Source organism: Nicotiana tabacum, chromosome 16, assembly GCF_000715075.1.
Source record: "Nicotiana tabacum cultivar K326 chromosome 16, ASM71507v2, whole genome shotgun sequence".
Classification (NCBI taxonomy): Eukaryota; Viridiplantae; Streptophyta; class Magnoliopsida; order Solanales; family Solanaceae; genus Nicotiana; species Nicotiana tabacum.
In genome coordinates, this window is record NC_134095.1 from 102,181,246 (window position 1) to 102,253,334 (window position 72,089).

Below are 72,089 nucleotides of genomic sequence, written 5' to 3' on the forward strand. Positions count from 1 at the left end.
CTCGTACCATATATATATAGTTTCTTGATTGTCTGGTCATCCCATGTTATGTATGTTCATGCCATCATATTTTATGGTTGGTTGTCCATGATCCATGTCTACCATTTATATTGATTCGTCAGCCCTAAAAGATAATAAAGAAGGTTAGATGAAATGTATGTTGGTGCTCGACAAGTATGGTCGGGTGCTAGTCATGGCCCTCCAGTTTGGGTCATGACAAACTTGGTATCATAGCAAGTCTGTCCTAGGGATTGTCTATGAGCCGTGTCTAGTAGAGTCTTGATTATGGATGTGTAGCGCGCCACATTTATAATCAGGAGGCTACATGACATCTAGGGTTGTTACCTTCTTCCTGAATCTAGATCGTGCGTAGAGTTGAGTCGTAAGTGTTCGTCTCTAATATTCACCTTGTTTTCTTTCAGCGATGCCTTCGACTAGGAAGCAAACAATTAGTAGAAGGCTTGATACAGCTGCGGGAGAGGGTACCAGTCAGGTGCCCCAAGCCAGAGCAGGCCAAAGTGAGGCTCAGAGTGAGATGTCATCTCACACCTTATCTACCCCATCTCCTCTAGAGGATATTAGGAGGCACCCAGCACCTCCAGTTCCTCCGTCTGGCACTACAGACCAGGATATGCGGAGTGTTTTCCAATTATTGACTAGCTTCGTAGCTGCTCAGGCTCAGAGGCAGAATACAGGTGCTGCTGATAAACCAGTTAGTGCGAGAGTTCGTGATTTTATTAATTTAGACCCTCCAGTGTTTACCGGATCAGACCCCAAGAAGGACACGCAGATTTTTATTGACCAGGTTCATCATACACTGTGGGTTATGCATGTTAGTGATACAGAGGCAGTATAGTTGGCTTCTTATCGGCTACGGGATTTAGCGGTTCTTTGGTATGATAGTTGGGAGAGATCCAGGGGTCCGAACGCTCCTCCAACTGTGTGGAAGGAATTTTCTGAGGCCTTTCTTCGTCACTACTTGCCAGTTGAGATACGACGAGCTAGAGCTGATAAGTTATTGAACCCTAGACAAGGTAATATGAGTGTGCGAGAGTACAGTATGCAGTTCGATTCTTTAGCAAGGTATGCTCCCCATAAGGTGGCCGAGATGAGTTATAGGGTGCATTTGTTCGTGAACGGATTGGGACCACATCTGATAAATGAGTGCACGACAGCCTCCTTGGTGGAGGGCATGGATATTTACCGTATTCAGGCTTAAGCCCAGACCCTAGAGGATCATAAGCGCCAGCAGAGGGCAGATAGGGAGCAGGATAGGGGCCAGCATAAGAGGGCAAGATTTGCAAGGTATTCTAATGACTTCAGAGGCAGCGTCAGGCCCCAGTCTTCGAGGAGTTCGGCTCCACCTATAGATAGTGCTCCTCCACAGTTTTAGAGGCCTCCATATGATCGATTTACCTATTCTGGTCCAGGTCAGAGTTCGCAGGCATCAGGCTTGCAACATCACAGGGATACTAGTTAGACGAGACCCACAACACCACGTTGTGATCAGTGCGGCAAGGCCTACTTTGGACTGTGTTGTCGAGGTTCTGATACATGTTATTCTTGCGTACAGCTTGGCCATATGATGCGGGATTGTCCTTATAGGGGAGGTGATGGTATGGCTCAGCCGACTGGATCTGTGTCTGCTTCTTCCTCATCAGTTCAACCTCTAGCACAAGGTTTTCAGTAGTCGACAGGTCGTGGTAGAGGTATAGGTGCAGTGTTGAGTTTGAGTGGTGGTCAAAATCGAACTTATGCTCTAGTAGGTCGACAGGATCTCGAGTCGTCTCCAGATGTTGTTATATGTATATTATTTGTGTTTTCTTATGATGTATATGTGCTGATTGATCTGGGATCTACATTATCATATGTTACACCCTTTGTAGCTAATAAGTTTGGCATTGAACTTGAATTGATAAGTAAACCCCTTGCGGTATCTTCTCCGATAGGAGATTCTGTGATTGCTAGAAGGGTATATAGAGGTTGCACTGTGATGATTTGTAGTCGTCAAACCTCGGCAAATTTATTTGAGTTAGAAATGGTTGATTTTGATATGATAATGGGAATGGACTGGTTGGCCTCATGCTATGCAAATGTTGACTGTCGTACGAAGATGGTTAGGTTTCAATTTCCTGGTGAACCCATCATTGAATGGAAAGGGAACATTGCTACACCGAAAGGTAGGTTTATTTCCTATCTTAAGGCAAGGAAAATGATCTCAAAAGGTTACATTTATCATTTCATTCGCGTTAGGGATGCGGAGGCGAAACCGCCTACTTTACAATCAATCCTTGTGGTCAACGAATTCCCAGATATTTTCCCAGATGAACTCCCAGGCGATCCTCCTGAAAGGGAGATTGAGTTTAGCATTGATGTGTTGCCTGACACTCAACCGATCTCTATCCCTCCATACAGAATGGCCCCGGTAGAGTTGCAAGAGTTGAAGGTGCAGTTGAAGGACTTGCTGGATAAGGGCTTCATTAGACCTAGCACTTCACCTTGGGGTGCACCAGTCCTATTCGTGCGGAAGAAAGACGGGTCATTACGGATGTGTATCGACTATCGACAGTTGAATAAGTTTACTATAAAGAACAAGTATCCACTTCCAAGAATTGATGACCTGTTTGACCAACTCCAGGGTGCCAAGTATTTTTCCAAGATTGATTTACGTTCAAGGTATCATCAGGTGAGGGTTAAGGAGAAGGACATTCCAAAGACGGCCTTCCGGACAAGATACGGGCACTTTGAGTTCTTGGTGATGTCATTCGGGCTAACAAATGCCCCAACAGCTTTTATGGATCTCATGAATACTCTATTTAGGCCCTATCTTGATGTGTTTATGGTTGTATTCATTGATGACATTCTAGTATATTCTCGTTCGGAGGCGGAACCTACGGGCCACTTGCGGATAGTATTACAGATGCTTAAGGATCGTAAGTTATATGCTAAGCTCTTCAAATGTGAATTTTGGCTGAACTCAGTAGCGTTCCTTGGCCATGTGATATCTAACGAGGGTATTAGTGTCGACAATCAGAAGATCGATGCAGTAAAGAATTGGCCGAGACCTACAACACCATCAGAAGTCCGCAGCTTCCTAGGGCTAGCAGGATATTATAGGCGGTTTGTAGAAGGGTTTTCCTCTATATAATCACCATTGACTAAGTTAACACAGAAAGCTACCAAGCTCCAGTGGTCTGACACTTGTGAACGTAGTTTTCAGGAGCTGAAGAATCGATTGACATCTGCACTAGTGCTCACTCTCCCTGAAGGAACAGAAGGTTATGTGGTATATTGTGATGCCTCAGGTATAGGTTTGGGGTGCGTATTGATGCAGCGGGGGAAGGTGATTGCTTATGCATCAAGACAATTGAAGAAGCATGAAAAGAATTATCCAACCCATGATTTGGAATTGGCTGCAGTAATATATGCTTTGAAGATATGGCGGCACTACTTATACGGCGTCCATGTTGACATCTACACAGATCACAAGAGTTTACAATACATCTTCAAACAGAAAGAGTTGAATTTGAGGCAGCGTAGGTGGCTTGAATTACTGAAAGACTACGACGTCGAGATATTGTATCATCCCGGTAAAGCCAATGTTGTGGCAGACGCTCTCAGCCGTAAATCAATGGGAAGCTTAGTACATATTGAGGCAGGTAGATGAGGGTTGACTAAAGAGCTTCATCAGCTAGCCAATATGAGAATCAAATTGTTAGACTCTGATGACGGAGGTGTTACTGTACAGAATACATCAGAATCATCTTTGGTAGCCGAGGTAAAAGCACGGCAATATGAAGATCCTATCTTAGTACGATTAAGAGAGAGCATTCAGCAGTGTAAAAGTATGGCTTTTGAGATCGGAAGAGATGGGGCACTGAGATACCGGGGCCGATTATGTGTGCCTAATGTGGCAGGGTTGCAAGAGAATATTATGAATGAGATTCCCCGATATTCCATCCATCCCGGCTCGACAAAGATGTATCATGATGTCAAGGAGCAGTATTGGTGGGATAACATGAAGAAGTCTATTGCAGAATTTGTAGCCCAGTGTTCCAATTGTCAACAAGTAAAGATAGAACATCAGAAACCCGGTGGATTGCTTCAGAATATAGAGATTCTGACCTGGAAATGGAAGGTGATTAATATGGACTTCATTATTGTATTACCTCGCTCTTATCATAAGTTTGACTCCATCTAGGTGATAATTGATTGACTTACAAAATGTGCCCATTATCTGCCAGTTAAGACAACTTACACGGCTGAAGATTATGCGAAGTTGTATATCAAGGAGATTGTTAGGCTTCATGGTGTGCCGGTATCTATTATATCAGACCGAGGAGCTCAATTTACAGCTAACTTTTGGAGGTCTTTTCAGAAGGGTTTAGGCACACAAGTGAATCTCAACACTGCATTTCATCCATAGACTGACGGACAGGCTGAACGTACCATTTAGACACTGGAAGATATGCTACGAGCATGTGTTCTAGATTTTAAGGGAAATTGGGATGACCATCTTCCACTCATAGAATTCGCCTACAATAATAGCTACCATTCCAGTATTAAAATGGCCCCATACGAGGCACTATACGGGAGAAGATGTAGATCACCAGTTGGATGGTTCGAAGTCGGTGAAACAGAATTATATGGGCCAGATTTGATTCACCAAGCTATTCAGAAGGTGAAAGTGATATAGGAGCGATTTAGGACGGCACAAAGCAGGCAAAAATCTTATTCTGATGTCCGATGTCGTGATCTGGAGTTTGAGGTTGGTGATTGGGTTTTCCCGAGGATCTCACCAATGAAGGGTATTATGCATTTTGGGAAGAAAGGTAAGCTGAGTCCAAGGTATATCGGGTCGTATAAAATTCTTCGACGGATTGGACAGGTTGCTTATGAGTTAGAATTGCCATCCGAATGGAATTTGTCCACCTGGTATTCCATGTATCTATGTTGAGGAAATGTATTGGAGACCCTTCTCGAGTCGTCCCTATCAAAGATGTACAGGTTACAGAGGACCTATCATATGAAGAAGTGTCATTGGCTATATTAGATCGACAAGTCCGCAAGCTGAGAACAAAAGATGTAGCTTCTATCAAAGTATTGTGGAGGAACAAGAATATGGAAGAAATAACATGGGAAGTAGAAGAGGAGATTAAGTCTAAATACCCGTACTTATTCCAGAATGAAGATAACAAGGATGCTGGTGGAACACATGATACATTGGAAGGTGAAATGGCTCTATGAGGTAAGCAATAACTTGAGAATACTCTTCCTTAATACAAAATGGAGATATGCATATAATGTACATGTCCATAATGCCTTGCATACTCTTGTAAGGCCATATGTTGGGTTAACCGCTTGCAAGTTTGTCCTCTATTTATGGGAGAAACTTGGCCGGAATCCACGATGATTTAAACTTCCCATGAACCCTTATATTCGAGGACGAATATTCCTAAGGGGGGAAGGGTGTTACAACCCATATCCACACGTGTTAGTTCATGCCATATATTAGTTAACATAAATCCAAGAAGGAATTACCTTTGAGATGATAAGAAGTTAATCCTATTGGTCTTAAGTGATACAAGGGTGTATAAGGGTGATTAACAAGTATTAGAAGTTAAACGAATCAAGGATGTTGTAACTCGTATTTTTAGGTAAACCTAGAGGTTCTTAATACACTCAAGAGGTCATGTATTAAGGTATTTGAATCATATAATATCCGTATCATAAGTCTTGAAGTAAAACGAGTTATGAAACAAAAGTCGACAAACGTTGTCGCAACTTAGGTTCATACTTTTACTTACACATTAGGTCAAATGTTTCTAAGATTTTCTACCAATTTACAAGGAATTACGAGGTGATATACCCACAAAATTAAAGATCTATGAGTCTAGTTTAGAACTTATTAAACCGTTTATCAATACAATCTCGGGGTATAGAGATATTCATATTTTTGCAAGCCTACGCAGATTGGTAGATGACAAGTAGGTGCATCACCTACTTGCCAAAATGATAGGACAAAATTAAAAGACCTAAGTCGGCCAAGAGAGGACTTTTAAGGGGTTATGAACTCAGTTATTTCATCCATATTTCAGACCCTCAAAACCAAAGTTAACCCCTGCAACTCCTCCCCAAAAATCCCACACAAACCCTAATCGATTTTCCCTCTCTTTCAAGTTCTATTTGAAGGTAAAACCTAGAGTTTGAAGAACCAAGGGAAGGGATGAGTTATCCAACAAGTAAGGTAAGTTACTGCCATCTTTCATACATTTTTCTCTGTTGTGAATTCATGGTAATTCGTTCTATACATGTAAGAGCTCACGGGACGGTGATCGGAAGCCGTGAGTTCGAGTTATTTACTTGTAGCGGACTGTTTTGTGGACTGTTTTGTGTTGCTATTGGGCTGCGTGTTTTACTACTATTTTGTGAAATTTTGGAGGTGGAAGGGTGTGGAGAAATACCATATATATGTAGGGTTTTGGGCTGATATTTATTCGTAACATTTCCGGGTCGTTTGACACGACTAAGGTGGTCGTCGTATGTATGATGTAATTAAGTTGTGCGTGGACTATTTTGGGATGCTCAATATATTTATTATTGATGTTTTTGGGGCTTTTTAGTGATTATTTTGAATGGTGTGAAGTCATATATATAGGGTAGGTGTTGTCTGTTTCAACGTAAAATAGGTTGTGGTCGATACATAATAGTTATGACGCTTAAATGATAACGATAGTATCGTTTCTCTTATTGTAGACTAAGGAGTTATGACAATTGCATAGCTTGTGATTGGGGAAGTATATACAAGGTATATGAGGCTATCCCTTTCCTTCTTTTGCACGACTCCGATTGTACATAATGTAATGAACGAGCTTCCAAAGATACTCTACTCTTAGAAGCTAGCAGTACTTACATTGCTTTCCCTCTTAAGGAAAGATTGATGTTAATGTTGCTTCTCTTATTCTTATGTTATCAATGTTATTGGTACTTCCTAATTCTTATAAGGTTAATAGTGAAGAGTTAGTCCTAATAGCGTGTACAGAGGATACCGACCTTACGTCACTCCGAAAGGTTTAGAATGTGATTCCATGAGTCCAGCATGCATTATATATATGTATCTATTTTACTCTACCGAGCCGCGTTATAGTCGGCCGGGTACGGCACCTATTGTGCAACCACTGATCAGTTGGGTTTTACCGAGCTCCACGTGGCCGGGTACGATTCTACCGAGCCTTATGATGGCTGGGTACGTTTTTACCAAGCCTATTATGGTCGGGTACGATATGATGATGATGATGCCCACAGAGGCGTATGTTTTAAAAGTTTAAGTATACATACATATGTATCATGCATTGCATGTCAGTAGCCCTCAGAGGTACTCAGATTTTCCAGGTTGTATATTCTTTATCCCTGCTTACATTACTGTTCGTATTTATGGTTCCCTGCCTTACATACTCAGTACTTTATTCGTACTAACATTCTTTCGTTTGTGGACGCTGCATGTCGTGATGCAGGTCCTGATAGACAGGCAGGTGCAGCTCCCCCACCACAGTAGGTTGTCCAGTTCAGCGGTGATTGGCGAGATCCCATCTCCGGACTTGCCGCGATCTTGGTATGCATTTTTTGTTATAGACATTATGGGTATGTCGGGGCCATGTTCCGTCTAAGTTGCAGCACTTATATTCCTTTAGAGGCTCATAGATAGGTGCCGACTCATGTATAGTTTGGTATGCCTTGTCGGCTGGTTTTTGTTGTATAGTCTTTCATGGTAGCGTGGTAGCTCGTACCATATATATATAGTTTCTTGATTGTCTGGTCATCCCATGTTATGTATGTTCATGCCATCATATTTTATGGTTGGTTGTCCTTGATCCATGTCTACCATTTATATTGATCTCGTCAGCCCTAAAAGATAATAAAGAAGGTTAGATGAAATGTATGTTGGTGCTCGGCAAGTATGGTCGGGTGCTAGTCATGGCCCTCCAGTTTGGGTCGTGACAGAAAGAGTCCTTCGGGCATGCTTTGTTCAAATTCTTATAGTCTATACACATTCTTAGTTTGTTCCCCTTTTCTTAGGGACTACCACTACGTTTACTAACCAATCCGGGTATTTAACCTCCCGAATAGACCCTATTTTAGGGAGTTTAGATACCTTATCCTTGATGAAAGCATGTTTGACCTCAGACTGGGGCCTCCTTTTCTGTTTGACCGGATGAAATTTCATGTCCAGGCTTAGCTTATGGGTAGTTATCTCCGGTAGGATCCCTGTCATGCCAAGATGAGAACAAGCAAAACAATCCATGTTAGCTATAAGAAATTGAATGAGTTTTTTCATGAGCTCAGAAGTTAACCCCGTGCCCAGGTATACCTTCTGATTGGGTAGATGTTCGATCAATATGACATGTTCCAGTTATTCGACCATTGATTTAGTAGGGTCGGAATCATCGGGGACTATAAAAGATGTGGGAACCCCATAATCATCGTCTTCGCCAGTCCCCTGCTTGTCTGGTTGGGTCATGGCCGGTATCGGTGATTGTTATTTGTCCTCCTGCTTTGCTCCCGAACTTGGTTCCTTTGACGTTGTAAGTGTTGATATCGAAATCACTTCATCGACTGCAAACATCTCTTTTGTGGCTAGTTGTTCACTGTAGATCGTCTTAATCCCTCCTAGCGTTGGAAATTTTAACACTTGGTGAAGGTTCGAGGGCACTGCCCTCATGTTGTGGATCCATGGCCTCCCGAACAGGTGTTGTACCTCATCTCACCTTCGATCACATAAAACTTGGCCTCCTGGATAGTCCCGGCGGCGTTGACTGGTAATATTATCTCCCCTTTAGTGATTTCACATGCCATGTTGAACTCGTTCAGAACTCGGACTGCAGGTACAATTTGATCCTGAAGACCAAGTTGTTCCACGACTCTCGACCGGATGATGTTGGCCAAGCTACCTGGATCACTTAGCATCCACCTAACTCAAGATTTATTTATGAGTACTGATATTACTAGCGCGTTGTTGTGAGGCTGTACGATCCCTTCCGCGTCCTCGTCGTTGAAAGATAAGGTTCCTTCTGGTATGTAATCTCGAGTCCATTTTTCTCTTGCATTGGATACTTTGGTGCGCTTCAACATCGGCCCTTGAGGGACATCGACTCCACCAATGATCATATTGATGACGTGTTAATTAAAAAGGAATAATTAGAAGAATCGGTTGTAACAAAAAATAATTTTACATCTCACAAAGCTAAAAAAAATAAACTTCAAATAAATTAAAACTTTCTTCTTAAGTTTAAGGCCTCCATTAAACTTTGACTTTAGCCCCTAGTGTGTTGAGACGCCCGTGACGCCACTAGTTGGTATGCGCTTGACATAGCGTAAGGAGATCACGCATGAAATGTTTTGATATTTCTCATAGTAAGAGGAGAAAACAGTGATAAACAAATACTTCATTTTTTTATGGGAAGGTTTTGAATGGACACATTATTTAATATTGTAATTTGACTTATTTATTATTTTAGTGGTAAGCATTACATCAAAATTTAGATTTTTAATTGTTAAATAAATTTGACTTCAAATTGTAAAAGTTGTTAGAATGATAGTATTATTAGAGAAGTGGTACAAATATTTTACAAAGTCCGCAAATTGAGGGGGAAAAACAATGTTAAATAGATTGAAATAGAGGAAATAATTATGTAGTTATAATATGTGAAGGAAACTCATTGATTACAATTGGAAATTGCAACTTAAGCATGAATTAAACAAATGAGAAGGAAAACGTTTTACACATGTTTCTGCTGGCAACCAATTGCATTGCCAACTAATGAGTTTGGATTCGCCTTCTAATTCTACTCGAACCGCTCCTTCAGTTTCAATTCAGATGAGTAGTTTGACTTGGTACGGAGTTCAAAAAAAATACTTTTGAAATTTGTGATCTTAAAAAGCTTAAGGGGTAAAAGCTATGTGGGACCATGACATTTGTGTGGTTATAAAAGCTTCTCATTAAGGGTAAAATAGATCAAATGAAAAGTTTAAAGTTGAATTATTTTCAATTGTAAAAATATGTCATTCTTTTTTGAAACGAACTAATAAGGAAAGTGTGTCATCTAAATTAAAACAGATAAAGTAAGAAACAGCGATTGGATGTGTCAAAAAAGCACATTGTCAAGTGAGTGCCTTATTTTGTTAATTGTTCAAAGCATCTATATCTATATATAAAAATGGGTAATAAAAGTGAGGTGGCATTTTTCTTAGGCTAAAAAATATATTTATCTTTTTTCTTCTATTTTTGAGTTTTTATCCCTATTCTATCTTCGTATCTTTCACCTTATTATCTTGATAACCTTTATTTTTAATAATCTCAATAATTCTCTTGTCTTCTATATCCATAACCCCCCAAATATTTAATATGTAAATTTATTATAATTTGTATTTATCTTTTGTCCTTTATTTGTTTTAAAAATTTTATTTTGGTAACTTACACCTCTTTAAATTCCACTCTTAATAATAAGCATAACTCCTATGCTTTTCATAACCTCCAAATATTTAATTTATAAATTTAAGATACCTTATGGTATTCCTCTACTTTTGCCTATATAAATTCATAACTTTTGTTTCATGAGACTCCTACCCAAGGTTAACCCTTTTCATTCCATATCTAAAATATATAGTAATGGTGTCATATTTATCGCAATATTAGATTCATGTTTTAGTTTTGCTGGAGGAAGAAGGCTCTTGAATGTTGATCGATTTGCAAGAGGAGCTCGGAAAACTATTGCACTGCTTCTATATTTCTTTTTTTTCCTTTTATTTTCTTATGATTAAGGTTCCAAACAAGATGTGTGTTTTATTTCTTCTTTTTCTTTTACTTTCTCTCTAACTTTGGGAAATGTTGTATCAAAGTACTTTGCTTTAAGATTGGTGTAAAATTCATGAATGAATAGCATGTTCTTTATGATGTTAATGTATTTTGGATGTATACTAAAGGTGAAAACACATATAAATACGTATATCGTTGAATAATTCTAAAACAGTTTTAAGGAATATGCCAACTTGGAACATTCAACAAATAACATTGCTAAAAATAAAATTGATAGTTGATTTCCATTAAAGGAAGTGATAGAAGCAAGAACCGTAAAAAAGAAATCATGCAGGAATTCATGGCAATACATAAGATCAAGTCTTTTGTTTTCCTATTTTCTTTTTAAAAAAATTAAGCAAAACCATCTTCAAGCGACTATGAAGGACAAGAATTGAGTTTACAAGTTTCTTAAAAGAGATGATCACATCTAAAAAAATTATTTTTTTGTATTTTTCATCATGTACAAATTTCTTTGTTTGTATTTTAATTTATTTTTATCTGTATTATAATTCTACATTCTTTTTTATGTAAGGAGAAACATTCGAACAAAATTTTAAAAAAATAAACAAACTTAGATATGTATATAGTAAATAAAAACATTTATTATTCTATTAAAAAATACAAATTTCTTAAACTTCTTCAACTTTTTAGAAAATCAGAGAGATAATTATATAAGAAATACATATCAACTTTACGTATATAAATTAATCCCTTTATAAATGTGGGGACAATTGTATCCTTCCATGACAAACTTGTAACATGTATAGTGTTGAAGGTATGAAAATTGCAACTATAGTGTCATTGAAAATGCTTAATATTTCTGATTTTATTCAATTTTTACAAATATATTTTTATATGAGACAGCGCGAAGCGCGGAAAAAATACACTAGTTCTTCTACTCCCTCCGGTCCAAAATAAGTGATTTTTTTTGTTTTCACATATATTAAGAAATTCATCTTTTAATATTAATTAGTAATGAAATTGACCATATTAACATTTACTATCTCTTCACATAAACACTCATAATACATACTCCAACATTAATTACTCCAAGGGCAACGTAGGAAAAAAATAATTAATTCATTCTTGAGATCTGAAAAAATCACTTATTTTGAACCAACAGAAAAAAAAAATCAAAAAATCACTTACTTTGGTTTAGAGGAAGTATTAAATTGGACATGGATAAGTTTATTTTTAAGTAATGACCACGCGTATCTTCATTGAATAACAACTTTGACTAGTATACGTAGAGGGGATAAAGGCATTTTTCTTCCTTCAATTCCAATGGATTGCTAATACCAACTTATTAGACACAGCATCTAATATTTCTTGAATCTTGGCATTTTAATTATTGAATTGTCCTGAAAGGTTACGTGCGGCCAACTTTGAAATGTAATTAGCACGAGTGAAGAATATTTGTATACCAAACACGTGCAAAATGTAAGCATCCAAAACCAGCAAAAAGGTCAAAAGTAGACACAATTTCGCAGCCCAACGCGCTAACGTTTTTACTTTCTCCAAAGTAATCTTCACTTTCCTCTTACTTTCTCTCTCCTTTCCATTTCTTTTTTCCTTGCTCCCCAAATTTTACATTTTTCTAATCACTTTCCAAAGAATTATCTTCTCTCTCTCTCTTTTTTAATGCCACCAATATCGTCATCTCACTCCTCAACTACCCAATATATACCCCTCATTTAATTCAAAACCTTCCTAGCATTATTCAAACTCTCTCCTCCTCCTTCTATACGACTAAAGATTACTTATTTCAATTCTCTCCCCCTACTACTGTAGATCCCTGGAAAATCAAAGTGAAATTCAGTTTTTTTATTTTGGGTCTTCCGAGAAAAATGCTGCCCGATATATCAATTTTTCTAGAGGGCACAGAGAAACTAACCGAAGAGCTGAAAGTAAAAGAAGAATCATCTGAGGATGATTTGATTCAAGAAGATGAACCTAAATATGAAGAATTAGATGATGATGATGAAGAAGAAGAGGATATTGATGATCATCATGAGATTGAACTTGTTGATGCTAATGATGAAGATTTTTCTTTTATATGTGGAGTACTCACATCACCGATAGCAGCAGAAGAAGCATTTGATAATGGTCAAATCAGGCCATTTTTTCCATTGTTCAACAAAGATCTTCTCTTGTCTGATATTGACTTTAACAATTTAAAAAATCGGCTACCTTTACAGCCACCTGTCAACAAAGTTTTCGTCGAAACAGAAGATAATAATCCTCCGACAACTTCCTCATCACCCGACGAGAATGTAGAAATCTCAGGACCGTACTGTCAATGGTCAAAAAAAAAGGTCGAAGCAAATACAAATCCAGCTGAGGGTTGTAAAAAGAGCAATTCCACTGGGTTTTCAAAACTTTGGAGATTCCGAGATTTCATTCGTCGGAGTAACAGTGACGGAAGAGATGCGTTCGTGTTCTTGAATAATCCTACAACAACGTCGAAGGAAGAGGAAGAAAAGGTTTTGGAGAAGCTGAAAGAGACAAGTGTTAGTGATGAGGTTAAAGTCAAGAAAGTAATTACGCAGAAGAAGAAGAAAGTTGTAAAGAAGAGTGAAGCAGTGTTAGCACATGAAGCTTATATGAGGAGTAAAGCAAGAGATGAAGAACGGCGACGATCGTATCTTCCTTACCGGCCAGAGCTCGTCGGGTTTTTCACTAATGTGAATGGTGGATTGACCAGGAATGTACACCCATTCTAAAGGTGGTGAATGAGTCAAAGTTAGTTTATTTTTTATTCGTTTTGACTGGTGGAAATATTTTTATTTTTTTATTTTAATGATGTTGAGTTTGACTTACTTAGATCGTGACACAAAGCTTGCGTCTAAGTAATGGCTACGAGTTGAAAGTTGGTTTTTGTAAATACTCATTCGACTTTCTAGTTTTAATTCTATGAAAAGACCAGACTTCTTACGACTGTTTGGAAGTTGGAATTTCCCCTTCAACCTTGTATTTTGTAACTATAGGTTGAGACGACTATGACTTGCTAGTTATACATTTTCTTTTGATTTTTTCTTATTTTCGGGGATTTCACTTGTATACAGTTTCTATACTATTTGTATTTGAAGTTGTTTTACCATGCTACTTATCTTCTTCTTTTTTATGGTTACTGGTTTCATTTATTGTGGACTGTAATATAGCATGTGATTATCTCTTAGATTGTCAGATATTGTTAAAGAATTTTTACATTGTAATAAACTATTAAACCTTCTTTTTCTTTTAAACTAATTTTATGCTTCTACTTATACATTTTAACGAACATTTTTGCCTTCATGTGAAAAAAATAAGAAGTTTAATTACATAACTTATATGTACATGCACAACATAGCTACATGGTATTTAAATTTGGAACCAATAATGCCATGTAGTGGAGTAGTAATTACTTATTCATCCTAAACATCTCGATTTGAATATTCTATAAAGTCGTCTTTATTAGGGAGTGCTCAAGGACGTCCCGAGGGTAAGACAGCAAACGCAAGGGCTTTAGATCCTCAAATATTGGGGGGGGGGGGGGGAGACTTAATTAATTTTTAAATCTCTATATTTCTTATAGAATAATGTGCCGATAAATTACATACTTGCATTTGCAGTTAAATTAACATTGATAAAACCTTACATATGATCAATAATGTCTCGCAAAAATAAAAAAAAGTTAAATAGATTACTTATACTATCAATTGAAAATGAATTATAAGAAGAATTCAATTATAAAAAATTATTACGTAATAACTTTGCATGTCAAAAAAGTTAAAAAAAAGTAAACTTCAAATAAAACTATATAGGAAATTATTACTCCCCCGTTTCAATTTATGTAAATTTATTTCCTTTTTAGTTTGTGCAAAAAAAAATGACTCATTTCCTTATTTGGCAACAATTTTTTTTTATGCAATGATTTATAGTCACACAAAATATATGTGCCTCATTTTACACCACAAGTTCAAAAATCTTCTCTTTTTTCTTAAACATCGTATCCAGTCAAATGAGTTCACATCAATTGAAACGGAAGGAGTATTTTTTAAAAAAAGAAAAACTTTTCCTCCCATCAAGATTTGGCTTTAGGCCAACAAGATTAGGCCGTCCATAGGAATGTTTTACCCCACAATGTGAAATTTTTTGTGAATCTGAATTGAATCGAGCCTTAATGCAAATATCAAATACGCAGTGAAAACACAAAAGAAGAAAAGCTACATGGTATTTGGCATCTGATAATACTTTTATCATAGTTAAACAATTAATAAAATTGCTTTGAGTTGCAAATTAAATATCTCTTTAAACTGTACGATATCATTTAATTTGACCGCCAAAGCTAAATTAGGTCGACATACTCCACCCTTGGATGCGTTACGAACGTTACATAAAGATACAGAATAAAAGAAAATATATCATTTCCTACTTGGCGCAAGAACATCGCATTTGATGCATTGGCTTGTCATGGATAACAGACCAAACAGAACTTTAGTAAATTAAGTCGAACTTTACAAAGACTGATACATGTGATGCTTTTATTGGTTTGAACAAACAAGGCGTGCATGTGTGTCTAGATTATTTCATTCAATAAGTTATCGTATTCGAGTGCCAAAACAAGAAGATAACAAATCGATTTCAACAAGTACTAAAATGACCTAGTTGATCATAGTCTTGATGTTTGAATCGATCAATTTCGGGTAGCCGTTACGAGACGATTCTTTGCAAAACATGTCGTCAATCTAACTGTCATTCGCTGAAGCATCCTCCAGATCTTAATCAAAAAATGTTGAACATGTCGAAGCACATGGGCTGCACACACTTTTCTTCAAATCATATACTTCTTCTCTTAGCATAAGAAAACAAAGGAATATAACCAAGAATTCTTAAATAAATAAAAAACGTTCCTGGAAGCTAAAGTAGTTGCACTGATAGGACAATACATTTAATGAATTTAGGCGTGGCATATGTAAATATTAATTGGGCAAGTATGCTTGAGCCAACCATAGACAGAAAGCGAACCACAGCGCCCCCAACAAGACATTTACTCGGCAGGTAAAACTTTACACCAAAAAAGAGGTAAAAATAACAGTCTAGCCAGTTTTCGGACTGGTCGCCAGCGTTTACCAAGTCAATGAAAAATAGTCACTATTTTGCTGCAACAGAGACCGGTCCAACATAATATACTAGAGTTCGGTGCACCTGTATATGAACTTCCAGCATATTATGCTAGAACTCCAACACACGGAAAGTTCCAACATAATATACTGGAGATTCGAGCACTTGTGTATGAACTTCCAGCATATTATACTGGACCGGTATACTTTGCTGGAACTCCAGCATAATATATTGGCGTATTTTTCGAGTTTTGAACAGTGTTTTCGCTCAGATTTATCTTTACATGAAAAGTGACTAAATTTCGATTACTTTTGAAACTGGACTATTTTTGAACGACCACTTGTAAATCTAGTTATTTTTTAATTTCTCCCAAAAAAGAGAGGTTGCAATGCAGGAGACAGAAGATTACTTGTCTGCGGAAATCAGAAGCATCAAATGAATTCCTTATCTTCTCGTATAGCAATTCAGGTTCTATACACTGATAATGAAAAGGTTTTATACATTGATAGTAAAAGATTACATTTATATAATGTGCAGAGTTTCCAGCATTTGCATTGATGGAAGAAATATTTAGGTTCTGGTCAATTAATCAAAGTCGCAAGCTGACTTGGACATTGAAAAGATATTTATTTAATAAAATAAGGTCTAACAAAATTAAAGGGCAAAAGATTCCACCAGAAGAAACAAGTAGTGAAGCACAAAATGCAAAACTTGTGAAGCATTACTTGCTTTTGACATTTGATCTATATATCCCCAGAAGAAATGTGACAACAAAAATCATAGGATAAGGACAAGTTGCAATAGTAAAAAGAATACTGTAGAGAACACCAGTAAAATATACTAGATGATAAGATAAAATAAGGTGAGAAGAGAAGAGGAGCTTGCAGTATGTGCCCCTATAAATCATTTAAGAAAGAAATGAAAACTTTTGGAACTTGTGGTCTAAACAAAGCATTAATATTTGTGTGACTATAAATCAATTAAGGGTAAAGTAGGAATTCTAAAGATAAATTGTTTCTAAACAAGGAAAGGTGACATAATTTTTTAGGCCGACTGAAAAAGAAAAGAGTATGACATAAATTGGGGAGAAGGAGTATTATTTTATTTACAACTTCTGCAGAAGATTTGACGGTTTACCTATTTCAACAAGATAAAGCTTGTGCATAAATACATGTTACTGCTACTTCATCCAGTCATCGTAAATCAAATATCTCTAATCGTAGACATGAATTAATATAGACACTGGAGCAATCCTCGTACAGAGGACTCCCATCAACTGGTTCTTTATGAAGATGAAATCCCTTCTCAGGGCAGTCCTTGAGGATTTTCATTCCACCATCAGATAGCCGGAATATTCCATATGCCCTAACACATTGCACTTGAAGATAAGCTTAACTGTTTGATCCATAATAACTATGTCAGAGATCAGCAACTTTGTGGCTATCTATGTGTTTCAAATTATTGTTAACTGTTTCTAATAATTACATGGCATATCAGTACCTTTCACAAGGACTATTACATTTCAACTCCATACAAAAAGTGGCTTAATGGTGCAAACAGTCAAAAAAATGCAGCAAATGCCCCTTATTTTTCTTTTCCCTAAAGTAATGAATTCCCATAATTTATCTAAGAATTATGACCTGCATGTGTAGATTCTTATTTAGAAGTTCCCTGTTAAAGTATTTTGCAATTAATAAATGGTCTAATGAGAAATGAGGTTAATCTAGTAGGCAGTACTCATAGATCCTAAGTGCTTTCGTAGAATCTTCAAGGTGTTGTTTGGTAGGGTGCAGAAGAATAGTAATGACTAGAGTGTATTAGTAATGCTGGGATTACACTGAGATGAGTTATGCTTTTTTATCCACTGTTTGGTTTGGTATTAAAAATAACATGCATTGCATAATTTGTTTTAAAAATTGTTTGTTTACAAAATACCCTCCGACGCGAAAGATTTTGAAAGGGTAGTTTTGTCTTTATACATGCCTATCCATGTATTAAAAACTATGGTATTGCTAATGCCATGGTTTGCTATGTATAAGAATACTACTGAATAGGGTGTATAACTAATATAGGAATTAGTTATACATAAGTTGAAAAATACTACTCCCTCCATTCCAATTTATGTGAACCTGTTTGACTGGGCACGTAATTTAAGAAAAAATGAGGACTTTTAAAATTTGTGATCCTAAACAAGTCAAAAAGGGCCCTAGAGTATGTTTGTGGTTATAAAAACTTCTTATTAGGGGTAGAATTATAAGTTTAAGCTAAATCGTTTCCAAATTTAGAAAGGGGTCATTCTTTTTTGAACGGACCAAAAAGGAAATAGGTTCACATAAACTAGAACGGAGGGAGTACCAAACAAGGGATTAATAATACCAAAATTAATAGATATATTATTTTCCCTAATACATCCCACCAACCTAAAATCTGATAAGAGTGACTCATTTAGCCATACAGACGACAGAGGAATTCTCATGAATAACATAGTTTTCTACCAATATGGATATGACTTAAAGCACTTATACAGCTATGCACCAAAATTGAAGGAAAAGAAGCATCTCAAACATGACAAATACTCTTATACTAAATATGCAAATATAAACTGAGGAAAGAATATAGAAATGACCTTGATTTATCGATAGGAGCCATGACAATTCCAATAGCCTCTGGTACCATGACCTAAATCGATCAGAAAGTGAGAAAATACAGAGAGAAAAAAACATGCAGATAAATGAAGAATCAGAACGACAACGTGTATTGAAGCACAATAATTTCAGATAAGTTTAATGGAAAACATAGGGAAGTAATGAAGTGAATGCAATATGTTAAACATGGTTTGATAAGAAAATAATGCTTTAGCCGATACCATTTGCATAATCATTGGATGATCTAACACAAGAAATGGCCTTCTGATAAGTTCAATTCCAAATGGATATAGGTATAAATAAATTTGAAGTTAATTACTATACTTACAAATTGAAGTTCGTACAAGTTTAACTATTAAGCTGACAGATGGACAGCAAAAAATGGAAACAAGAATGAAGGATTAGACTACTTATATCATTTAAATTTTCTATTCTACATTATGCTCCCTCGATTTCAATTTATGTGGCTTGATTCGGAGTACGAGAGTCAAAGTTCTTAATTTTCACCATGAAATTAGACAGATTTTTCAAGTCTTTAATAAAATTTACATATTAGGAAACTACATACAAAGTACTATAAGTCATAATAATTTATATTTCGAAATACTTATAAAATACTCAAGAAACCCATGGTCAAGATGAACCTCGTAGACTCCCTAAATAGTAATGTAGACACATAAATTGAAACAGAGGGAGTAGTTCATAACAGGGATTAATGACACCCTACCTTGCATTTATTCGACAGTAGTGTTTCACAAGTAACTAAGTGCACAACCAAAAGCTCATTTGAAAAGCAAAGTTTCTTGATCTCTCAGTTTAAAAAAGCGCAGCACAAACATGTGAAATCCAAAAGATTCAGATTTCAATTTCTATGGTCCTGTACTAGCCAAAAACCAAAGTTACCATTCCTCCTAAATCCCGTTTTGCAAACAGTTTTGGTTTCCCTACCTTTTTCTTCGGTCTTTCCGAGAATGGTGGAAGAATGCTGATTTCAGTTTCAGAAAAATGCAGTTTTAATTAGAAATGAGAGCATGTAAGCTAGAAAAAGGAGTGTTTCCTTAGTCTATATATATATATATATATAATTCTGGGAATAGTAGAGCTGATGTGGCATCCTCTATAGTTGAGGATTGCTATTTATCTTTTTTCCTGTTTTTTTTGCTTTATTTGCAATTTATTTTCGTTTCAGTTTTCTATTATAATTTAAAACACGGTTTGTTCTCTTAATCCAACAGTTGCAATAATTAATAAAGAAATGGTGCAAAATTGAAAAGACGCCTTAGTAATGAAACGTTACGCCAGTATCTATAACTGATCGACTATTAATCAATGTATTAAAGTTTCTCAATTGGCTTTCTAGACCACTACATATGCATTGCAAATGATAATGTGTGTTTTAAAACATTTTTCGATTAGTAGCAAGATTTTGCTAATGCCTCATTAAAGAGTATACCACTCTTCCAGAAAAGAGATGTTTGGAAAGAGGAGAAACCACAACGTTCAAGATTACGAGAAAGGCAGTTTCTTTTACTTCAAATCCTTGGAGATTAAATTACAGCAGGGTTTAGAAAATTTGAATTTGAAGATTTTGTTCATCTACTACAGGTGCTAATTTTTTTCCTTTAAACTTTCTTATTGAACTATTGGTAGATTCTTGATCTTTTTTATGGCACATGCATGTTGTTGTGAGAAATTGTTTTTCTTTTTAAAAAAGGGTTCATTGAATTTATAGAAAAAGGGTATTGGACATTTTGAAATGGTTAAAAGATTTATATAATAAATAAAGAAGAATATTTTGAAATTTTACAGAAAAAAATAGGAAGAAGAGAATATAAGAAATTATCTGGTTGATTAAATGGTACTGATGGAAAGGAAGAGAGGAAAAAATAAAAAAAAATAAAAATAAAAATGGTAAGAAGATTTATATAATAAGAGAAAGAAGAGATATAGAGATGATTGGTTGATTTAATGTAGGAAATAAGACGGAACATGCTAATTGATTCTGTTATTTGATGGCTTTCGTTGATCGCAGAGTTAATTATTTTTCTTTTTTTGACTTCTTTCTATTTATTTTTTCCTATAAAGTATATGATTTTTTTATAGTAGATACTTTCCAATTTCTCTTTATCTTCGTATTCGTACTTAGTAAACACATTTCTGTTTTTCTCTTTAATTTGTTTTTTGTCAATTTTTTCATTCTTTTTTATTTGAAAAGCCCCAAGAGTCATTCTTTTGAACTTCTTATATATCTTGTATATTTAATTTTAGTATTATTGATGTGTTCTAGTGTAAAGTCTATGTATACTATCTTCCACATACCTCACTTATGCAATTACACTTAATTTATTTGTTATTGCCGATGATTATTGATGTGTTAAAATTTTAACTTTATTTCTTCTTCCTCAAGACATTAGCAATATCTTAATCTCCTTTTCTATTTTTTTTCCTTCGCCACTAGCGGTTCTTTTTGAAAATTCTCCAGTCGAACTTTATCCATTACATTCATTAATATTATATTCTTCTCAATAGTTTACACTTTTATCACCTCTTCCCGTTTCAATAGTGAACAAATGAACGAAGTTTTCTAGACGGAACACCATAAGGCAATTCGTCAAAGTTGGTGAGGTTTCAATTTTCATGAACCGGAATTCTATGTGCTTTACTTAAACCTTTCCTTCTTTTTCTCAATGTGAATTGAATAATTCTTAACCTTCTTCCTTTTTGTATTTTTCAACAATTTAGCGTATGTATTTTCGAGTACAAGAGAACAATACTAAGGTAAAGTATCAAATACTATGAGGGAGCCAATAATCTAAGCGTGTGTATGTTCAGACTCATCAATACCAGTAGCTTAATACCTAGGCCAAGGATCCTATTTATTTTGTCTCCTTTTTTTGAATATTTTTGCTTCATTCTGTTCATCCAACTTAATTTTTAAAAGCTTAAAAGTCACTTCATAAATCTCTTTATTACACCTCATCCCTAAAGTTCTAGAATTTATCTTTTTCCTCATTTTTCTTGCACTTTTACCCATTCTTTTCATTTAATTATTTTTGACAAATTCCGAATTTCATTACTAACGGGGGAACCGCTACTAGAGAGTCCAAAAGTTACTATTAAATGCCACAACCGTTACTCAAGAGTCCTAAAATATATTGCCAAGTTTTACGTTTTACTTCATCATCCTCCAATTTCTTTACTCATTTGTCATCTCTTCCTCTTTAAATATGAGCTCTTATGCTGACAAAGGTACTTCCACTTGACCGGCCTTCATTGGTTGTAATGTGTTGTTGGTATCATTGACAATTGACAAATATGGACTTTCACAGCAGTTCTATTCCCATCGATGATGAAGAATATTCGACAAGACTCGAGAAAGGATAAGGAAAAAAGAATAATGAAGAAGAAAGCTATCATGACTCTCAAAGGCTCCATGTCGTTTCCAATTCCTGTGGATCTCGCCAACTTCTGCACCCGACATAAAAGTTTGTCTTTTGGATTTGAAATTGTTAGGGGGGAAATGACAGTGTGTAACTGTAAGAAGTTTGAAAATGTTGCGGTATTCAATCTTATAGATAGTAGAAGAAAATATTTGGAATTATTTGTTTAGTGAAAGAAAATTAATAGGCAGAGTGTCTGCATACTAGACCGAATACTTTGATTTAATTGTTTGTTGTGCTCATCTTACTGAGATAATCATTGATATTGGGGCATCCATTCTATGAATAATAGAGGAAAACTTGCGGTTATTTGCTAGCTGAAGAACACTGATTGGTCATTGGTGATATTAAACAGAGATTTTTTATTGTGCAAATAATAAGACCTTCTATAACTTTTATTGCGCTTTACATGACGAAGATTTACATGCAAGACACATACTTCATCATCCCTTTTTATTTGAGCTTGTATTTGGATTACTAACAAAGTTAGATGCATAGATTTGAAGGAAATATATTGAACTTTTTTCCGAAAAGTAGAACCTTTTTATTGGTAAACAATTATATATGTGAAACTCAGATTTATATGATTGCCTAACCAGATTTTCGTTTGTCTAAGATAAAGATCATTTTGAATGCTAGTTATTAACTAGAAGTAGTTGAATCTTACATATCCAACTTTTCGTGTAATGATCCTATAAAAATTAGTCATTTAGCACTTCTAGCTTTTGAGCTTGTAGTTTCCCAAACAAATTTCCCGTACTAGATGTTGTTTCTTCTATTATATTCACAAATTCTTATAATTTATCCTCCTCCAGAATAAACGTTATTTTTTAATTATTGTATGGAATTGGTGAAATGGAGAATGTTAGAGCTAACGGAGGAAGAGAGACATCCAAGTTGGAAATACATTAGTAAGCCACTTTTCTCATTTGATGTGCTTTTAGCTTGTTGTCTTTTGGTAACCAACTTGACAAGGATACACTTTGTTGTATGATTACTTGAGTTATTATATTTCTATTAAAGCAGAAGATTTAATTACTATTTGATTAGAATACTGGTTTTTGGTACTTTCTAAACTATATTAGAGATGCCTCATAAACTTTCTTTCAGCGTACATGCATGTTCATATATACATCTATTCAATCACCATCAAATCAAGATGTACTTTAATACATGCTGAAATGTACTTATCTTCATGGAATACATAACTTCCAAAGAACAAAACTTAGCATATATTTTGGTTTTTGAGACCTTCATGTTGTTTAATTTTACTAATATAGTTAATTTTGCATGACAAAGCTATCATGGAGGATAAAGCAAACCACAAAATAGATGAATTCTCATGGAGTTCTCTTCAGGAAACTAGGCACATTTTGTGCTTTTTAGCATGTTAGTTCTACATCGTGTGTTTCTATCGTAAAATTTCATTTCTTTGCTAGAAACAATTATTTTTTACTAAATGTGGGGATTAAATCCTATACCTTTATTTTACTTATCTATGTCAATTTTTATTTTTATTTTTGTATTTTTCATTTTTCTTCCATTAAATTTATGATTTTAGTATTTAATTTGTAAGAGACACTTTCATGACCGGCACACTAGGTATTTATAATTACAGATATACTACTAGGTATTCCCTCATATCTTGTTGCACAAGTTATACCTGTAACTCCATTCTACCAATTGCAATATTGCATAAATAAACAGAAATATTTTGTCCCATTAAGTTTTCAACATTCTAGTTATCTCCAATAATGAAATGCACAAAGGCACAAAGCCATCAGGAGTAAATGTACCTGATACGAATATTGAGTATGCAAATCGATCGATGACATAAAACAGCTCTGAGATGGATGCGTTTGGAGAAAAAAATAAACGGTCACACGTTAAGTTATGCCGAGTTACATGCCCTTTAACAATTTAATTGCTGAAACATGTGAACTAAACAGAGGAAAGCACAAAGAAGGAAGCCAACGGCAAAAAAAGTTGATTTTCAATTATATATTTAAGTGATTATTTAAGGATAACGGAAATATGAATATTAAACTTGACAATCAATTAGATCTAGCCAGTTCATATTTAAGGTGTCCTGTAGACTATTAAAAGTGAAGCTGCTAACAGAGACAAATCATCCTTGTCAAAACATATCACGGTGGATACCTTAACTGGTGGTGCAGAATTGAAGGAAACAATAGCTTTAGCACATGCTCTGGAGATGCTACAATATCGGAGCTCAGGATTGTTTTACATATTTAATTATCTCGATGTTATTCAAGTCACAGAACGTAAAGTCCCATATGAGACAGATTAACAGATCTTTAAACTTTTGAATGCCATTTTGTGGAAGATAAAAGAAACACAAACCAGAATTTGCAGAATGTTTTCCAAGTACAAGTAATGTACAGGTCTGGCTCCAAATGCATTAAATCACTTAAAATTCAGCTCTCTTTCAATTATTTCTGCCTTGATTTAGAATAATAAGCATCGCAATAGGTCTTCTATTGAGAAATTCCATCCAAATAAACAGGAAACACATAAAAGGAAATTGAGAAAGAGAAGAGAATTTACATGAATCCATCCAATTGGAAAGAGGGATTGTTCATGTAGTATGGCAAACATCTCCTCCTCTTGTAGGGCCTGGCACTAGCAGTAACTACAAATAAGTTAGAATCCGTTCTTCTTACCAAATTGGACATGGATCTTCAGATTTTGAATTACTTACAGAATTGGAGGTTGATTCTTGTTTTGGTATTATTAGAGAGGTAATATAAAAGGTTCCATCTTTCTGCATGAATTAAGGGCGAAAATAGCCAAAAGTCAGTTCATTGAGAATTCAGTTTCAATCTGCTGTAACATTCTCTATAACAAAAGGGGAAGAAAAGTCTATCGGAAGGTGCCAGTAAATGGGTACATAATTTTACTATCAAAAAGAAAAAACAAAGGAAGAAAACTTTGAAGGAAGGTGCCATTAAACAGATGCACAGTTGATGCCCCAAAATAAAAAATAAAAAAATTGCAGGCAAATGAACATGGTCCTAGAAGGCATCTCAAAGAGATTCTTATAGAAAATTAGGATAAAAAATACAGCCACCATATGATCTTTGTAGTTTCTACTTCACGAGAAGTTATCACTACAAAATTTGAGGGTGTTTTAGAGATGGAACAATAACTAGTAACACCATTTCATGCCAAGTAGAGCAGATTATGTGGCAACACTCGGATAATCTATCGTAGATTGCCACAAGACAGTAGTTTGATGAAAGGCATGCTTGGCAAACAAGAATACGGAACTCAATCTCCATGGTCTAATGAGTAAATTGTAGCTTCCTCACCACTACTAATTTACTGATTAGACCATTAAAGTACTATGGTTGGCTTGGAGAATGGTCTTACATCAAAGTACTATGGTTGGCTTGGAGAACGGTCTTACATCAAAGTACTATGGTTGGCTTGGAGAATGGTCTAATGAGTAAATTGTAGCTTCATCACTGCACAACATATACTTTAGATGAAGTCCAGTCAATCAGAAATATCTTGTTTTCCCTTTAAGGTGAAGCAACTCACATGCTTTAGGCAATTTAGCTAGTCTACCAGAACTTCCTTTCCTCTTTTGAATTATATGATGATTACTCTCAGAAAACTTGCCTCAGGGTGCTTTATCTCCTACATAATCTCTATTGTCACTCCCTTTAACTTGTATGGATTAGCATTAGCAATTACAATTACACACTCAACAATCCAACATCATTAGTACTTGAGTACTTCGGAAAAGCAGATGATTTGGAGAAAGTGCATTGGTGATCTGAATATCTAGGAATTGATCAGGTAAATACTCTTGAAGACCTTAACTTCAAAGTTTGAATATTAGTGAAGGAACTAAAGAAGATAAAAGCATTATTTATAATGAAAAAATAATGTGGTGTATTTAAATATGTTAAGACTCAGAAACCAGTTTCTTGCTATAAAGGTAGTTCGCCAATAGCTGTACTTTCAGTTTCAAAAGAAGAGTTAAAAGATGTGTTGTCCCTATAATTTTACCAGAGTTAGAACACAATACGGTTTTATTGAGCACAGTAATGAGCTCATCTGGCTTGGATCCGTAATGGAAGGATGAGATAATCAAGCAAAGATGGAGAAATTCCAGTAATCTTCAGCTCAAGCATCACTACTACTTCGAATGGAGCAAATTTCCATGACACATGCATGAACAGATTTGACACCAAATGCTCTAGAACACGTCTATTAAAATCTACAGGTTTGACACTTTAAAATACATTGCTTAAAATTTTCATAACCAGTCATACAAATGAAAAAATTACGCACAAAAAATTTAGAAGATCTGACATCACCATAGGAGCTAGTCATTGTTCAACAATGTTCTAAAAGTATCATTCTAGAAAGCAAAGTGAATACTAGTGATCTTACAAGGATGGCACCAAGAACTCCACAGGTCTCTATATCCTTCTTAGTGTTGTTGCTGGCAATTTCCAGAAAATTCTCCATCAACCTTGTTGGCTGAGGAAAAAAAAGTGTTACCTTGTCAGGATTTATTATTGTACATGAGCTTGTATGCCCTGCACGGCACCCTGGATTTTTCGTAACACGGGAATGAAAATAGTGAAACGAAGTATTTAGGCTACTGCTGGACAAAGTTACTCAGTTGTATTTCAAAAGGCATAGTTATTGACTACTTACTACATGTACATCTTTGAGAGGTCCAGATGCTGCCAGCACATTGCGAGAATAATTAGAAGGACCGCTTGATGAATCAGTAGTTGAGACACTTGAGATTTCAGCTCCATCAGGCAAAGTGTGTATCAAGGAGATTCCCGGAGAAGGAGCAGTCTGTGAAACTGTATGCACATTAGTCTGGCAACATACTCCACCAGCCATGAACTTCGAGGAATTCAAGCCAGAAGTCACGCGTGCTCAGATTTGCTGACCATTGTAAAAGTTACCTATTAACATTAAATAACAGAAGTAAGCTATGTATAATCTATTAGCAGATCAATATAGAAAGCAAGCCATAGAAAAAGTGTAACCCAGATAAGGTTTCCACAACATTTAGGATTGGACTTTTCACTCTGTTTTTCAAGCAGGTCTCCATTAGTCACCAGAGTAAATATAACCACATATTTAAAAGGATTAACTATAATATAACAAAGACAGCATTCCTTAGTGGCCTCTTGCACAGTCATGTATCCACTCAGCGCATAGATAAAGGTACTTGAACATTGGGCTCATACTTATAGGTAGATAAGGTTTAAAAAATTTGCTCTTTCATCGCACCAATTGAATCATTTTCTCTTTGATTAGTCGAGTACAAGATATAGCGTCCGAGTCTAACAATGAATGTTGCATATTTCTTCCCCTTTTACAATCCAATTAGGGACGGCAATGCAGCGGGGCAGGTTAAGAGGGATGTGGGGGCAGGGCTGATTAGAATGCAAGCGGGGGCAGGGCGGGTTAAAATATTTTTTTAGATAAAATCCAAATGGGTGCAGGTTGGAGATCCAAGATTAATTAGGCCTATCTTACCTAAAGGCTAAAAACAAGGTTTTGCCACCTGCGAGTCTGCATGACTGTGTTTCCCGACGAAGAAGCTTTAAACAGTCTCATCTCTATCCCTTGGTAATACTCTAACTTTCTACTTTGTTCTTTTCTCAAATTTTTACTGAAATTTTCTTGGTTGTCTAATTCAAATCTAGATTTGCTACCCAAATTTATTTTTCATGGTAGATTTTAGGTTCTCTTAGTCTCGGCCTCTTCTTCTACAAAATTCTTTTCAAAAAATAATTTTCAACATTAAGTGAAAGTGAATATATTGAAGAAGGCATGAAAGGTGGGGAAATAATCATTTACTTGGTGAATCTTAAGCTGATTAAATGGATGAATAAAGACTGTTTTTTATGTGATTCATTTATAAGTGTTGCATGTAGTATTGGATGTCATTTTTGTTACAAAATTGATGATTTCGAGATTAAATTTTTGTTCGATCCGTTGGATAGAAGGGGTACCTTTTTCTTCTTTGCAAACTATCAACTTGTCTCTGCTAATAGATAAGTATGTAGTCTCAAGACAAACAAAATTCGATATGTTCATCTTAGTACTTTTCGCATTGAAAGTGGGAGTCAAAGGCCTAAAGCCAATGAAGTTACTCAAACTAGAAAGATGAAATTGACTTCTAGAGCATGGACACATTTTACAGTGGTGATGGTCAGTACTGCAATACTCGTATTAAAACAACTATAAAATGTAGGACAAAAATCCTTGTTAGATCGTATTGCTTAATGTCCCAAAAAGTCAACTTGGAGAGTTAGGATCGTTCGAATAGTGATAATGGTAGCTAACAAAGTTCTCGATCAAGATGTTTCGCATAGAGAACTTGCCAATGCCATCATTTTGCATGAGCATTGTTGCTTATGTGGGGTTTAGAAATTTAATTGCTAGTCCGCATACATTGTTCAAAATAGTTGCAAGAAACATAATCAAGAATGACATTTTGAAGATTTTAACAATCTGAAATAAGAATTTCTAATTTAATGGGAAAAATCACAAGTGGAGTTGCAACAAAAATTGATATGTAAACTTCAGTTAGCAACAAAAAAGAGTTTATTGCTACTACCAAATATTTTATTGATGATTCAAGGAGGCTGGTTTGTATAGTGCATTACATAATTGTTTGTTTAAGTGAAATCTGGTATGGAGAATATCAACTATCAAAATTGATAATTCTAGTACAGATAATGCCATGATGAAAACCTTATTGGATGAGAAGCTTAGTAAAAAAGATTTATTGTTGATAGGTCGATGTTTCATAAGTGTTGGGTTGCGCACATCTAGAATTTGATTATGCTAGAAGGACTAAAGGTTATAGGAGATAGTATTGGCAAAGTGCATAAAAATATCTTGTATTTGATTGGACAATCGGGCAGATTTGAGAAGTTTGAAAACGCCGCAAGTTTGCTAAAAAATTCTTGTGACAGGTTGTTGTATGATTGTCCAACTCATTGAAACTCAATATATCTAATGTTGAGGACATCCATAGAGTACAAAGAGGTATCTAAGAAGTTGAGTCTAACTGACACCAATTATCGATGTTATCCAACGAAAAGGCCATGGAGTGATGCAGAAGATGTTTGTGATAAATTAAAACTTTTACCATATCACTGAACAATTTTCAGGAATTTAGTATTCAACTTTATGTCAATATTTTTCAAAAGTTTGTACAATTAAGCTAGAATTGGAAGCTCGAAAGAAGAGCTTTAATGCTTTGATTAGTGCTATGGAGTCGGAAATGGTGAAACATAAAAATTATTGTGATGACGTACTATTTTGATGGGTACAACGTTATCTTTGATCCAAGGTAGAAGATGAAGTTGGTGGAGCTCTTTCTTCCACAAATGCATAGTGAAGAAGCTTCAATTAAGATCCAAGAAATTCGAACTCACTGCTATGATCTCTTTCAACAGTATAAGAGTAGATTATCTTCCTCAGATGGGTCATCGAAGCATATGGTTCTAGTGAAGTAACTAATCTTATTGAGAGTGATGGACGGTCAAACTTTGATAGATTTGTCGTTTTGAGTAGTACTTACGTAAAGAGAAGATCGGAGTTAGATTTGTATTTAGAAGAAAGCATGTTGTCTCGAACTATAACATTTGATAATTTAAGTTGGTGGACGACAAACATATTGAAACTTCTTACTTTACAGAAGTTTGCTCGTTACCTCTTAGCCATTCTTGTGTCTACAGTTGCATATTTAGTACTAGTGGAAGGTTGATTAGTTTGCATCACAGTAGGCTTCATCCTACTACTTCGGAAGCTTTGATGTGGGCTCGCATTTGGTTATGAAACGAAATAAACAGTATGTAATTTTTCCAATGACTTTTTACCTTAATAATTTTTAGTTTTTAATACTATTTTGATACATTGAATCATATATTTTTCTTTTCAGAAAAGACTTTGAGGATCGATAAAGCTTCATGTCCAACATTACTTGATGAGGAGGAAGAACTGATTCACGTGGTCTCACCAGTATACTACTTTGAAGAGGAAGAGAATACAATATGTTGATACAGTTTGTTGTCACTCAGTTTGTCTTCCACCAACTTAAGCTATAAAATGATAGAGCTCGAGATAGCAGGTTTTCTTCTAAATGCAAATCCAACTCCGTTCTTATCTCCACGTTAGCCTTACTTGAAGCGACAAATCTATCAAGACCGGACAGTCGATCACCCTCAATAAGGTCAGTGACTTCACTATAACTATGCTTCAAATGACCCCATTGAAGCAAATAATCTACTCTTATACTCTTAAAAGAGATCATAACAGTGGGTTGAACTTATTGAACTTTAGTTAAAGCTTCTTTATCATAAATTTATGGAAGAAAAAATTCCACCAACTTTATCTTATATCTTGGGTCAAAGATAACAGCTACACCATCAAAATACGCACATCATCCTAAGATTCCTTAAATTTCAACATCACTGAAGTCATAACGCTAATCAAAAGATTTAAACTCTTTTCCTGAACTTCCAATTATAGCATATTTACACAAATTTGTGAAACATATTGACTTGAAAGTTAGATACGGAATTCCTAAAAATTATTTAGTGATATGGTAAGAAAAGTCTCAACTTATCACAAACATCTATCACTCCATTGTCTTTGCGTTGAATAACATTGATAACTAGTGTCAATTAGACTCAATTTCTTAAATAACTCTTTATACTCTAGTGTTGTCCTCAATATTAGATTTATTGAGTTTCAACGAGTAGGTCAATCATACAATAACTTTTTGTTATAATATCTGTGTAGCAAATGTGTGGCTTCTTCAATCTCTCAATCTCATCTTGAAACTCCATACTTATCTATAAGCAGAAACAAGTTTAAAGTTTACAGAGAAGGAAAAAGTACTTCTACTGTCCTACAAATAGAACGAAAATACAATCTTAAAATCATCAATTTTATAACAGAAACTGGCACCCAGTACTACAAGCAACATTCTTAAAGGCATCAGATCATTACAAAATGGTCTTCATTCATCCACTATATTAGATTCTTAAAACTCAACAAGCAAATAATTTTTCCCCACCTTTCATGCCTTAAATTCTTCAATAACTTCACTTTCACTGATTCTTGAAAATTATATTTTGAAAAATATTTTGTAAAAGAAGAGACCCTAATCAAGAAAATCTAAAATCTACCATGAGAAGCAAATTTGAGTAACAAAGCTAAGTTTGAATCAAACAACCAAGAAAGTTTTAGTAAAAACGGATAAAAGAAGCAAAAGGTAGAGAGTTAAGAGTATTACCGGAGATGAGAGAATGAGACTTTAAAGCTTCTTCTTAAGAGCTTCTTCGTCGAGAGAGTTGGGAAATGCAGTCATGCAGACTTGCAATCGCAGGTGGGAAAACTTTGTTTTTAGCCTTTTAGGTTTTAGTTCAAAAGATAGGTCTAATAGACTTGGATCTCCAACATACGCTCGCGCGTGAACTTTTATGTTAATATTTTAATCACTCTGGCCCATTCCGTCCTGTCTCCCCCCCCCCCCTGCCATCCCTATTTACCATTGCTTGGAGGGAACTTCACTTGATCCAGAGGAACATGAAACCAATCTGCTTTTATAATTGACCAGTATTGATTTCAACAGAATGGGATAACTCTTTAAAATAGCTAAAGCAAAGGGTACTCTCCAAAGTTTTATGATAACCCATCAGTTCATAAATGAAAATTTAGATTGGCAATTATATTTATAAATATAATAGAAAAGCAAAAAAAAATGACAAAGTGAAATAAATAAAAGGAATATTTGGCGGGGCGGGTGGATTGAAAACATGAAAATATGCTATGCGGGGCAAGATGGGCGGATTGAAATTATTGCGAGAAGCCCAACACGCCCAGACTACTGCCATCCCTAATTCCAATCATAATAGTCCACCTTTTCTTTTCTAACTTTTTTTTTCTTCACATTCGGATCACCTACTATGATGATCCAACGGAAGGTGGAATACATTGATAGCAAACTCATCATCATTATTACTCTCAGTTCTGCAAATCAACTGGAAATACACGAAATTTCATTTTTAATTCCTGATTATCAGTACTATCTCTGAGTTACTATTACTCCAAATACAAAGGCTTTTCAAGAGTTATAGCTGATAACCTACTTAACACAGTCCAATAGAAGAACAGCTAAATAATCTTGGGCATGGAAAATTATTTCGTTATTCAGCAAACTGAAAACAGTAGTATAAAATAACTTGACCAAATAAAACACAACAAAATAAAGAATGGAAGAGAAGAACCTGATAAGCAAGTTGAAGGTGAATTCTCCTTTATTTTTGTGTATTTTATGCTTTCTCGCTTCTTTTCATCTTAGCATCGCCGAAAGACATGAAAAAGAAAAAGAAAAAGATCGTCAAGTCAGCCCGACCCAAATATATGTACCGTTTAGAGTTACTAGTGCCGAAGGTGTTTAGTCGGGAAATAAGTTATTCCAAAATTAATTATTTCGAAATTAGTTATTCGGAAATAAAAATAATACTATATTTTTGGGATAACTAATTTCGAGATTCATTATAATGCAATTTTGTCTCAACCAAATATGGAATAAACTCATCTCAAATTTAATTTAAAGATTAATTATCTCTTGTTTCGCGTATCAAACGAGCCCTTAGTGTACAAGCATTGGGAATGTTCCTTATAATAGTAAAGATGCTTTTAAAAATAAAATATATATTATTAAAAGATTGCAAGTTCTAAAATGATAACTGTGTTAATCATATTTAGGGGTTTGATCCACTCTAATAGTTCTTCCTTCAATATGTTTTAGTATTTTCTTCATTATATAAAAGCGTCATAGGAGTAGCGTTAGATTAAAATGTTAAAACATTATCGTTCAACTTTTAAAGTAATTTTGTATGATAGTGGAGCCATAATTTTCATTAAAATAAGTCAAAATATAAACAAATAAATCTAAAACCAAGAGGTGTCAATATATAGTGTATATAAATACATAATAAAAATTACCTAGCTATACAATATTATTTTTTGACGAAGATGCATCGGTTGACACCCTTTGAGTACATATAACTCTGCTACGGTTTCTATACGCATGTTGCATGTGTATTAATTTCATATTAATTATTATAATTTAAATTATTTTACCCACATCTTATTTATATTTTATAAAAATGCTAAACCTTATTTGAAACTTTCACACTTTTGCTACCAAAAAAAAAAAATTACATCATAGTTCACTTGGGCCATACAGCCCATTCGAAAATAGCTCATATTTGAAGCTCTTACCTGGCTTAGCCTAGATTGTATATGTTATGAAATTTAGTTTTCACCCGGTAGCCCACAATTTAAAACAACGGTTTTAATATTTTAAATTTCAATTTCTCTATTTCTCTTCCTCACGCTTTCTCAGAGCCGACGATAACCGACCTCCATTGTTGGGTTCAAGTACTTTTTCGAGCTTTCAATCTTATTTTCAGGTAATTTTCGTTTCATTTTATGCTTTTACCATAGTTTTGGTTTTGAATTTTGTTTTATTTTTAGTTTTTTTTTTTTTTGCTTTTCTGATTATGCCTATTTTCTTACAATGTTGTTGTGTTTTTCGTTTGATTTTGTGTTCCTTCTATCTCAGTTCTAGGCTTAAACTTAATGTTTTCAGTTTGCATGCTTTGTTATTTCGAATTTTATGGTAGATTTTTTTATTTTTTGAGTTTTGTTACAATTTGGGAAAAGAATTTTTTATTTTTTGAGTTTTGTTACAATTTGGGAAAATTGGCCTTTGTTTTGCGTTCATGGCCTTTATTTTTGGTTCACTTTTGAGTTTTGTTACATTTTGATTTTTGTGTTTTCCTTCAGTTGTCTTCACTTTTGTTAAAGCTTTGTTTGTTTGGTTTATTGTAGACAATGCGTTCAAAAATTCCTGCTTCTAAAAGCAAAATGAAGGTTGCTGGAAAAGGCGTTAAGTTCGATTATGCGAAACGATTGAGGGACTTGCCCTCAAGCCCTGATTCTGAAGCTAATGTAAATGTCCAGGCGCCAGATGATAATGATTTTGAGTCTCCTGCTCCTCCTAAAAACTCGCAACAAGAGAGCAGTCGAATGACTCGTTCGCAAACGAGGAATTCTCCCACTCCAGTTAAATCATCGAGGGACTTGCCCTCAACCCCTGCTTCTGAAGCGAATATGCATGTCCAGGCTCCCGATGATGATGATTTTGAGTCTCCTGCTCCTACAAAAAAGTTGCAACAAGAGAGCAATCGAATGACTCGTTCGCAAACAAGTAATACTCCTACTCTGGTTAACATCGTTAGAATAAGGAGTAAGAAAAGTAGGAGACCTGAAAAATTAAAGGAAAGCTGAAAGTTGATTTGGTTAATGAAGATGATGTAGGCCCCAATGTTAAACCGAAAAGGAGAAAGATCAAGGACGATGGTGAGAGTGGTCTTGATTGCATATCGAAAGAACAAAGGTTTGCTATTCGCTGCAAATTGAATGAGAGAAAAGCTAAGTTGAAGGTATCCCTGTGTTGCTATTAAATTATACATGCTTATACAATTTTATATAAAGTTATACAGGTGTTTATACATCTTTATACAAGTACTACTACACTTATTTATACATTTTTATAAAACTTTTTAGTATAGTTTTTGTTCCTGATCTATTTCTTGTTAATTTTTCCATATGCAAGGTTGAGGACTTCTATATACAACCAACTGATCATTTCCACAACAGGATTAGTTCCCATACTGAAACTGATATTGTGAGCATTTTGAAGCAATGTTTGACTGACACGCAGCTTCAAATGTTTCGTGCTAGTTCTTTTGGGTACTTCTTGGACCTCCCTCAATTTAAAATTCAAAATCAACTTATTCATTGTATATTATTGAGAGAAGTCATCCCAGGACGGGAAATGGAGTTGTGGGTGAAAATTAATGGTTGTTTGCTGCATTTTGGCATTGGAGAGTTTGTTGTTATCACTGGTTTGAAGTGTGTAGAAGACGACACCACTTTCTATGACAAACCAAATGTTAATAGATTGCTAAAAGAGTACTTTCCAGGAGATGGAAAAAGGCTATAACGAGGGGGCAGCTTCTTGATCGCTTCAAGAAAAAGGACTGGAAGTCGAACGAAGATGCGTTCAAGATGGCCTTGATGGTGTTTGTCCATCATTTCATATTCTCAGATGCCAATAATCATGGTATCAACAAAGATGATTTTGATATCATTGAAAGTGGTCAATATCAGACGTATGCTTGGGGAAAAAAGTTATTTGAAGATGTTTTAAGGACAATGAGGGACAGACAATGTGACTATTTGACAATGTATAGGCTTGGAGGTTTGCCACTTGCATTACAAATATGATTTTTTGAGTGTTGCTCTATGGTTGACAAGCATCTATCTGTTCACGTTGGAATAAATGTGCCACGCATTCTTAATTGGAAAGTGACTGAAACTCCAATATATACGGATTTGACTGGCGGGGTGATCATGTGTAGTATCGACAAGGTAACCATTTTGTACCATAATACTTCTTCATATATGATTTCAGTTTTTCTGTATGTATATTTATGAATATGTCACAATTTCATTTTTCTACTATTGTAATCCAGTTTTTCTTCTTGTAGTTGAACTATAGGAACATTTCCCCTACTCATAAAGAGATGTCAACTCTGAACATCGACACGCTTTTTGAAGTTAATACCGATGATGTTGCATCAGGGGAGGTGCATGTGGTGCCTGCCTTTCACACTAATGATTTTGTCACTGCATCTCCACCTTGTCCTCAGAATATGGAGCAACAGTCTAAATGACATTATCCTCAGAATACGGAACAACAGTCTAAACGACCTTTTCCTCAGAATATGGATCGACAGCCTAACCCGAGTTATGATCCTTTGGTGCGCATTGATCTGTTGAATGCTGAAGTTGAGAAGTTGAGGAGTGCTGTTGGAAAGGTACTGGACCTTTAGCTTTTCTATAGTTTATCAGTGCTTTTTGTATATACATGGTTTTTTTGTTATAAACATGGTTGTTGATTTGCTTTTCTTTTTTTGTAGTTGACTGATACAGTGATGACACTCAGCAATTATGTAGTTTCTTCCTTTGAAAAAGTGTTCAGTTTTTTGAATATGAAGGAAAACAAGCAAAAGAGGGAGGATGTTACTTATTCTAAGGTAATTGTTTACTGATAAACCAAATCACTCAACAGTTATACATTCTCTGAATCATCACTCAACATGCCTTCTCTTTCTATTATTTTTTATTAGATTCCTCAGCGCATGTCTGATGATAATACATCTGGTCTCGGCGAATTTGATGGCTATTAATATGATGTTGTTGTTGACTTTGTCAATCAAGTGAATCAAGATAACGTGCTAGTTGACGAGGGAGTTACTGATGGTGTTGATCATGGTATTTGTTCTACATTTTATCTTTTTTTGTCTGATTTTTCTTTTCTTCATTTTTAAAGTTTTTTATTATTTATTTTCTCTATCTAAGGGGCAACAGGTGATGTCAAGGGTGACACATTTTGGGATGACATTGGTGATGAAGATTTAGCTGCGCTACAGATGTCCCAAATTGTGCTTCACAAACAATCCATCATAGACGTAGAAGATGATTACATTTCTCCTGAACAGTCAGTTCGACAGAAAATACCAGGAAAATATGCCAAATCTCCATATTTGCCAGTTTTTTATTCGGGAGCATCAGGATCGGCACACAAGTTTATTTTTGATATCAAGCATCCTTTCACGATCAAAATTGATGATTTTGATCCATTGTCGCCATTGGCTAAAGAGTTTTGCGCGTTTGTTGATTATGGGATGTATACGAGGCGAATGTATCTTCACTTTCTTTAATCTTTCATGTTCTGATTTTATACTTGTCAATGAATGTAGTTCTGATTACTTTTTATTTTTTGTGATTTGAAGTGACAAAAATATATATCCCGATGAAGTAAATAAGCTTGCAGAAGCTTTTACTTTTGGCTCGTGTCATGTGACCACGAAGGATTGGTTTCACTCACTTGCATATTGTGGCCGACCTTTGATTGACACGGTATTTAATCAATTTATGTTCTAATGCCTTTTTTTATTTGTTGCATATCTTTATTGTTTGAGACCTCCATAGTGTATACGTAGCTTTGTATAATCACAGTATAATATTGTATAAGATTGTATAACCTTATATAAATATGTATATCTCTGTATAATAGTGTATAAATTTCTATATTTAAAAAATCCGGTAGTGATAGTTGTTCTATTTTATTTCTTATCTTAACACTTGGATGTCCTTTTATTATTTGAGAAAGAGGGGAAAATATGGGCCGAGTGTTGCCATGCGGTTTACTACAACAGACTTTGCCTTTGGTAACAAAATCAACTCCCTGTATAAAGATTTCAAAGTAAATGAAGATCCTTCAGTGATTCCTGAAGGGCATGAGATAGAAGAGTACATTAGAGGATATTATTGTGATGCAAATGTACTGTGGCACACTGTTGACCATGTCTTATTCCCTATCTATGTGAAGCGCAGAAGAGCAAAATCGAGTCATTGGGTTTTGGGGTTGTTTACGTTCATAGATAGGTGCATCCATATCTATGACTCTAATCGTGGAGCTATTAATGATAGACTTGCTTTGGATGGTGCATTACCTTATGCAATTTTGATACCTTACTTCTTGAAGAGTTTTGATTTTTATGTCGAGAAGAAGGGCATTGATTGGACCAATGGTGCATATATCGATAAATCCCATTTTGATGCTTTGCAGATTAATCTGGTTAATAATGTGCCCCACCAGATCAAATGGTAGGTTAATCTCAATTGTTTTACTATTTTACTATTAGTGTACCTATTTGAATCTGATTTGTTTCTTTTTAATTACAGTGATTGTGGTGCTTTTGTTGCTGGCTTTGCTGAGTATTTCATCCTTGGTAAGGAAATTTGAAAAGATAATTTTGACATTGAGAACCAGGTGGGGATCTCTGTTGTGGGATTATGGAAGGAAAAGACAGCAGTCCGGTGCAATTAGTGGTGATGAAATCACATGGAGACTTTTCAGGAAGAGGAAGAGGGGACGACCGAGAAAGTAGTTCTGTTTTTTCCATTTTACTGTAGTTTTTCTATGTATCAGGAGTTGTTGCGTAGTTTTGTCTAAGTAATATTCTGCTACTTGTGAGATAACCTTAAAGGATATTATAGATGTTTTTATTTTTGTGTAATTTGTGGTAGTCATTACACGTAGTGGCTGCGAATGAATTACATTTTAATGAATATTTTCATAAGAGAATGTGCCTTGGTCTAAAGCAACCTCAAAATCTAGCTATAATTATTCAAGATTATATAAGGAGACCAAATCTCCCATTTCCCAGTTACCAGCGATGGACAATTTAACATATGGCATGACAGGCTTACAAATACACATGCACTTGATGAGGAATAGCAAAAATTATCTGCACCTATGGAATAATTTCAGGAAATTTTGAAATTTTTTGGCTTTAAATAATGGACAAATCTGATGTTTCCAGTTCAAAAGCTTAACGAATAGTGAATCTGCCCCTTCACCCTTCAATACTTAATTGCTTGTGAAACTTAACTACTCAACATTTATAACTCTATTGTTTGTGAAACTTAACTACTCAACCTGACAACAACTGTAATAGGAAGTGTTATGTTTCCAACTATTTATTTTGGTCGATTTCTACATATTTTTCTATTGTGACCACCTTGTCCACACACAGAACATGAAAACGCCCTCTTAGACTCTTTTCTGAAGTAGGTCTGAGTCTTTCTTTTCTTGGCCTTCCTGCATTCCTCCTCCCTTTAGGTGGTAGGACCACATCTTCCATCACCTCTATTGGGATTACCCATAAACTCTCATCTGACATCGGATTTACTGGAAATTCATAAGTTCTAAGGAGTTTATCCTTCTTGTAGTTGTAAGCACGTGATTTTTGACCCTCCCCGGGAATTTTTACGTCCTTAAGCTTAAATATCTAATTGGGTCTAGTATAGCTATTTTTGCTTTATTTCGTTGCAAAAAGAAAAATTTCAAAAAGTATATATATAATTTTAGTTCATGTATTTCTCATAAACTTGAAAAATACAAAAATTTGCACTTTATTTTTGTACTTTGTATAATTTCGAAAATTACAAAAAAATAAATAAAACATAGTTCTATTAAGGTTTTATAGTCATTTTAACTTTGAAAAATACAAAAATATTACGTCATATTTTTGTCTTTATTAAAGAACAAAAATTACAAAAAATAGTTTTATTAATATTCTATAGTCATTTTTAACTTGGAAAAAATACAAAAATATTGCCTCATATTTTATATTAATATTTAAAACGAAAATTACAAAAAAAATAGTTTTATTAATATTTTGTAGCTATTTTAAAATCTTGAAAAATATTTAAAAATATATAGTTTTGTTTAAATACTAGTCTTATTTTTGGTAGTTATTTTGCTTACATAGGACTAGTTAAGCAATGTGTTCCTATTTCTCGGGTCCTGGCAAAAGAATAATATTCGGGTTCAAACTACCCGGTTTTAGGCCTAATTTTCGGACCAAGCCCATAATAAACCGTGTCCAGGACACGTGGGGAACCCCACCACGCGTGGGGGACATATGCCTCGAACCCCACCACGCGTGGGGCTCATTTTCATGGGCATGCCAATACAAAACACGGACGAAAGCCAACAGGAAAGGGGGGATTTTTTTGAAAATTGAAGGGAACACTACTGTTCATCGTCTTCTTCTTCAACAAGAAGAAGAAGAAGCCCTAGCGTGAAAAAACCCAAACGACCCTCCAGCAGCACCAAACAAGAACCCTACTTCCCCATCGTCCCCCAGCTCCCTCTCCGCCTCACGACCACCACCAAACGTCACCTTCCCGGCGCCGGAACCCCCACCAAACAAGCTCGTCGTCCACCATCAATCACCGCCCGTCGACCTTCCACATCTGCTCCTTCCTCAAGCCAAACGACCACTATCCACGTCGCCCAAACCACCAACTGCGTCATCACTGCCACCAACCACCATGGCAGCCTCACCACCTTGACCAAACGACCCTTCATCCCTCGTCGATCAGTAGCTATCGCTGCTGCATCGTCCAGCCAGTAATCCACGCTCTCACACCCAAACAAATGCCATAGGAACCCTAAACCACCACGTTCTTCTCCTCGTAACAAAACCCTAAACCAGTCGCCACCCCCATGTCCAAACGATTGCCTGTAACGTCCAACCATGAACCACCCTCCCTCCTTGCGATGACTGACCGGAAAACACACGTACGCACAAGCTTAAGCTTAACCGAAAACATTCAAAAATAGCCCAGAAGTTCTGTCCGGGGTGAGGTCCGTTCGAGTTCGTCGTTGGCCAGTCGTTGTTCGCGGTTCCGGTCGGGTTCAAGTTCTCGTTGTAGCCACAGTTCTGGTTTTGCTCGTGTAGCAGTAGAACATTTTGAGAAAATCACAACACCCACTTCAGGTGCATTCTCACCCCTGTTGTTTCCCTTTTGGAGCCTTCTCATGTGTTGTCTAAATTTGTTCACATAATATGTTTTAATCGTTGTTTGCAACTGATTTGGATTTTTCTTTTTAGATCCAGTAGACTAAAAGAAGAGTTAGAACAATAAGAAATCTTTAATGTTTTTCCTTATAAGTGTTGGCTTGACAATTGTAGTGTTCTATTATGATATTTAGATATGGATTTGTTTAGTTTTGTGAATGGTATCCATGTCCCTTTAATTGGTCTGATTCCATATCTTGTCGTCCATCGTTTGTGTTCATCATCGTGGCATGCCTTTTGGGAAAGATAAGTAATGCAGAAGAACGCCTTGAACCCTCGTAGTCGCTTCATGCGCGTAGTTAAGCCATCATCGTTATTATAGGTACAGTTCTCGTGACATGGTTACGATGCCTAAAATTCGGGGGTACATCTTATGTAACCCGATTATAATGACTTTAAGATAATCTTAGTGAATAAATTAGGATTGTTAGAGGCAAATAAAGTAGATAATCATAGTTGTTTTTAGGTTTGCCTTTAATAAACGATGAGACGAGCCTCGCCAAATACAATACGAAATTGCGGGGCCCTCAATAAATATTTATATTAAAATAATTAGAATTCGGGACATGCCGTTTAGCGAATTTTACGGCCTTCCCCAAAATAACAATACGCTAGTCTCTTTAGGCGCGCCTTTAATAATGTTATCTCCCTAAACTCGGGTGCACATTTATGTGACCCAAATCCAAATCTCAACGGAGTCGAAATGTGTCTCTAGTCACGGGCGCATTGATTGTGGCGTGGCCCGAGATGCATTTCCATGACGTTGCAAATTCCTTAAAAAAAATAAGAATGAGATGAGCCTCGCCGAATAAAAATACAAATTACGGGGCCCTCAGTAAATATTTGTTTTAAATTACTTAGAATTCAGGAGGGCCGCTTAGTGAATTTCGTGGCCTTCCCAAAATAATAACGCGATAGTCTCTTTAGGCGCGTGTTTAATAATTTACTTTCTTAAGCTCGGGTGTGCATTTCATGCGACCCAAATCCGATCCCAAAACATCAAATAAAATGTGTTCCGGATTATGGGTGCATTTCATGTGACGTAGTCCAAAGACGTGTTTTAAATGATGTTCACATTTCTTTTAAAACAATAATAGTAAAGCGGTTAAAAGATAAATTTGCACATAAGTTCATATTGTATTAAAAATCAGATAAATAAGCCAAATATAACAGTTGAGCGACCGTGCTAGAACCACGGAACTCGGGAATGCCTAACACCTTCTCCCGGGTTAACAGAATTCCTTATCCGGATTTCTGGTACGCAGACTATAATATAGAGTCATTATTTTCCTCGATTGGGGATTAAAATTGGTGACTTGGGACACCCTAAATCTCCCAAGTGGCGACTCTGAAATAAATAAATAAATCCTATTTCGATTGTCCTTTAATTGGAAAAAACTCCCTCTGCGCCCCCCCGGGCGCGGAAAAAGGAGGTGTGACAGCTCTGGCGACTCTGCTGGGGAGGTTATATAACCCAGAACCACTGGTTCAGGGTTAAGAATTCGAGCTTAGAATAATTGTTATTATTTGGCTTTATTTATTATCTGATTATTACATGTTTTGAGCCTAATGTGCTAAATGCTGCTTTTACCGCTTTGATATTATTTGAACTGTATATAAACTGTGCCGAAACCCTTCTCTTCTTACCTCCGGGGATGTGCTTACTGGTTGAGACTCCCTATTCTGTTAGTGTCATACCCTAAATAAAAGAGGCTCGGAAAGTTTCTAAGCCGGCTGGCCTTTTGGTTCCCGGAAAGGAGCTCCTTCCTCAGCTCGAGTTGTCCGCTCGGGTACACTGTCTAGAACACCGACCCAGGTTTTTGAACCTAGTACAACAAAGCCACATGCCGGATCCCTAGTAGGAACGTTTATTTGCATCATGTGCATTTGACTTAGGGGACTCAACATAGGGGTTGGGTCCGTCTAGGACAAGCAACCTGAAAATAATAGACAATCTTTCGGCATCCTATGTACTACATGTTGTATTTAGTCAAGGGCGTATGGGTCATTTGGTCATTTCCAGCATGATGTTATTTTAACCAAAGCATGGGGAACATTTGTAGAATCCAAGAAGCCTTGGAATTCCCTATGTCCCCCACGCTTGCTTTTTGGGAAAGCACATGGGGAACATTTGTGGAATCCAAGAAGTCTTGGAATTCCCATATGTCCCCACGCTTCATATGTTGGGAAAAGCGCATGAGGAGCATTTGCGGAATCCAAGAAGTCTTGGAAATCGTTATGTCTCCCATGCCACATTTTTGAAAGAAATAACAAATATAAAAAATAAAATACAAATAAAAACAAAGCATGAAAATTCAAAAAGATTTTGTATGTTGTCATCATTTTCCACATATAAGAAAATCGTGAAAAAGGAGAAAATAACAGCATAGAAGTCCGAGTAGAGTCGAAACTCTGCCGAAATTTTGAAAATGAAAAAATGTCTTGTTAGTTTTTTATATTAAAAGCAAAGGAAAAATAAAAAAAATCATCATTGTTCTGTCTGTTTTTTTTTAAAAAAATATTAAAGAAAATAGTTTGTTTTGCCATTAAATGAAAATGAAAAAGAGTTTGTTTTTTTTAAAAAAAATGTTTTATTTTATTTTATTTTGTTTGTCTATGAAAATGCCAGAAATAAAAATAAAAAGAGTCCGGCGTTGAATGTGATTTTATTATTTGTTCCAAAAATAAGTATATATATAATCCAAAAAAAAAATTCAAAAGAAAGTTCAAAATTCAAAAAGATAAAATAGAAAAACAAATCCGAAAATATTTTGATTCTTTTTTCGAAATTGAAAAGAAAATTCAAAATTCAAAAAAAAACATTTTGAGAAGCATTTCTTTTATTAAAAGCAAAATTCCGAAAAATATTTTCTTCTTCTTCTCTAGAATAAAGAAAAAAAGAGCAAATGAAAATTCAAAAAAATATATCTTAGAAGTGTTTCTTTTAAAAAGAAAATCAATAAAAAAAATGTTTCCTTTCTTCTTTTAAAGTAGTTCTTTTGCCCGAACTACGCGGGTTTGATTCTCACCGGATGTGAGATACGTAGGCAACCCTCATCGGGTCCAACCCCACCTTCTCAAAAAAAAAAAAAAGAAGGAATGTTTTATGTTTTTCGTTAATTTGTTTGTTGTTATGAATGAAAAATAATATTCTATTTGATTGTTGTGGGAAAAATAATAAAAACAAAAAAAAATATAGAAAATGGAAAAGGGTCCTCTCAAAAATAGTTTATTCGCCCGAACTACGCGGGTTTGATTCTCACCGGATGTGAGATACGTAGGCAACCCTCATCGGGTCCAACCCCCCTTTTTTTTGCTAAAAAGCCAAAAACAAATAATAATAACAAATAAAAAAAAAACATGTCAAGATTTTTTCGTAAATAAGTCGGATGATGTCCAACTTCCCCTTTTACAAAAAATAGCAAAAATATATATGTCAAATTTCATAAAGAAGTCGGGTGACGCTGTTTTATCAAGACATAGCCGAATGTTCCCGAAAGGGACGCCGGAGGGCTGACTTTGCATAAACAACCACTTTTGGTTCATTTTTAAGACTTGGTCCATTTGACCCCCACAGCCTAAAAATCTTCGTCCCCGAGACGTTGAAAGGCCGTGTTTGCAATATTGACTTTTCTAATTTGAAAAACGAGGAAAAAGAGTTATAAATAAGTCAGGTGATGCTGTTTTGTCATAAATAGCCGAATGTTCCCGAAAGGGACGCCGGAAGGCTGACTTGGCATAAACAGCCACCTTTGGGTCATTTTGAGATATGGACCCACACAGCCTTAAAAAGGCTTCGTCCCCGAGACGCTGAAGGGTCGTGTTTACAACGCCAAGTCTTTTATTGTAGTTTGAAAAGAAAAAAAATCAAAGGGTCAGCGGTCATGTGAATACCGTCTTTTGTCATAATAAGCCGAGCCAGCTTCGGCCGCGTCTTAAACCGTTCTTGCCGAAATAGCCTTAGAGTATCTTTCAGTTGTCGAAAGGTTATTTTCGTAAAAGAATGGACAAATTCGTAAAGTGTCATAAAATAATCCTCCCCGGCCTCAAAATTTATATGAAATTTGGAAGGGGCCACATTTGCAAAAAATAACCGTCCGGTTGCATTTGGCAAACGGGGAAAGGAACTAGCCGTTCGTTTTTGAGTTTGTAATTGTTGATTAGAGTATGCGAATTATTTTGATTTTCGGGTTCGTTTGTTGTCTCTTGTCAAAAGTCTGTTTTTGCAATCAAGTCTGTTTTAATTTGAAAGTTGGAAATTCCAAAAAATGGGTGTTTAATATTGTTTATCTTTTATTGGTCCGAACTACGCAAGGTCTGATTCATGCGGGGACATGATACGTAGGCAATCTCCATAAGATTCGACCACCATTAAAATGAAAAAATAATAAAATAAAAAAAAAGAAAATAAAATAAATATATAATAATAAATAAATAAAAGAGAGTGTGGAAGATTTTCAGGGGGCACAATTGCCTAACTGCTTGGGTACATTTTTGATATATGATTGTCTGTCCAATGCCCTAACACTAACGTGATGGCTTCCCTTTGCTGTGTTCATATATAGAAAAGTGGTTGGTTGTGGTAACCCCTCCTTGCAAAGCAAAATCAAAGGACAATGGCTCAGAACCGCAAGACCGAGTGGGTCGGTGCTGATGACCGACAACAATTGATCGAACGAAACAGCGGGTTGGTAGAAGAAGTGAGACTGCTGAGACAGCATGTGGCAGACATGTATCAGGCATGGATAACGGGAAAAGCACCACCCCCTCCACCGCCAAGTCTCTTGAGCTCGGTCATTTCCCAAGCACCCAACACCATAATGGAAGATCCCCCATACTCTCCATCCCAACCCGCTTATGGCAGCTTTCCCAGCTACCCGAGTAGCTCCATCACTCCTCAATGCTTCTCCGCTCCCCAACACCAATTCTTTCCCCGCCATACTTCACTTTCCAAGCACCCGGCTCCACAAAATGCCTACCCACCTACACAAGCCTACCAAAAGCCACCTGGGTCAGGTTTCCGGCCCTGTCAACATGCAAGAATGAAGAGGTTGCTGAAACGAGGAAAGGCTCTCACCCCCATCGGGGTATCTTATGCCAGTCTGTTTGAAAGGCTAAGGCATGCTGGTTCGATTGAGCCACTCCCCGCATGTACTATAAATCCGCTTGCAAGGAGCTTTGATCCGGCAGCACGATGCGCCTACCACTCCAATGTCGTAGGGCACAATATTGAGAGCTGTCATAGCTGGAGAAAGGAAGTAGAGAAAATGATCCGAGAAGGGCGGGTTGCGATTAATAACAGTGACATGGAGCACTCGAACCTCCTCGAGAACTTGCCTACGGAGGTTGATGAGGTTGAAGCTGGTAATATTGATGCAAAGCTCAGTGGCTAAAATGCCAATTTTGATAAAGTGGGAGGACGTTTTGTTCCTTGGTCAGCAAGAGAGAAGCTTGTGGTGGCTCATTTTGTTGTCATTTCTGTTGTTCGGATTATTAGGGTTATGAGTCGGATGTTGTCTTATCCAGTTTGTTTTTAGGATTTTGTTCTGGATTGTTTTGTTTGTTTTGTTATTTAAACCATTTCACCGGTAGTCTAATACAAAGTCCGGTCTTTTATTATTTCCAGTCATCTTTTGTTTAGCCCTTTTTACCATTTTTGTTCAATGCCGATTCTAGGGACATGACATGCGCACCCAGTTTGGGCCTAATCTTAAAAGTTAATCATAAAACCCTGGAAAGGCGATTCAGACCATTTAAAGGAAATAAGGACGGTTGAGATTATTCAGAGCTCGAGTCATGTGGAACTGGGGCAAGTTGAACACAAAGAAAGCCGTTAAAGAAAGATTCGCCTAAATTGGCATGAGGGTCGTTCATAATAATGATAATGAGAGTGTCGCCCAACGGTGCTTTAGAAGTGACAAATGAACAAACATATATTTAACATAATTGTCAAGTCCAGCACCATCAGAAGAGACTACAAATTTAAAGTGTGTTGTTTGCACTTGGCATGTTTTGAAGACTGAAATGACGAAGGCATTTGTTCTGCTACCTAAACACTTTATCCTTCGTTACCCCTTTTGAGCCTTATTTATTTTTCTTTCATACCCCTCGTTCGGAATCAGTAACAACGAAAAAAAAGAGAAAGAAAGAAAACAACAACGAAAAAAAAAGAAAAGAAAAGAAAAGAAAATTGATAACAAAGAAAAAAGAATCAAATGAAAAAGAGGAATTGGGAACTACGTTTGACCTGATTCCTCAAAGAGGATACGTAGGCGCTTCACGGCTCGGTCATAGTTTTGAAAAATGAAAAAAAAAACAATTAAAATATCCCCAAGCAAGAAACTGGGGCAGATGTTGCGTTTATTGTAAATAAATCTAATTCCGAAGGTTGTAATTAATAACCCAAAATCGATTCATTTTTTAGCCTTTAATACCCTTTCTTTCTAGCCCTATCCAAAACCCACATTACGGTCCAAAGAAAGACCTTCTGACCGGTCTTCAAGAGATGCCAAGTCAGACAAATAAGATTCTTACCGGCGAACATAACATTCTGTTTCCACAACAGAAAGGACTCTAATCTCCAACAAAAAGAGTCATGCCGGCAACACTCCAAATTCCCAGCTGGAAAGTGATACAAATGAGAGAGTCTTATTGGTGAAAACCTTCACAGGCACCATAAGGCGATAAAAGCTGAAAGAAAACCAAAATGAGAGAGGCTTGATAGTGAAAACCTTTTGGGCACTACAAGTCGAATAAGAGTGAGAATCAGTTGTGGAATCGCCAATTGAAGATCTTGAAAGAGGATTGACGGTAAAGGATAGGCCCCATATGCATGTCATGGCCATTAGAGTCGGCATCTGCATTTGATAGGGTTTTTATTTATAGTTTCTTTTGTTAAAGAGTCATGTTTTTTTTTTTTTTTTTCTCTTTTCCTTTGTCCTTTTATTCTGTTCCCTTTTATCTTTTTCCTTTCATAGAAAAATCTCCAATAGAGTCTGTCTGGTCAGAACAAGTATGAAATGACTTCAAATAGGCCATCAGCTTTCCAAAATGAGATCTGACTAGTACATCCAAGTGGTAGTCAGCAGGGAACAAACGCGAGGCCAGTGTCAAAAAGATATCCCCAGCAAAGGAAATTGACAAAAGGATTGACAAGCGTCAAGAGAGATATCCTTGCCAAAACAAAAGTTATAAACCTCAAGGCCAAGGCCCATGAACAAAGCAAGGAAAGCGGTGAGCGTGATTTAGCGAGATCCATACTAGACTAAAAGGTCGGGGAAATGCCAGTTTTCAAGCTATGCCACAAAAGAAGAGGGATATCCCCCAGCAGGAAGGGATTATCCCCAGCACATAAGATCATCCCCAACAAGTTGTTGAACGCAGAGCAAGGAAGGAGAAAGGGAAAATCCATCCCAGTAGGAGTATCACAACCAACCACCATGTTTTAAACTAACAATTTTGTTTGATTTAAAACAGGTAAAGGAAATGGCATTGATGCCAGAACTGCATGCCACAAGGGATATTATCAAACTGGGGCAGAAAATTTTCCTTTCATTTAGAAAATTTTCTGGAAGTCAGGTACCCTCAGCTGATAACATTTTACCCCCAACAGGTAAGTAAATCAAGGGAGGTAGTCTTCGAAGGAAGAAGCTATGCAAAAACAAAAAAAAGAAAAAAAAATAAATAAAAAAAAAGAATAATAATAAAAATGGGGAAGGTAGAAAAGGAAAATTCATCCCAACCCCCAGCAAGTATTCGAGGTAAGACATTTTCAAGTCTTAAGGATATGTTGGGTTCATCCGCCCTCAAATAGGATATGTTGGGTTCATCCGCCCTCAAATAGGATCTGTCGGGTTCATCCGCCCTCAAATAGGATATGTTGGGTTCATCCGCCCTCAAATAGGATATGTTGGGTTCATCCGCCCTCAAATAGGATCTGTCGGGTTCATCTGCCCTCAAACAGGATATGTTGGGTTCATCCGCCCTCAAATAGGATATGTTGGTTTCAGCCTTTACATTTCTTAACAGGCGCCCACCTGAATAACGAGAGGAATACTTTTGTCTGCGCATTTCATATTTTAGGCGCCCACCTATATAATAAGGGAATACATTTTGTGTCTTTACCCATAGGAGATGCATTTCCTCCTAAGTTTGTTTTAGTTTTACCCATATGAAACGCATTTCCTCCTAAGTTTAAGTTTACCCATAGGAGACGCATTTCCTCCTAAGTTTAAGTTTTACCCATAGGAGACGCATTTCCTCCTAAGTTTAAGTTTTAGTTTCACCCGTAGGAGACGCATTTCCTCCTAAGTGGTTGTTAAAGATAACAAACAAAAAGAAAAAAAAACCTAGTCTGACGAACCTTCTCCTAGGATCAAAATCTTAGTCTGATGAATTTTTCTCCTAAGAAAGAGACCTAGTCTGATGAACCTTCTCCTAGGATCAAAATCTTAGTCTGATGAATCTTTCTCCTGAGATAACAAACAAAAAATGACCTAGTCTGATGAACTTTCTCCTAGGATCAAAATCTTAGTCTGACGAGTTTTTCTCCTAAGATAGAGACCTAGTCTGATGAACCTTCTCCTAGGATCAAAATCTTAGTCTGATGAATCTTTCTCCTAAGATAACCAAAAACAAAAAAAAAATGATGACCTAGTCTGACGAACCTTCTCCTAGGATCAAAATCTTAGTCTGATGAATTTTTCTCCTAAGAAAGAGACCTAGTCTGATGAACCTTCTCCTAGGATCAAAATCTTAGTCTGATGAATCTTTCTCCTGAGATAACAAACAAAAAATGACCTAGTCTGATGAACTTTCTCCTAGGATCAAAATCTTAGTCTGATGAATCTTTCTCCTAAGATAACCAAAAACAAAAAAAAATGATGACCTAGTCTGACGAACCTTCTCCTAGGATCAAAATCTTAGTCTGACGAATTTTTCTCCTAAGAAAGAGACCTAGTCTGACGAACCTTCTCCTAGGATCAAAATCTTAGTCCGATGAATCTTTCTCCTAAGATGCTAAAAAACATTTTTTGAAAAAAAAAAGAAAAAAGAAAAGAAAAAAGAGTCATTTTCCTAAATCCAGGCGCCCACCTGTATAACGAGAGGAATATATCTTGGTTTTACTTTCAAGTGTTGAAATTGGGAGCCCGCCCATAATAACAGAGGCATACATTCAGTTCTTACTTTTCAGGTGTTGAAATTGGGAGCCCGCCCATAATAACAGAGGCATACATTCAGTTCTTACTTTTCAGGTGTTGAAATTGGGAGCCCGCCCATAATAACAGAGGAATACATTCAGTCTTTAAATTTCTTGCTAGGCGCCCACCTGTATAACAAGGGAATACACCCTAATCTAGTGTTTAGTTCACTCTCAGCACTGCATCAGTAGTATCAGTGGGCTACGATTTTGCTAACGACTCACAAACCTTCCCAGTACAAACTGGGTTAGGAAATTTTGTTTGTTTGGTTTGTTTTGATTTTCAGGGGCCTGCCTGTAGAGCAGAGGATTGTTATATGTCAAAGATTGAAGAAGTTAGGGGACCGCCTGTAGAACAGCGGGAAACATTTTTCAAGATCAAGCAGTGACCCACTGGAAAGCAGAAGGCTACAAAAATCCCCAGCACTCAATCCAAGATAGAAGCAACAAGAAGCTCGCTCCAAGAATGCAAGTCCACAGTCTGGGATGATCAACAGAAGCTGGTCACAAGAAGAAAAAAGAAAAAAAGAAAAAGAACCCAAATTACGGAAGTGGAAAACAAATGTGGTCTGCTCAAGAACTAGCACCTACAACTAGCAAGTATCAAGGTTCAGATCCAAAGTCTGCATGAAGCACCATTCAAGACTCAAGACCAAGTTTCAGAAGACTTAAGAGATAGGAATCCTTGTAACTAGTAGCTGATAGGCTTAGTTAGTCTTTTTCAGTTTTCATTTTTGTTGTAATGACAGGACCGCGGACCGGAACCTCGACGGAACGACACCTCGATCGGCTCTCCACCTCGGTACACTTCACTATCTCTCTCATTCCCGAACTACATGTGGCCTGATTCCTGTATAACCAAGGATATGTAGGCAGCTCAAATACCAGGGCTCGGTCACATTCCCTCCCTTTCCTTAAGTGTAGTCCGTCCAAGTAATGGTCGGGTCAAAAACACGGCTAGTCGTTCTTTGTCGGAAAACTCTTCGTGTTTCCAGTCAAAGAGGGGCAGCTGTAAGCACGTGATTTTTGACCCTCCCCGGGAATTTTTACGTCCTTAAGCTTAAATATCTAATTGGGTCTAGTATAGCTATTTTTGCTTTATTTCGTTGCAAAAAGAAAAATTTCAAAAAGTATATATATAATTTTAGTTCATGTATTTCTCATAAACTTGAAAAATACAAAAATTTGCACTTTATTTTTGTACTTTGTATAATTTCGAAAATTACAAAAAAATAAATAAAACATAGTTCTATTAAGGTTTTATAGTCATTTTAACTTTGAAAAATACAAAAATATTACGTCATATTTTTGTCTTTATTAAAGAACAAAAATTACAAAAAATAGTTTTATTAATATTCTATAGTCATTTTTAACTTGGAAAAAATACAAAAATATTGCCTCATATTTTATATTAATATTTAAAACGAAAATTACAAAAAAAATAGTTTTATTAATATTTTGTAGCTATTTTAAAATCTTGAAAAATATTTAAAAATATATAGTTTTGTTTAAATACTAGTCTTATTTTTGGTAGTTATTTTGCTTACATAGGACTAGTTAAGCAATGTGTTCCTATTTCTCGGGTCCTGGCAAAAGAATAATATTCGGGTTCAAACTACCCGGTTTTAGGCCTAATTTTCGGACCAAGCCCATAATAAACCGTGTCCAGGACACGTGGGGAACCCCACCACGCGTGGGGGACATATGCCTCGAACCCCACCACGCGTGGGGCTCATTTTCATGGGCATGCCAATACAAAACACGGACGAAAGCCAACAGGAAAGGGGGGATTTTTTTGAAAATTGAAGGGAACACTACTGTTCATCGTCTTCTTCTTCAACAAGAAGAAGAAGAAGCCCTAGCGTGAAAAAACCCAAACGACCCTCCAGCAGCACCAAACAAGAACCCTACTTCCCCATCGTCCCCCAGCTCCCTCTCCGCCTCACGACCACCACCAAACGTCACCTTCCCGGCGCCGGAACCCCCACCAAACAAGCTCGTCGTCCACCATCAATCACCGCCCGTCGACCTTCCACATCTGCTCCTTCCTCAAGCCAAACGACCACTATCCACGTCGCCCAAACCACCAACTGCGTCATCACTGCCACCAACCACCATGGCAGCCTCACCACCTTGACCAAACGACCCTTCATCCCTCGTCGATCAGTAGCTATCGCTGCTGCATCGTCCAGCCAGTAATCCACGCTCTCACACCCAAACAAATGCCATAGGAACCCTAAACCACCACGTTCTTCTCCTCGTAACAAAACCCTAAACCAGTCGCCACCCCCATGTCCAAACGATTGCCTGTAACGTCCAACCATGAACCACCCTCCCTCCTTGCGATGACTGACCGGAAAACACACGTACGCACAAGCTTAAGCTTAACCGAAAACATTCAAAAATAGCCCAGAAGTTCTGTCCGGGGTGAGGTCCGTTCGAGTTCGTCGTTGGCCAGTCGTTGTTCGCGGTTCCGGTCGGGTTCAAGTTCTCGTTGTAGCCACAGTTCTGGTTTTGCTCGTGTAGCAGTAGAACATTTTGAGAAAATCACAACACCCACTTCAGGTGCATTCTCACCCCTGTTGTTTCCCTTTTGGAGCCTTCTCATGTGTTGTCTAAATTTGTTCACATAATATGTTTTAATCGTTGTTTGCAACTGATTTGGATTTTTCTTTTTAGATCCAGTAGACTAAAAGAAGAGTTAGAACAATAAGAAATCTTTAATGTTTTTCCTTATAAGTGTTGGCTTGACAATTGTAGTGTTCTATTATGATATTTAGATATGGATTTGTTTAGTTTTGTGAATGGTATCCATGTCCCTTTAATTGGTCTGATTCCATATCTTGTCGTCCATCGTTTGTGTTCATCATCGTGGCATGCCTTTTGGGAAAGATAAGTAATGCAGAAGAACGCCTTGAACCCTCGTAGTCGCTTCATGCGCGTAGTTAAGCCATCATCGTTATTATAGGTACAGTTCTCGTGACATGGTTACGATGCCTAAAATTCGGGGGTACATCTTATGTAACCCGATTATAATGACTTTAAGATAATCTTAGTGAATAAATTAGGATTGTTAGAGGCAAATAAAGTAGATAATCATAGTTGTTTTTAGGTTTGCCTTTAATAAACGATGAGACGAGCCTCGCCAAATACAATACGAAATTGCGGGGCCCTCAATAAATATTTATATTAAAATAATTAGAATTCGGGACATGCCGTTTAGCGAATTTTACGGCCTTCCCCAAAATAACAATACGCTAGTCTCTTTAGGCGCGCCTTTAATAATGTTATCTCCCTAAACTCGGGTGCACATTTATGTGACCCAAATCCAAATCTCAACGGAGTCGAAATGTGTCTCTAGTCACGGGCGCATTGATTGTGGCGTGGCCCGAGATGCATTTCCATGACGTTGCAAATTCCTTAAAAAAAATAAGAATGAGATGAGCCTCGCCGAATAAAAATACAAATTACGGGGCCCTCAGTAAATATTTGTTTTAAATTACTTAGAATTCAGGAGGGCCGCTTAGTGAATTTCGTGGCCTTCCCAAAATAATAACGCGATAGTCTCTTTAGGCGCGTGTTTAATAATTTACTTTCTTAAGCTCGGGTGTGCATTTCATGCGACCCAAATCCGATCCCAAAACATCAAATAAAATGTGTTCCGGATTATGGGTGCATTTCATGTGACGTAGTCCAAAGACGTGTTTTAAATGATGTTCACATTTCTTTTAAAACAATAATAGTAAAGCGGTTAAAAGATAAATTTGCACATAAGTTCATATTGTATTAAAAATCAGATAAATAAGCCAAATATAACAGTTGAGCGACCGTGCTAGAACCACGGAACTCGGGAATGCCTAACACCTTCTCCCGGGTTAACAGAATTCCTTATCCGGATTTCTGGTACGCAGACTATAATATAGAGTCATTATTTTCCTCGATTGGGGATTAAAATTGGTGACTTGGGACACCCTAAATCTCCCAAGTGGCGACTCTGAAATAAATAAATAAATCCTATTTCGATTGTCCTTTAATTGGAAAAAACTCCCTCTGCGCCCCCCCGGGCGCGGAAAAAGGAGGTGTGACAGTAGTAAAAAGAGCAATACTGGTTCTTCAAAACCGCCCAAGCATGCGGACATGGAAGTTCATCCATTTAAAATTTTCCGCAACTGCATGTTCCCTCTTTAAGGCACACTATATTTCGCCTTACCCCTTCAAACACAGTATATAACTGCTCCGTAGCAGGGCTCACCTGCAAAAGTTTTTTTTAAAAAAAAGAAGTTAAAGAACATTATACATTAATATACAGAGTTATACATACTTATACAAGCAGTAAAATGCAAGTCAGCAGTGTCAAACATCATTACATTTGATTGATTTTACCGTTATTTGCTCCGATGCAATCAGATTTTCCCGAAGGAGTTTGTCATACTTTTCACCAAGCTCTGTAGATGTCTCCATTGCAATTTTTCTGTTTTTGTTGTTCCACTGTTGTAGCAAATTTGTCATGTACTCTAGCAATCGCATTACTGGTAACTCTCTAGCATCCTTGTTAGCTACATTAATTGACTCTGCAATATTGAAAGTCATTATCATCGACCTTTTCACTTTGGAATATGCCCTAGACCACCTTTCGTAGCCAACTTCGAACAAGTAAGGCTGCACCCTCGGATCAATTTTGCACATCTCTGTCATATAGTACTCACACTTCTCTATCGCGTAAGCTCTAGCCAAAGCAAAGAAAATATCCTTCAATTGTTTGTGATGTTTCTTGAATGTGCGCTTTACATTCTGCCACAAGTGAAACATGCAAATACAATGTGGTACTTCTGGGTACATAACTTTTGTGGCATTGAAGATGCTTTCATTTCTATCTGAAACTATACATATCCCTTCCCTAACTCCAAAAGTACCCTTTATCTGGACAAAGAACCATTCCCAAGATTTGTTATTCTCTGAATCTATAATTGCATATGCAAGTGGAAGGATTTTTCCTGTTTATATAAAATAGATATTAGGATTCAGACAATTATACAAATATTATACACAGTTATATACAATTATACAACTTTATACCAACTGTAAATTTTATAAAAACAACAGTTGTGAAATCCTATGCACTTTTATACATGAAACTACAATATTATACAAACTGCAGAAACAAGGTAGATGCAGTCAACTCACCAGCTCCATCCTGTGTGCAAGCAGTCAAGATGGTACCCTTATATGCTGCTTTAAGGAAACTTCCATCAACAACCATTATCGGTCTGCAATGCTCCCAGCCCTTGATAGATGCATATAGCGAAACATATGCATAAAGAAAGCATCCATCTTCTGATCTGTGCAACTTTGTAACCGTTCCTGGATTTGTTTTCTCCAACATATAAAAATACTTCGGCAACTCCTTATATGAATCACTCGGACTCCCTCTTATCATTGCCATTGCTATCTCTTTAGCTCTCCATGCTTTCATGTAGCTCACTTCAATCCCCTGTTGCTTTTGTATGTCCTCTATTATATCATTTGCGGTGTAAACTTTTTTTGGATTAACATACTTATCCTTGACTATACTAGCAATTACACCCGAAGTAGCTTGACGTTGTGTTAAGTATCTTTCACCATAGCCGCATGTGTGATTATTATTGTAACTTCTCACTTTGAATATGTTTGCCTTGAAAACGGCAGAAGATTTGAAACTCCAAGCACAATTGTCATCCACACACATAAGGTGATACCTAGGATTAAAGATCATTCAACTTCTAAATACACTTGTATACAAAAACATAACTACATATATACTAATTTTAATACCTATATACAAATATATACTACTTTATACATATTTATACATATATATAACAGAATATACAATTAATGACATACCTTGTTGCACTAGATCTCTTCACCTTGAATTGGAACCTCTCGCGTACAACTAAGTTCTCCATCACATTCATAACTGTCTCTTTATCTTTATAAACTTGATCCTCCTCAACAAATTCGTTCAACATATTATCTATTATACCTGTGTTTTCACTAAGTTTCGTGTTTTCAATCAATTCGATATCAGGCATAATCTTAGTGCTATCAATTGTGGATACATCTATAGAATTGGAACTTGTAACAACCAAACAACTTGAACTTGTAGCAACCAAACAACTGAAACTTGTAGCAACCAAACGATTATCATAAATCTCTTTCATTGTCACAAACAAGGGATATTCAGTGAAGTTCAAGCTTTTCTTCTTTAATTCGATTTACACTTTTACACCTGTATCATTGTATATCAGAATCGGTTGCAAACCATCATTTGGGAGAAAGTTAATCTCTATTGTGTTTAACTCACTATCGATCCTAATCTGTTCCGAAATAGCTGCAACTAAATTGTTGTAGCTGAATGTCGAGTCGATTATTACACAATCGCTGATGAAATTGATAAACTTATTTTCTTCCCATTCACCACTATGAAGAACGTAAACTGGAAAAAGCTCCATCGAACAAAAAATTGAAATCAAAATTGCAGCAAAAAATGAGAATTGCGCTGATTTGTAGCAAAAAAAAATGAAGAAATTCGAGATGAAAAAGAAATTCTAGGGTGTTTGGAGCTGCATTGATCGCAAGATCTCGTTTTTGTAGTATTTGGGGAAGAAGATTGGAAAGAATCAGAGAAAATTCAGCTGAAACAAAGAAAATCCCGCTTCTTACTCCCCAAAAACAGAAATAACGCCCTTTTTCGGATATGGACCTCTAATTTTTGGGCTATTCAATTATAAATTGAAATATGGGCTATAAAGTTGAAAAAGAGGCAGCCCAGTTGTTTTAATATGAAATTTTTCAAAAAAAAATCCTAAATCTAAAAGATGTATAAAACGTTCGAAACATAGCAAAGGATTAATATGTAAAAATAATATTAATATTAAAAAGGCCACCTTTCAAAACTTTCCTAAGGAGAATCGAATGTTTTCTTTAAGCTTTTTTAGTTATGAAACATTCCCTTGTTTAATCAATCATTTCTTCCGTTTTTTCCTCACTAATATCTATGAACGTGCATTGCACGTTAATAATGGCACGCACAATGATTTAAACATTTATTTATATGAAGGAACAATAAAACTTAATTAATGAGAGAAATTTCATGTATAATAATAGAACAACCATCTAAATACCGAAAAATATTATTACGTTAATATCTAAATTTTATGTATAATAATACAAGAAGGAGAAGGAGGAGGAAGAGGAGGAACAGAAGAAGAAGAAGAAGGAGGAGGAGGAGGAAAGCAAGAAAGAAAGAGAGAAGAAAAGGAGGGAGATAAAGGATTTTACATGAATTTAAAATAAAAGGACATCATCAAAACTTATAGAAATGATCCATTTTGTCATGTTAGTAAGATAATTATGTATTATAGTTTAAAAGTATTTAATGCGATGGTATCTTAATGAACATTTCTTTGTTGACAATATTTTTTTGTGTATATTTCTTCCTAATGCTTTGGTTGCTCTGCCTTAACCAGAACCCTTGTTGTCGATCTTGATATCCCTCTTGAAAGTGCAACATACAATTGTTCGTGCAAAAAAATACATTGTGATAAATATAGTCCAATGTTTAGGATGTTTGCTGGGGCGTATCTACCTTGTCAGGTTGGGGTGGCACGCCGCCCACACGCCTCGGCAAAAATTCTTAATAACTATGTTGATATCTACGAAGACAAGAGGGGTTGCTCTGATGGTAAGCAACCCCCACTTCCAACCGAGAGGTTGTGAGTTCGAGTCTCCCCAAGAGCAAGGTGGGAAGTTCTTGGAGGAAAGGATGTCGGGGGTCTATTTGGAAACAGTCTCTTTACCCTAGGGTAGGGGTAAGGTCTGCGTACACACTACCCTCCCCAGACCCCACTAAGTGGGATTATACTGGGTTGTTGTTGTTGTTGTTGTTGTTGATATCTTGAAAAATGAGTTATATATATAAAGTGGCACCTAGTTTACACAAATGGGATGTGGGTGCCATGGTTCAGACGATGTGATGAAGTCTCTAATGTACCGCACGAATCCGGGTTCAATTCCTTGCAGCAACGTTTTTACCCTTTCTTTTGTTTTAAATTCTTTTTCCTACATATTAGCCCTAGATTTTCTTTGTTCTCTATTGGGCCTTGGGTCCTCATTTCTTCTTCCTCCTTTTCCTCCCTATTTTTTCTTCCTGTTATTTGCTACCAAATCCCTCTATCTTCTTTCTCTTTTTAAATTTCTTTATATTAGCCTTCATTTTGCATCCTACAATTATATCTTATTTTGTAAGCAATTTCTATCAATGCATAATTTTAAAATTCTAAGTAATATTTAGTTTCTCTCTTTCTAGTGATACAACATAAATTTTTATATTGGAGAGTATAATTTGAGCAGTATCATTTGTTGGCTTTTAAAAAAAATATCTTGATTAATAGAGGTTTTAAGTTGATTCTCATAGATTGATAACTTTAAAATTTTGGCTTTGGAAATAATTATCATATAACGCAACAATTAAATTGGAAAAATTAACCCAAGAATAATTATCATTAATAAAATCAAACAAAAATTATATAGTAATTAAGCTACTCTTTAAGAAAATTTTCTAATTGCAGGTGTACTTTCATGAAATATTTTTTTTGTACTTTTATCTAGAAATTAGTAAATCGAGCATAAAAAAGTTGAACTAAAATTGAACTTATTTTCCTCTTTTAAATAAAATACCTAACTGGATTAACCAAAACTTAACTGAATCATCCATTCTTCATATTCTGTCTTTTCGGCTAGTGGTAGGTGTGTGCGTCTATATTATATACATATAGTGGTACCCGCAACCTTCAAATCCTGTATGATGACCCAAAAGGTCATCACTTTTTTTTAAAATGAAATTCCATGTTTTGAGGCCTTGAAAGCCTCATTTAGAGTCACCTCAATTTGCGTGCGCAGTCCAGACGCGTAGCCGAAAAGCTTAAATATGAAAATCTGTGAAAAAATAATAAAATTTGGCTATAAAATGAGTTAATTTGACTTCAGTCAACGTTTTGGGTAAATGGACCCGGACCCATAATTTGATAGTCCCGAAGGGTCCGTAAGAAAATACGGGACTTGGGCGTATGCCCAGAATCGAATTCCGAGGTCCCAAGCCCGAGAAATGAATTTTTAAAGGAAATTGTTTTCTGAAATTGTTTAAGGAAATTTGAAATGAAATTTGATTAGAACATGATGGTATCGTGTCCGTATTTTGGTTCCGGAGCCTGGTACAAACTTGTTATGATATTTGAAATATAACTGTGAAATTTGGTGAAAAATGGAGTTTATTTGGCGTGAGTTGGACTTCCGGTTGGAGAGTTATGAACGATGAGAGTTCTTGATGAATATGTTGAGTTTCGAGGTTTAATTCATGAATTTACAGGTTATTTTGATGAGGTGATCACACGAGTAGGTCATACGATGTCTTTGAGGATTTTTTGTATATTTGGTTTGGAGCCCCGAGGGCTCGGGTGAGTTTCGGGTAGGTTCCGGGATGCCTTAGGCCTAAAAACACAGTTGTTGCAGGTTCAGAAAATTTCCATATCTCTGAACCCGCCAGTGTGGTCCGCACGAAAACGTGTGCGACCGCGGAAGGGGCCAGTGCGGTCCGCGGTCGGCCTTGTGCAGTGCGCGGTGGAGGGCTGTGCGGTTGCAGTCCGCACATGAGGTCTGAGAAGGGTATAAATAGACGGGATTTTCAGTCATTATTCATTTTTCAAAACCCCAAAAACATAAGAGGCGATTTTTCAAACAACATTTCTCCTCCAAATCAATTGTAAGTAGTTTTTAACTAGTTTTCTTCAATCATTAACATCTTTTAACATGATTTCAACTTCAAATCAATGATTTTTATGGGGAAAATTGGGTGTTTTGGGTAGAACCTAGGTTTTTTAAAAAAATGGGGATTTGGACTTCGATTTGAGGCCCGATTTCAAAACAAATCATATATTTGGGTTCGTGGGGGAATGGATAATCGGGTTTTGGTTCGAACCTCGGGTTTTGACCATGTGGGCGCGAGAGCGATTTTTGACTTTTTAGGTAAAACTTTAGAAAACTCATTTTCATGCATTCAAATTGATTTATTTAGCGTTTATTGATGTAATTAAGTAATTTGTGACTAGATACGAGCGAATTGGAGGTGGAATCGAGGAGTAAAGGTATAATTGAAACTTGAGTTGTGCTCGAGACATCGAGGTAAGTGTCCGGTCTACCCTTAGCTTGAAGGATTAGGAGTTGAGTCCTATTTGCTAATTGCTTCTTGTTGAGTACGACGTATAGGCATGGTGCCACGTATCTATACGTTGGTGTCGAGCATGTCCGTGAGTCTTAAATTGATACTTGATGTATTCTTAAATGCTACTACAGATGTTTTAGTGGATGAATTCTTGACATTGAGCAAAGACTTAGTTATTTTCGTGGAATTTACTTATGATTGAGTAATGGTGATAACTGAGATGAGTAGGAGTTGAGTTAAGATTGGTTATAGCTGATTCTCCCTTACCGGGGCGTATATACTTGTACTGTTGAGTTCCCTTGTCGGGATAGTGTAATTTATTGCTGATCCCTTGTCGGGACGGTTATTATGATTATTGTTGACTGTATATTTGGAACGGGTTGCTCGCCGCAATATTATTATTATATTATATTGGATCGGGGTGCACGCCGCAACAGTTATATATGTGGATCGGGTTGCATGCCGCAACAATTATATATGTGGATTGGGTTGCACGTCGCAACAGTTATATATGTGGATCGAGTTGCACGCCGTAACAGTTATATACGTGGATCGGATTGCACGCCGCAACAGTTATATATATGTGGGTCGGGTTGCACGCCGCAACAGTTATATATATATGGATCGGGTTGCACGCCGCAACAGTGTTAAATGATAAGGGATTGGGTTGCGCGCCGCAGCAGTAGTGTTACTGTATTGTTGTAAATATTGTACTGTCCTTTCAGATTTCTATTTAGTTTTTGCTAAATTCGATATGTTCCCCGAAGCATGTTTCCCCCTCCTTTTAAACTGCTTATTTCCTGTTTATTTTTTCACTGTATATTATATAACTGCACAGGTTTATCTGGAGTCTGGTCCTAGCCTCGTCACTACCTCGCCGGGGTTAGGCCATGCACTTACCAGCACATGGGGTCGGTTGTGTTGATACTACACTCTGCACTCTATGCAAATACCGGAGTAGTGCTTGGTTAGCAGCAGTAGGGGAGCCAGCCTTCAGTCCACCGAGACTCCGAGGTAGTCCTGTAGGCGTCCGCAGGCCCCGGCGTCTCCTCTATCTTTTATTATGTTTTGTATCACTTGTATCCGAGACAGACGGTGTTTCTTTCTTTCAAACATTTGTATGTAGTAATCATGGTTAGTTCGTGAATGTTGTGACACCGGTTTCTGGGTAGAGACATATGTGAATTTCGTATTATTATAGTTTTATATTTGCCTAAGTCTTTCACTAATCTCACATTCCGCCGTTATTTAATGTTTATCACCTGTTAAATGCAAGTTGTTAAATAGATTAAAACAAAGGAGTTAAAGATTTCTGAATTTCGTGGCTTGCCTAGCTTCTACGAGTAGGCGCCATCACGACTCCCGAGGGTGGAAAATCTGGGTCGTGGCATCCTGGATCCGCCTCTGGATGTATTGTCCTTGTGCTTTATTTATTACTAGTTTCTGATCACGTGCGTTGCACGTGTGTATCATGTGTTAGAAGTATAAAGTTCTAATATGGGAGGATACTTTTTTAGTATAAAGTTCTAATATACGTGTGTATTATTTTAATTATAATGTCTTTTCATAAAAGATCTGTCAAAATAATATAGGACATCTATAAAAATAATATAGGAGATCGTTAGGGTCATTTTCTTCTGATTTAGAGCCCGTTTGGATTGGCTTAAAAAGTGGCTTTTCAGTAGAAATAACTTTTAAGCCAAAAAGCAATGCCCAACTTATTGTTTTTGGCTTATTTTAAGTAGTTTTTTACTTATTTAATTTTAAGCACTTTTTAACTGTCAAACACTGAAAAAAGCTAAAAACAGCTTAAAAGCTGATTTGACCAGCTTAAAAGCCAATCCAAGTACCCTAATTGACCGGCTAAATTAAGCGTGCACACAAAAAAAAAGAGAGAGAGATGATATATAGATGGCTAAAAATTATGGCAACCACATTGCATTTATAAATGGTCTCAAACTTTGTTTCTTCATTGTCCATTTTCATCTTCTTTTCCTAAATGTAGATTGTTCTGTACTATTAGTAATATAATTATTTGCGCAGTCAAACTATTCATATTAATAAAGAATATGCAATATACGACCTATACGAGCAACACACATATGGAGAAAGAATCTTGACTTGCGACAAAAACATATCAAGTCATGAATAACTAAAAAAGAATGAGTAGATATCCAATAGTTTATTCTTAATTATGGTTTAGTATGACAGAGGCTAAATTCTTTCACAAAAATATTTGTTTGGATGTCATCAGTTAATTAGTTCTACATCATATCACTATATACTAATTTCTTCTAGCAAATAAATTGGCTAAACTATTTGTTATCGACTCCATATCAAGGCTCGAGAGTTGTAGTTAAGGACAAAGAAATTATTAACTCCCCACAACCCTTGTTGATATAAACTATTTGTTATCAAACATATTACTAACTCTAGTTTGCAATTTCAAGTTTTGTCCTCAACCAAATTATTCCAAATTTCAAAAGAACTTTCGTCGAATAAAACTTAAAGAATTCTGATAACAAACATAAAACCTGAGCTCTGAATTCATTCCCATTTGAAAACCCCACATTACTCTTATAAACACTGATTGTGCACTTATTCTTTAAAAGAAAAAGAACTGGAAAATATTTCCTGACTTAGCAAGCACAAATATCAAAACTTCTTTGAGCCCATTGCTTATAGCATATTATCATCTCCGCGCACATCTTTGATGATACACAACTTTCAGCTCCTTGATGCATTATACTGGTACCATCTGATATCTCTCTATCAAGAGGACAAAGACGCAACCGCAACAAAAGTAGCAATATATTTAGGGAGAGCTTTGATGTCTCTCTATCAAGAGGACGGAGACGCAACTGCAACAAAAGTAGCAATATATTCAAGGAGAGCTTTGTGACCATTTATATTTCGATTTGTATTTTCTCTTCTCAAAAATTTCATGAATTGAGTTCATATGTAATAAGTGGCACAATTAATTAATTAATTAGGAATACTAAAAGTTTCACAAACTCCAAAGGTGCCAAATACATTTATATTATTTAGTGCTTTTATAGGAAGCAGAAAAGACTCTAGTAACTTGAATGTCAGTTACCACAAAATGCTTATATTTATATAATATAAATAGGCTCACGGTCATCGGTAATGAATTGAGCAGCAATAGTTTTTCGAATATAATTGCTATGCAATTTTGAATGTAGAATAATAAATAAAATATTCAAGTTTGCATAGACAATTTCGAAGAAGTCCAAAGGCCTTATTAAAAGTTGGTCATCTTAATGGGTCCCCATTCTAATTTAAATTTTTATTTATTTTTTACTTTTATTAGAATGTATATTTACCTCTTTGTACATAAATATTGTTTGAATATTTTTTTAATTTAAGGGTAAAATCGTCACTCAGTCTTTGATGGGTAGATTTGTAAATTAACTTTGACTTAATGTGTTCACATTTATTATATAATATGATATTTGCAAAACATAAACATACTAAAAATTATTTTCACACAAATTTAAAAGGATATTCCTTAGTTTCAAAAGATGAACGTTGAATTCAGGGATAAATCATATACTTAGAAGCACATTGACCAATATCATAATTTTTGCATGTATGACATTATTGTTAAAACTTCTATATACCATCCGTGTGCTATTACATAAGCTATTCGGCATATCTAAGTTTTTCAGTAGCATGACAGACATATTTTTCTTCAAAATCAACCTACATACAATGGAAGATCAATTTTAACTTAGTCTATTATATATACGGTTACACTAACATACGCAAGAAATAATAAACTTGACAATAAACATGTATGGTAGAAGGCCATTTGGTATTAGAGTATTTAAGTATTTTTCTTGATAGTAATTATTGGTATCATTTTCTGCTGAGTCAAAAACAGAAACATATTTTGTTTTTACTATAAAATTTTGTAATCAACCTTTTATTTAGTTGATCAACATATTCATTTTTTGGTAGCTAAGATATATTTTTAATTCTATCATGCGATTTGCACAAATTGCGTTTTAATCTAATAATAAAAATAATTCTCTTATTAAATGCACTAGTATTACCATTGAGATTGATAACCAAGTATTCAGAAACAACCAAATAATCTTTTATTGGATGCTCTTTTTCGTTTCCGACGCGAAGCAAAAAGACACTAAATATTGGATATGTTCTTACTTTATAGATCTTGTGAGTTGAAACTCTTTCATTTGAGGCCAGAAGTATAACTTTTGTAAGCTAGCTTTTACAGTCCCTGCTTTTGTCGATTTTGGAACTACTGGTAGTACTTGACATAAAATACCTCCCAAACTATTAATTTTCCACCAAATGGTTCATTAGTATCCGATACATCTGTAGAACTCCGAAAAATTGTTTCAATCATTTGACACTTAGCCATTAGTACTTCATCCCATATTATCAATTTTGCTTTTCCTATAAATTTAGCACCATTGCTCTGCTTTGATATATTTGTGATTTTTGTTTAAGTTGTTTGAAGAAGTATATCAAATCTAAAATAGGTGGCTTCACAATAAAACCGTTGTTGGTATACCAGTTGTTATTATTACTAACATTGCCATGCCCTTGATATGATATTTGCAAGTAATGCATGACATAGAAATATTATTTCGATTCCACCGGAGGCATCTACAAAGAACAATCCCATTATATCAGAATTGACTCTTTATAATATAGTCTTGAAAGCTTGTTCTTGTTTAGAATTAGCTTTGATGGTGCTTCCTTAGACACTTTGTATAGCATTTTGATTATTAATAATATACTAACATTTTTAGTTTGTGTTCTAACGCTCCTTTTATATAATAAATTTATGTATCCTAAGATTTGTTTTACTTGAATAAGAATTTTAATCATATGATGAATTTAAAAAATAATTGAATTGGATTCTCTTGCTAAATAATTAATTAAAATATATTATTATGTGGTTCAACATAAAAAATAATTTATTCATATTGATTCAGATCTTAATATAAGTTCATCTCTTATTTTAAATATTTAATCTTAATTATAATTTTATCCACCATAAATTTTCTTTTCAAAGAGTAAAAGATTGATATGACATTTCACTTTTAGATCTTTATGTTCGTAGAATCATTAGTGGTATTGACTCTTACAAACTATTTTTTTTCCTTTTCTCACATATTTATATTCTTAAATATTTTTTTAGATGTTGTTTAATAATTTGGTATTTTTAATATTATATGAAAAATTGATTTAAAAAATATTACTTGAGTAGGAAAATAGTTCAAATATTATATAAACATATATTATCGTGGGGATATTTTTTTTTTCAATTTCAACTCTTTATGCAATTCATTTACTATTACTTTTATTTTTTCTTGGTATGAATATTATGGAGTGGAAATGTATTGCCATATGGAGGATATGAAATTAATTTTATTAAATCTTCCTACATAATTTTAATAAAAAATTAATAGATAAAATTATATTATTTTTAAAATCTTAAATATTAAAAATTAGCATATAAGGTATTGTCGTCAAAAAAATAGGTTATTGCAATTATGTCCTTTACCTATGAGTTTTTTCGTTTAATATTTTAGGGCTATTTTGATATATTAATATTGTATTTATGCTTTTATAATAATATAGACTCTCTTTTTTCTAAATGGATTTGGACAATATAATACATTCTCAAATTAAATTAGTAATATCGATATTATAATACGTTTTCAAGTTATTGTTAGTTAACTGTATTTGTAAAATAATTCTGGAAATATAAATGAACATAAACAGAAGTGAACAACGAAATAAACAATTCGAGCCCGCTGAATTCACAGTGTTTCCTTAAGGAATTTAATTCCCTCCTAGTACCCAAGGTTATGGATTATTTCCTCCCAGGATAGAACGAATTACACACTGGTGTAGTGGTACTTCAAACCTCAGTGTTTCAACGAACACAAGGTTCGATAGCAAATCACACTTACTATTGCTTTGTCTGATGCTAAAAGTATGCAGAAGGAGGAGAAACTTAGAAAATCGTAGTGAAATTCTGAGCAGAATAGTGTTGTATTTATAGCCAAAGTTGGGCAGAAATCAGAAAAGGTGCAACTCTTCAGAATGACTGTTTCTGCAAAACGGCCACAACATAAATGCCATTACATAAATATTTACTCGACAATAAAGAGGAAAAATAAAGAGGAAAAATTGAAGAGGGTAGTTAATTTTCTGTAACCAAAACAGAAAAACGAATTGGATTTAATATTAATATTTAATATTAATATTCTTTTATTAAAACAAATATTTAATAACATTTCTGTTAATATTTTACTATTAACAAATAAATTTGGTCCAAAAAGTTAATCAATCAATCGATCATTTGACCAAATCCGAAGTCGAATGCCGAGTCGAGCGAGCGACGACGGCGGCGGCGAGAGGCTTGTATTCTTCTCAACTCTTTAAGAGCTAGAAGAAGAACAATTGCTTATATACCCATAAGAAACCCCTTCCTCTTCCAATATAAGACAATGTCCATTTACAAAGGGGGAAACCTTAAATTTCACTCAAAAATTTTATTTTCCTCCATTTCACATTCACCCTCTTTTAAGTATTTAATATATTAATTAAATACATAAGAAACCAACAATCCCCACATGAATGGGGAATGGCTATATCACGAAAGTATGCATGAAAAACTGTGTGATTCGCAAGTAAGGATTAATTGCATCTGGATAAGTAGGTTTCCCTTTGAACTTTCCGTAGTGAACTTATGTCGGATATACTCGATCAATCGGTAGATTTGATATCTTTGAACCGTCGAACTTTGGTGTATACCTAGACAACCACAAGTCACACAACCAACCCTTAACCGTCTTTGGTTCTCATTGTTGTGTTCGTTTCAGCCACAGACACCACCTGGTTTCATAAGTGCGTAGAGAACTGGCCTTACAAAGTTTTCCTTGAAGCAGCTAACACTTCACACTTACATAGGTGATTCCTAAACGTGTGATCCCGTAGATACACTATTTGATATACCCCGTATCAAAATTAGAAATCATTAAAAAGCCTTAATGCTTTATCCTTGGTACTGAACATTGTCTCATTACAAGAATGGACCAAAAGTTTAGTTGACAATGTTGAACCGTCATTAATGACTTTGTTTGATCTCCTTGAACCTAGATCTTGGGATCTCCAGTCTTCTAGGTAAAGTTATCGCCACTATGACTTGTTCTCGGCCACAGTCCCATTCCCCTTGATGACTTCTCAACTACCTCTCTAGTTAGGCCTTTTGAAAATGGATCCGACAAATTATCACTTGACTTTACATAGTCAATCGTGATAATTACTCTAGAGAGTAATTGTCTAATGGTTTTATGTCTTCGTCGTATATGACGAGATTTACCATTGTACATAAAGCTCCCAGCCCTTCCAATTGCCTCTTGACTATCGCAATGTATTCATATTGGGTGCCAACGATTTGGGCCAAAATGGAATATCTTCCAATAAATTCCGGAGCCATTCAGCTTCTTCACCGGCTTTATCCAAGGCTATGAACTCAGCCTCCATTGTAGAGCGGGCAATACAAGTTTGTTTGGATGACTTCCAAGATACCGCTCCTCCACCAATAGTGAATACATATCCACTTGTGGACTTAGAATCAGTTGAACCGGTGATCCAATTTGCATCACAGTATCCCTCTATCACTGCAAAATATTTACTGTAGTGCAAAGCAAAGCCCTAGGTATGTTCTAAATATCCCAAAACTCGTTTCATTGCCATCCAATGAGATTGGCCTGGATTGCTTGTATATCGACTCAATTTACTTATAGCACAAGCTATATCTGGTCATGTACAATTCATGATGTATATTAAGAAACCCAACACACGAGCATAATCCAATTGTGATATGCTTTGACCTTTGTTCTTTGCTAATGCAAGATTCACGTCAATTGGAGTCTTTGCAACTTTAAAGCCCAAGTGCTTGAATTTTTCAAGTATTGTCTTAATATAATGAGATTGTGACAATGCCAGACCTTGAGAAGCCTTATGGATCTTAATTCCCAGAATTTAATCAGCAACTCCCAAGTCTTTCATATCAAACTTGCTAGTTAGCATATGCTTAGTAGCATTTATGTTGGCAATGTCATTACTCATTATGAGCATATCATCCACATATAAGCAAACAATGACTATGTGATTTGGAACATTTTTAATGTACACACATTTATCACTTTCATTTATCTTAATTCTATTTGACAACATTGTTTGGTCAAATTTTGCATGCCATTGTTTGGGTGCTTGTTTTAATCCGTAAAGGGACTTAACAAGTCTACAAACCTTCTTTTCTTTACCTGGAACCACAAACCCTTTAAGTTGTTCCATGTAGATTTCTTCCTCCAAATCTCCATTTAAGAATGTCGTCTTTACATCCATTTGATGAATTTCAAGACCATAAACTGCAGCTAACGCTACTAACGTTCGTATGGACGTAATTCTTGTAACTGGAGAGTATGTATCAAAATAGTCAAGACCTTCTCATTGTCTATACCCTTTGACCTCAAGTCTTGCCTTATATTTGTCAATAGTGCCATTATCTTTCATTTTCCTCTTAAAGATCCATTTAGAACCCAACTGTTTATTTCCAGGAGGAAGATCAACCAATTCCCATGTATGGTTGTTCAATAAGGATTCTATTTCACTATTTACCGCCTCTTTCCATAACAATGATTCCGAAGAAGACATAGCTTCTTTAAATGTTTGAGGCTCATTTTCTAATAAGAAAGTCACAAAATCTGGTCCAAATGAAGTAGACGTTCTTTGACGTTTACTACGTCTTGGATCCTCCTGGTTAAGTGTACTTTATTTTGTTTCTTCCCGAAGTCGTTTAGATTCTTCACCAATCTACTCACATTCCTTTTTATACGGATATATATTTTTAAAGAACTCAACATTATCTGATTTTATAACCGTATTATTATGAATTTTGGGATTTTCTGATTTATGAACCAGAAATCGATATGCTTTACGATTAGTCGCATATCCTATGAAAACACTCAACGGTTTTCGGTCCTATTTTTACCCTTTTGGGTTTAGGAACTTGCACTTTTTCCAAACACCCCCACACTTAAAATAATTCAAGTTAGGCTTCATTCCTTTCCATTTTTCATATAGAATGGATTGTATTTTGCTATGGAATACTCGATTTAGTATTCGGCTAGCCGTAAGACGGCTTCCCCCCCACAAGTTCTATGGCAAACCAGAACTTATCAATAATGCGTTCATCATCTCCTTTAATGAATAGTTCTTTCTTTCTGCAATCCCATTGGATTGGGGCGTGTAAGGGGTCGTTGTTTGATGAATAATTCCATATTCTAAACATATTTGTTCAAAAGGAGATTCATATTCACCACTCCTATCACTTCTTATCATTTTGATTTTCTTGTTAAGTTACGTTTCAACTTCATTTTTGTATTGCTTGAATGCGTCTATTGCTTCATCTTTACTGTTAAGTAAGTAAACCTAGCAATATCGAGTACTATCGTCAATAAAAGTTATGAAATACTTCTTCCACCGCGAGATGGTATTGACTTCATGTCACAAATATCTGTGTGAATTAAGTCTAAAGGACTTGAATTCCTTTCTACTGACTTATAAGGATGCTTAACATACTTAGATTACACACATACTTGACATTTTGATTTGTCACATTCAAACTTAGGCAATACTTCCAAATTAATCATTTTCCACAAGGTTTTATAATTAACATAACCCAAACGTATATGCCATAATTCATTTGACTCAAGCAAGTAAGACGAAGCTAAAATTTTATTATTCTTTTAAACAACCATTACATTCAGCTTGAAAAGGCCCTCAGTGAGGTAACCTTTTCCTACAAACATTTCATTCTTACTTATTACAACCTTATCGGAAACAAAAACACATTTAAAACCATTCTTAACAAGAAGCCCAGTAGAGACTAAATTCTTCCTAATCTCGGGAACATGAAGGACGTTGTTCAAAGTCACCACTTTGCCGGAAGTCATTTTGAGAAATATCTTCCCACATCCTTCAATCTTGGCCTTTGCATCATTTCCTATAGAAATCGTCTCATCGAGTCCAACAGGAGCATAAGTAGCTAAAGCTTCTTTAACAACACAACATGGTGAGTGGCTCCAGAATCAATCCACCACTCATTAGGATTGCCTACCAAGTTGCATTCGGAAAGCATGGCACATAAGTCATCAACATCATCATGCTTTTCAACCATGTTTGCTTGACCCTTCTTCTTGTCTTTTTTCGGAGCACGACATTCCATAGATTTGTGTCTGGTATTTCCACAGTTGTAGCAGTTTCCATTGAACCGCTTCTTTCTTGGGTTGTATTTCGGTCCAGAAGTCTTCTTCCTCGTTTTGTTCTCTTCAGCAATATTTGCTCCCATTATTGTTGAGTTTCCACGACCTCTTTTTTCAGCATCTTTGTTGTCCTCTTCGATTCTCAATTGAACAATGAGATCTTCAAGGGACATTTCTTTGCGTTTATGTTTCAAGTAGTTTTTGAAGTCCTTCCACAAAGGAGGCAACTTCTCAATCATCGCTGATACTTGGAATGCTTCATTGATGACAAGACTTTCAATGAAATTTCTATTAGTATAAATACTAAAATTACTACTTTCAACATTATTATTAATTTGATTTATACCTTCAGCAAAGAGATCGTGAATAATCACTTGCAATTCCTGGGCTTCGGTACTAACAGACTTGCTATCTACCATTTTGTAGTCCAAAAACTTTGCAGCAACAAACCTTTTCAACCCGGCATCTTCGGTTTTGTATTTCTTTTCAAGCGCAATCCACAGTTCTTTTGACGTCTCCACGCCACTGTAGACGTTATACAAAGCATCCTCCAGCCCACTTAGAATATAATTCTTGCACAAAAATCTGAATGCTTCCATGCCTCAATCACGAGAAAGCGTTCAGTTTCTGGAGTTTCATCGGACAACACAGGAACATCTTCCTTGATAAACTTCTGGAGACTTAGAGTAGTCAAATAGAAGAACATCTTTTTCTCTCAGATTTTGAAATCAATCCCGGAAAATTTTTCGGGTTTCTCCGCCGGTGCCATTGCTGCCGGTGTTGTTCGGCTCGTTGAGGCATTGGCAGTCACCATCGGAGTAGCTTGGTTTCCGTTATCATTAGTCATTTCTGTAAAAGAATGATACAAACGTTAAAATCACGTAGATTTTAATCTCCAATAGAGTACAAAACCACAAAGGTTTTACTCTCCAGAAACAGTGAGTACAAATACAGAAAATAGTTAAATTCCTTAAGCTTATTAATTAACTATATTTGTAAAATAATTCTGGAAATATAAATTAACATAAATAGAAGTGAACAACGAAATAACAGAAAACTAATTCGATCCCACTAAATTCACAGTGTTTCCCTAAGGAATTTAATCCCCTCCTAATACCCAAGGTTATGGATTATTTTCTCCCAGGATAGAACGAATTATACACTGGTGTAGTGGTACTTCAAACCCCAGTGTTTCAGCGAACACAAAAGTTCGGTAGCAAATCACACTTACTATTGCTTTGTTTGATGCTAAAAGTATGCAGAAGAAGGAGGAGAAACTAAGAAAATCGTAGTGAAATTCTGAGCAGAATAGTGTTGTATTTATAGCCAAAATTGGGCTGAAATCAGAAGAGGTGCAACTATTCAGAATGGCTATTTTTGCAAAACGGCCATATCATAAATGCCATTACATAAATGGCTATTTACTCAACAATAAAGAGGAAAAATAAAGAGGGTAGTTAATTTTCTGTTACCAAAATAGAAAAACGGATTGGATTTAATATTAATATTTAATTTTAATATTCTGTTATTAAAACAAATATTTAATAACATTTCTGTTAATATTTTACTATTAACGAATAAATTTGGTCCAAAAAGTTAATCAATCAATCGATCATTTGACCAAATCCGAATCCGAATTCTTAGCCGAGCGAG

The 72,089-nt window shown here is 35.8% G+C and overlaps 2 protein-coding genes across 4 annotated transcripts; one reads left to right on the forward strand and one right to left on the reverse strand.

Annotated features, from left to right (window-relative positions):
• The first annotated feature begins 12,702 nt into the window (after positions 1–12,702).
• LOC107813864 (uncharacterized) lies at positions 12,703–13,578 on the forward strand. The gene has a single exon (XM_016639177.2). It carries the CDS (start codon positions 12,703–12,705, stop codon positions 13,576–13,578), a length of 876 nt encoding a protein of 291 aa, XP_016494663.2.
• A 3,434-nt stretch (positions 13,579–17,012) lies between these two features.
• LOC107813862 (AMSH-like ubiquitin thioesterase 2) lies at positions 17,013–32,489 on the reverse strand. 3 transcript variants are annotated; one of them, XM_016639172.2, is made up of 8 exons: positions 32,354–32,489; positions 26,739–27,001; positions 26,469–26,558; positions 24,766–24,828; positions 24,612–24,686; positions 23,840–23,887; positions 18,585–18,637; positions 17,013–17,323 (listed from the first exon to the last, which is right to left on the reverse strand). In XM_016639172.2, the coding sequence occupies exons 2-8, from the start codon at positions 26,934–26,936 to the stop codon at positions 17,152–17,154; spliced, it is 699 nt and encodes a 232-aa protein (XP_016494658.1). In that variant the 5' UTR covers positions 26,937–27,001; positions 32,354–32,489; the 3' UTR covers positions 17,013–17,151. The 3 variants fall into 3 exon arrangements, with proteins under 3 accessions (XP_016494658.1, XP_016494659.1, XP_016494660.1); XM_016639173.2 differs by lacking the exon at positions 32,354–32,489 and adding an exon at positions 31,360–31,690; XM_016639174.2 differs by lacking the exon at positions 23,840–23,887.
• Between the last annotated feature and the right edge of the window lie 39,600 nt (positions 32,490–72,089).

Bases quoted from the DNA above. Each gene is read 5' to 3' on its own strand.
- LOC107813864 (XM_016639177.2), top strand. From the start codon at position 12,703: ATGCTGCCCGATATATCAATTTTTCTAGAGGGCACAGAGAAACTAACC.
- LOC107813862 (XM_016639172.2), bottom strand. From the start codon at position 26,936: ATGGCTGGTGGAGTATGTTGCCAGACTAATGTGCATACAGTTTCACAG. The intron at 26,559-26,738 runs GTAAGTAGTCAA...TTTTTTCCTCAG, and splicing joins CTCTCAAAGATGTACATGTA to CCAACAAGGTTGATGGAGAA. The intron at 18,638-23,839 runs GTACATTTACTC...TGATCGATTTAG, and splicing joins ATACTCAATATTCGTATCAG to GTCATGGTACCAGAGGCTAT.